The sequence below is a fragment of the Salvelinus alpinus genome, chromosome 7 (genome assembly GCF_045679555.1).
Source record: "Salvelinus alpinus chromosome 7, SLU_Salpinus.1, whole genome shotgun sequence".
In the NCBI taxonomy this organism is placed as follows: domain Eukaryota; kingdom Metazoa; phylum Chordata; class Actinopteri; order Salmoniformes; family Salmonidae; genus Salvelinus; species Salvelinus alpinus.
Window position 1 is genome coordinate 61,353,932 of NC_092092.1, and position 72,089 is coordinate 61,426,020.

The 72,089-nt window shown below is 42.7% G+C and overlaps 2 protein-coding genes across 2 annotated transcripts; both read right to left on the reverse strand.

Moving 5' to 3' along the window:
* Window positions 1-471: 471 nt before the first annotated feature.
* LOC139581419 (carnosine synthase 1-like) lies at window positions 472-32,168 on the reverse strand. Its single transcript, XM_071411168.1, has 9 exons — window positions 32,115-32,168; window positions 21,879-22,053; window positions 21,318-21,407; window positions 9,416-9,861; window positions 9,128-9,338; window positions 8,835-8,920; window positions 6,899-7,130; window positions 6,424-6,701; window positions 472-5,946 (listed from the first exon to the last, which is right to left on the reverse strand). The coding sequence occupies exons 1-9, from the start codon at window positions 32,115-32,117 to the stop codon at window positions 4,402-4,404; spliced, it is 3,066 nt and encodes a 1,021-aa protein (XP_071267269.1). The 5' UTR covers window positions 32,118-32,168; the 3' UTR covers window positions 472-4,401.
* An 11,681-nt stretch (window positions 32,169-43,849) lies between these two features.
* On the reverse strand, window positions 43,850-58,486 carry LOC139581420 (nucleolar and coiled-body phosphoprotein 1-like). The gene is made up of 11 exons (XM_071411169.1): window positions 58,099-58,486; window positions 57,442-57,503; window positions 57,216-57,343; window positions 51,646-51,809; window positions 51,371-51,529; window positions 47,759-47,888; window positions 47,580-47,653; window positions 47,242-47,464; window positions 46,054-46,869; window positions 45,869-45,960; window positions 43,850-45,686 (listed from the first exon to the last, which is right to left on the reverse strand). The coding sequence occupies exons 1-11, from the start codon at window positions 58,213-58,215 to the stop codon at window positions 45,651-45,653; spliced, it is 2,001 nt and encodes a 666-aa protein (XP_071267270.1). The 5' UTR covers window positions 58,216-58,486; the 3' UTR covers window positions 43,850-45,650.
* Window positions 58,487-72,089: the final 13,603 nt, after the last annotated feature.

Here is a 72,089-nt window from a genome sequence, read left to right on the forward strand (position 1 = left end):
GAGTCAAGAGAGAGGTCCAGAAGAAAACACCTCACAGTGCCAGGCTATAGAAATAAAAAATAAGTCTCTCTTTGTGGAGTAACTCAGCTTCACCTTCTGTAATAATCACCCATCTACATATAACCGGTGTGAAATGGCTAGCTAGTTAGCGGGGTGCGTGCTAATAGCGTTTCAATCGGTGATGCCACTCGCTCTGAGACCTTGAAATAGGTGTTTCCCTTCCCTTGTGGAGCAATGGGTAACGGTGCTTCGAAGGTGACTGTTGTCGATGTGTGCAGAGGGTCCCTGGTTCGAGCCCAGGTAGGGGCGAGGAGAGGGACGGAAGCAAAACTGTTACATGCATATAAAGTATGAAAGAGAGAGAACGTTACGGTTTGTATGGTGGATAGGAGCTCTGTTTTCAGTTCGATTTTCATTAATAAAGTAATTTAATTTAAACAATTTGTCAATAAAAACAAACACAGAAGAGTGTTGATTTTAATGTTTATTGTATTTTACACAACACAGGAAATGTGAATTGATTATATTTGAATCAAAACAGTTGCTGAATCATAACACGATATTCGTTCTATTTTTATTGTTTTAAAACTTTGTTAAGGAAAATACATTTCCACATTAGCTATTGTTTATAGTCAACAGAAAAATCCCTTTAAATCTGTGTTAATCTCTCGTGGACAGATTCTCGTAAAAGGAAATTACAAACTTTCATGGGAGAATTCTACTTCTGGGTAACCAAGATTAAACATATGTTAATATTAAGGCTTTGTTCACCATTGCTCTCATGTGGTGAAATGATTTATGATGCATACTGTATATTTGCAAAACAATGTGTAACTGTAAACATTGTATCTGTGGTTGAAATCAGTTCAGGTAACAGAACCGAAAATCATAAAATAACTAAATAAGAATGGATTAACTTTTTCAATGCTAGTTATCACATTTCGCATTGGATTTATAAACGACAAAAAGGTAAGACGTGTTTTTAATTCTGGTGCTGCTCTGCATACACAAGCGTGTTAGCTATCTAGCTCAAAAGACATTCAAAGTTCCTCAATAGAAGCCGCTCCTCTTAGGTATAATTACGTGGACCTAAATCAGATCATGCATGTCATAACAAGATGCCCAGCGCTTCAAGACTCCTCCTCAACCCTCTCTTGCTCTCTCCCACCCACACAATTTCAGTCGCATCTTGGGCCGTAAGCTACAGTTGTCTGTACATCACGCGTGTAAACAACTAATAGCTTGCCTGCTCTATCCGCGCTGATTGGTGAAGTAATTTAATGAGCTAAATGTAAAACACGGTTGATTCACAGGTTAAAAAAGGAACAGAAAGGAACGATATAATCCAGTATTTGTTTTGGTTCGAACCAGTTCAGAACATTATTTTGCTGGTCGGAACAGTGGAAGGAAACAAAAAAACACTGTGATTCTGTTCAGAACGAAACGATTGGAAAATCATTTCCGTTCCAACCCTTGCTCAACACCAACATTTTTTTTTGCAGCTTTGAAATTGGCCACTAGTGTACACATTGTTAATCATTTAATAATAAAACATTGGATTGGTTTAGAACCGAAAATTTTATTTTTATTCCCCAAAAAATGAAATACAAAGATATAAATGGGCTTAGTAGGTATGGGGGCTTAGTAGGTATGCTTACCCTAATTCTCCTAACCTGCTGCGTAAGTTCTCCTAACCTGATACGAAAAGTCAATTCTAACAAATTGTATCCCATCTAGACAGCCTAGAATGGTTCCACCTAATCTTGCCTGTCTGCCAATGAGGAACTACAGGCTCATCTTTTGCCATAACCCGAAGCAGCCATAGATGACCATTCGATTCACTGCTAGTGAGTGGTGCTGAAGATAAGGTGAACTATTGGGTGTTTTAAGTGCTGAACGGTGAGTACAACAACATATAGGTTTGTGTGAGCATTGAGCTGACATTATTGTCAACATGTTTAGAGCAAATGGCGAGCCACAATACACTGCTGTGGTTGAATAGAGGCTGCAGTCAGTCATTTTGTTTTCACAGCCTAATATGCCCCATGCTGACCTGCAGTAGAGCCCTTTTTAGAGAGGTCGCTGGCCTGGGTAGTGTGTGTTTGTTAAATAGGGCACAGATCATTGAAACCATCACTGTCATTTACATATTCTTTGGTTTTAATGATGTAATCTTGATAGGTTGTTTTAGTCTTGAACTTTCCTCCCACACCTCCTTTTTGAGTAAAAGTCAGAAGTGTCGGCACCCGAGTGGTGCAGCGGTCTAAGGCACTGCATCTCAGTGCAAGAGGTGTCACTACAGTATCTGGTTAGAATCCAGGCTGTATCACATCTGGCCATGATTGGGAGGCGCCCAATTGGCCCAGCGTCGTTCTTTACTGACTTGCCTAGTTAAATAAAGGTTAAAAAAAATATGTTTACTATATTTTCCTAAATGTTACCTCAGAAATACATAAACAAATAGTCAGAAATAGAAGATATGGGAAATCCCCAACCTTTTGACCACTGTAAACCTTGTCTGGGGGGGTTGTGTGGTGTGGCCAGGATACGTATGGCATCTCAGTTTCACCCTGCTTACTGGGTCAGTCTGACACCAGACCCCAAATGCCACACCACAGACGTTAACTGCCAAGGTTAGGTCTTGTTCCAGGGTCAAGAGGATTGCAACGGTGAAACTGCCTCAAATTATTTCCCATTAACAAAATAACACACTTCGTTTTATGGGCTAAAATTGGTGTGAATATGTGGTGGAATTTAATCCCAATTTCCATTCATTTTTAGTTAGTGAGTTATTTTGGGGGGGAACAACCTTTCACCTCAACCTTTTAAATTAAGACATGAACTTTCACATGACTTCTAACTTCACATGTATGGGAGTCAGCATTCCTAAATTCTACATTTTCCCAAAGGTTCAAACGCACTGGCCCCGCAGACATCACCTCTGAGCCAAGAGTTAAAAGGTTCCGCAATCATCACCCCTGTCCACCTGTTTCAGCTATTCCACTGCTCTCCTCAAACCCCCTTCCTCAAAATCTGCAATCTTCCTCTGCTCTTCCTTCATATAACTATTTAGCTAATGACACTCTGACCTACTGCATGTGTAATATCACTCCCCCTCCCACCTGTTCCAACCCTGCACTGCTATGTGTCCACAGTGTGCAGGTTATTAATCAACTGCTATGTGTCCACAGTGTGCAGGTTATTAATCAACTGCTATGTGTCCACAGTGTGCAGGTTATTAATCAACCGCTGTGTGTTCACAGTGTGCAGGTTATTAATCAACTGCTATGTGTTCACAGTGTGCAGGTTATTAATCAACTGCTGTGTGTTCACAGTGTGCAGGTTATTAATCAACTGCTATGTGTCCACAGTCTGCAAGCTATTAATCAACTGCTATGTGTCCACAGTCTGCAAGCTATTAATCAACTGCTATGTGTCCACAGTGTGCAAGCTATTAATCAACTGCTATGTGTTCACAATGTGCAGGTTATTAATCAACTGCTGTGTTCACAGTGTATATGTTATTAATCAACTGTTATGTGTTCACAGTGTGCAAACTATTCATCAATTGCTGTGTCCACAGTGTGCAGGTTATGAATCAACTGCTATGTTCACAGTGTACAGGCTATTAATCAAATGCTATGTGTTCACAGTGTATATGTTATTAATCAACTGCTATGTGTTCACAGTGTGTAGGCTATTAATCAACTGCTATGTGGTCACAATGTGCAGCCTACTATGTTATGAAGTAGTAAGGTAGACTGCTGATGCCACAACCTAGTAGATAACAGGGTTGGGGTCGATTTGAATTGAAGGCTGTCAATTCAGGAAGTAAACTGAAATTCCAATTCAATAATTGGACAAAGGGCCTCTTTTTATTTTATGACTTGTCAATAAACTGAAAAGTAGAAGCTTTTCCATAAGTTTTTCCATATTTGAATGTTAAATTCACATCACTTCCTGAACCCTGATAGATAGACACCCATATCCTATTCTACCCAATCACTGATGAAGATACCTTTTCTAAACTTGTATTTTTTTCCTGAGATGGTCCCCAAAATATAAGTGCTAAAAATGGAAAGGTTCTGCTACCTGAATGATTAGTCCCTGAATTTGCAATTTTGAGATAACATATGTTTTGATATGAGGAGTGTTTTTTCATCCTGTGATGTACCTTTTAAGCTAACTAAACTAACCCCTGCACACAGCACACCCTTGCTAAACATGGGTTCTATTCAGAAGGGTCCAATGTAGTGAACAAACATTCAGGCAGGAATATAATATATATAATTCTGCAGAGTAAGGAATCGTTTCAGCTCTTTGTATTATTTTGATCTGTGATTAAAATGTAAATATGGTACCCTCCTGAACAAACCCTGCTTCTCCCCCCTGAGTTCCTGTCTAGTTGAAATGGGACAGGAAGTAGCCCAGGTCGTAGCGTGGAGGACAGTGCAGGCCCAGCCCTTGGCAGAGGGCGAGGAGGCGCTGGCGAGCGTTGGTGGCATTGTGGGCATCTCTCACCCCGACATTACAGAAGGGCTCCTCGTACTCACCAGAGATCAGTTCATCCTCCTCTGCCAGCTCGTTCAGCCACAACGCACCCTCCTGGTGGAGCCCTCTCAGGCGCTCAGGGCTGGCTGTCGTCTTCAGGGCCTGGAGGTGCCGTGACACCACCACCATCACCCCAGCAAAGTGGCCTCTGGCTGGGAGGGCTGTGGCCGAGGGCAGGCAGGGACGCACCCCACAGGACACCATGAAGGCGGCCATCAGGAGGTCCACGCCGTACAGCTGGCGGATCCAGTCGCACAGGTAGAAGCCGCCCATGCGGGCGTTGATCTCGATGAGCCTCGGGCCCACTTCTGTCATCTTTAGCTCCACGTTGAACACGCCGTCTCGCAGGCCACAGCCCAGGCATGCGTGGTGTGCCGCGCGGATCAGCTGAGCACGCTTGTCCGGCGCCAGCCCCGAGGGCATCTGGGCGGCCGTCTCGGTGAAGGCCGGGGTGCGCGTGGGACCGTTGTCGGACACGAAGGCGCCCTCCAGTCTCCCGTCGAACATGACCACGTCCACGTCGTGCTCGGTGCCTCCCACGTACTCCATGAGGATCATGGCGTTGCCCCAGCCCAGGCCGATGCCGGGGTAGTCTGTCTCCTCGCGGAGGTCCCCGGCGATCCTCTCAAAGTGTGCCAGACTTTCCTCCAGAGATCCTACCTTCCTCACGCCCACCGCCCCCGCGCCGTACTCCAGCTTCATCACCGCTGGGAACCTCACCACCCCCACACTGGCCCCACCAGGCCCCCCCTCCCCCCCACTGGCTGCCTTCTCCAGATCCAGGGTGCTCTCCACGTGGATACAGGGAACAGCATAGGAGGAAGGGGAGGGAGAGAGGAGAGGAGCGGAGGGACGGAAAGTGCCAAAGGAATGTGAGGAGGGTGAGGTGGAGGAAGAGGTAGGGGCGGTTGTGTCGTGTTTGCCCATTGCCTCATTGAAGAGATCCCCCCTGTCGAAATCGGCCATAGCTCTCATGCTATCTCCTTCCATGTTGACCATGCCATTCTGCTGTCTACCTCTCCTCTCATCCTCTCTAAACTCAACCAGGCTATCTGGCTGACCGGAGGGCTGCTCAACACTGATCAGGTTAGTCCCAGTAGACTTCAGTAGGCCCAAGAGGTGCATGTGGGTGCGGCTCTTCTCCTTCGCAATGCGGATGGCCTCAGGGGGAGGCCCCCTAAGCCCCAGCCTATCACAGACCAGCGATGTCAGCACCACGCATTCGTCCCAGAAGCACACGCAGCCGTCAGGGCGGAGGCTGGAGGACAACAGCCAATCACAGATGCGGGAGCAGTGCTGGTCGTCACGCCGATGGTCGGGGAGGTCTGGCAGGGGGAGGAAGTGGTCGACCAACTGGGAGGCGAAGTGGGCAGAGTCACTGTCCACGAGCAGGATCTGATTGTAGGGGAGAAAGTTAATGAGTTCAATTCGCACATTAGCATAACTAGCTAGCCAGTAACCATTAATGTGCCATTTAATCGGACTTTGCAGTGCAGTAAAATGCACTACTAAAATAGCTGAAAAGTCTATGTTGGGCAATCTAATGTATTTACTTTCACTGTGTACACTCTTAGAAAATAATGTGCAATCTAGAACCTTAAAGGGTTCTTCGGCTGTCCCCAGAGGAAAACCCTATGAAAAACACTTTTTGGTTGCAGGTAAGAACCCTTTTGGTTCCAGGTAGAACCGTTTTGGGTTCCATGTAGAACCCTTTCTACAGAGGGTTCTACATGGAACCCAAAAGGGTTCTACCTGGAACCAAAAAGGGTTCTCTTATGGGGACAGCTGAAGAACCCTTTTGGAACCCTTTTTTTCTAAGAGTGTAGTTATTCTACATTCATCTATATAGTTATTCTCCATGTAGACATTCACCTTGAGTTTGTACTGTTTGGCTGTTTTCCAGATGAACTTCTTACTGTGTCCTCCAGCTCCCACCACCAGCACAGTTTTCCCCTGCATCAGGTAGTACTGGGAGCGGGTGAGGGGGGTGAGGAGGAGGGTGCCCCTACTCCACCCCTCTATCCCACTGTCGCATCCCTCCATCCCCATCCCTCGCTCTTGGAAGGAGGAGTGAAGACAGAGGGAGGGATGTAGGCCCAAAATAACAGGCCTGATGATGGAGCCATCCATGGTGAAAAGGAGGTCCACGCCTACGAGAGAGGGAGTAGAAAGGAGGTAGAGAGAGATAGAGATATGGAGTGGTAGAGAGGGAGATATGGAGAGGGAGATTCCTCTCAGATAGTAGCTCAGTGAGACATAGTGTTGACAGAGCGTGAGACTTATGATGTCATAAGTATACCCATGCTTTCAGAGGCTTCAACAGTAATCTGCAGTAATCAACACACACCTATCATGTCGGTCTGGGCACCCGCTCCACCGCGTTGTTCTGCGGACATGCTTGTCTCTGTTTCCATGACAACACAGAGGCAGGACAGGGCGGTGTCCAGTGCTAGGCGGCAGAGAGATTTTGCCATGGTAGGGTCAGTGAAACCGCACTCTAATAGGGTGGTCTCCAAAGACTGAGAGAGGGAGTGGCTGTGAGAGAGAGGATCGTCGGACACACCCACTCTACACACCAACTGAGGGAGAGGAAGAGAAAGGGAGAGGAAGAAGATAGAAGAGAAGTTAGAGATAAGGTCATTGATTTCAAACAAACAGTTCAGTTCAAGTATTTGGCATATTACATGAATGTGTCTCCCATTCCCGAGTTAAAGACAACCTCTTAGATGTTAAGTCCCCTATTTAAGGGACTTTGAGCGGTTCTGGACCGGTTCTGACTGATATTTTGGTGTACAGAACACTCTGTGAACGTCGGAGGGTCCAATTCCTTATAGTGCTTTCCGCTACCACTCTCACTTGAAGTATCAGGTTGGCTTGAAGTGACGAGTTGACTTAAAGTGTCAGGTTTCATACATTTGCATAGGGAGTGACGTGTCACATTTTCTGGCCTATCCAGACAAATAATCGATTTCCTTTGCCTCTGAGCGATAGAGCCCAGCCTGGTAGACGACATATTAACGGGGACAGTCTAGCGAATACAACTGCTGTAGTTTCATCTCACTGTGATATTCTCAGCCAGATGTAGCCCTCTCACAATGAAAAAATACTAAATGATTTTGTAGAATTCAAACACGACCACTTTCTCTTGGTCACAGACGGTGGATTCTGCAGACATTTAAATGGTGTCTGTACGTTGCTCAAAAGACACTTGGCAGAAAATGCTCCATCATTAGTTATATGAAATGGTGCCAAAATTGTACTGTCACTAAATATGATCATTATTTTTTTTACAGTTATAAGAAATGTGAAATCTTATAGTAAGTCGTTTATAATTTGGTTGTTACTATATTTAGAAAGCATTTCAGTCATTTCAAGCCCTAATAGGAAAAAAATTACATAAATTATATATTTTCATATTATTTGTAGTATGTACTGTACACCTCAGCTATTGATAAAAAAAGGACCAGAAAACTATGCATCATTACTCGTTATTGTTAATGACCATGTCATTAAAAAGTATTACTTTTGGGTATGTCTATTTAAATCTACATTTTGCCATAACGTTGAAGAGGAGACAACATCAACATTTTACAGAGCTATATACAAATACACTGAGTGTATAAAACATTAGGAACACCTTCCTAATATTGAGTTGCACCCCCCTTTTCCTTCAGAACAGCCTCAATTCGTCAGGGCATGGACTCAACAAGGTGTCAAGCATTCCACAGGGATGCTGGCCCATGTTGATTCCAATGCTTCCCACAGTTGTGTCAAGTTGGCTGGATGTCCATTGGGTGCTGGACCATTCTTGAAATTGCTGAGCGTGAAAAACCCAGCAGCTCTACAGTTCTTGAGACAAACTGGTATGCCTGGCACCTACTACCAGACCCCGTTGAAAGGCACTTCAATCTTTTGTCTTGACCATTCACCCTCTGAATGCCACACATACACAATCCATGTCTCAATTGCCTCAAGGCTTAAAAATCCTTCTTTAACCTGTCTCTACCCTTCATCTACACTGACAGAAGTGGATTTAACAAGTGACATCGATAAGAGATCATAGCTTTCACCTGGTCAGTCTATGTCATGGAAAAAGCAGGTGTTCTTCATGTTTTGTACACTCAGCTATACGTTGACAGTATTGAGGGTCAATGCAAATACATAGTAAAGGGTCAAAAAGCTGCTGCTAGTCATACAACAATGTGTTCATGATGCACATAGTCAACATTTCATTTTTCTCTCCTACCTCGTTCTCTCTCGTTCTCTGTCTCTCTTACTCTCACCTTGTAGAGGAGAGGCAGGTCCAGAGGTGAGCGAGTTACTATGGCACACAGTCTGAAGGACAGGTCTGGAACCTGAGGCCTGCAGTCTGACAGACACACAGGCACACAACAACTACCTCATTAGAACAGAGATGGAGAGGACCATCTTTAGTAATGGTCGTAGTATATTACATTGAAAGTAGTTAGAGAGTCTTTACAAGTTCAATGTCATATGAAGACCACATACAAATAAGCATGAAAACAAGGTCCTCAAACATCAAACTACACTCATCCATCCTTACTAAAGCCCTCACCGGTGTACTGTTCCCAGGTGCGGTCCTCTACCCGTGGCCCAGGCTTCAGTGGGGAGCAGTAGGCCTCCAGCAGCACTGCCTCGCCAGGGAGGAGCTGGGGAAGGAGATAACTCACCTTGGCCCAGACCTCATCCCTGCTGTTCCTGGACAGGTAGACAGGGGGTGAGGTTGCCTCGCCCACGAACCTCCCCCCACTGCACCTGAGCACCACCTAGGCACAGAGAGAAAGGAAAGCTTTGTGTACTTTTACATAAAGGCTGACTGAATTCTTTAACAAACAGGACATACCCTCTCTGATCCCCTCATATTCTCAGACTCCAGGAAACTGTCCACCTTGTTTCGGACAGAGTTCATCCCTTCCTCTGCCCCCATTTCCAGGTGCACCACCTCCACCCCTCCTGTCCTGCCCTCCTCCAGCCTCATCTGCCCCGGTGGTAACAGAAGGGCCAGGGTTGGGGGGCAGTGGATCTTGGCCTTCTGCAGCAGAACCCTGGTGGTCAGAACATTCCCCCAGAACTGACCCAGTGCTCCAGAACCTCCGCTTGGGCAGTCTGTCTCTCGGGTCATTTCCTCCTTAGCCCAAGGGTCAGATGACAGGAAGTAGGTGACCTTGCGAGGCGGGTTGAAGTTGGATAGGAAAGTGCGCCCTCCCAGGTCAAAGGTGACAGCCTTGTGGACCAGGAGGGAGGAGGAGCGAGAGAGCCAGGATGGACAGAGACACAGGAGAGCATCTCCTAAAGAGAGAGAGAGAAAGAGGGGGGGGGGGGATTTGAAAGGGGTAAACGAGAGAGAGAGAGAAGAAGGGAGAAACAGAAGGAGCGGGTGATGGGGGAAGTGAGGTAGAGAGAAATTGGAAGGGTGTAAGAGAGTGAGAAGAGGGGGAGGAAGGGAGAGAAGAATTATAGAGGGGTGCTAGACATCCTGTGTTTGGCATAGGGCCGATGTACCTAGAAAACTGGAGATTGGAAATATCATTGACATATTTCCATAGAAAAAGGTCAAAAGTCATAAAGATGATCGTGCCACATGTAAACAGAACTATTTTTTTACCACTTGTTCCCACTTCAACGTTGGAGTAAAGTGTTTTAATCTGTTATTGGTCCTAAGAGAGGGACAAAGTAGGCGGGAGAATGACTATTCATCATTGCTGGGATAATTATAGTTTTAACTATGCTTTGTGGAAAGTAACTACTTTGTGGGGGAACAAACAGTTACAAACAGTTACCTACAGTCTTAACATTTTTTTGCTATCATAAACCTAAAAGGGTTCTTCGGCTGTCCTCATAGGATAACCCTTTGAAGAACCCTTTTGAGTTCCATGTTGAACCCTTTCCATAGAGAGTTCTACATGGAACCCAAAAGAGTTCTATCTGGAATGAAAAATGCAACCCCATTTAGACGTTTTAAGAGGAAGCTGATTCCAACTCCAATATGTGATAGATGCCGAATGAATGCTTTTGGAACACTAATGCACATGTTTTGGGAATGTCCTGTGGTGTCCCAGTGCTGGTCACATGTTTCAGATTTCTTCACAAAAATTATAGGTTTCCCTGTGAACTAAGATCCACCTTTGTTTTTGTTGAATGACTCTTCACTTGTATTGCAACTGGTTCAGAAAATAATAGTTTATGCAGGGTTAACAGCAGCAAAAAAGGTTATCCTTAGTGCTTGGATTTCCCCTACAATCCTCTCCCCTCAAACATGGTTATCATATTTTCAAGATATTGTTCGTATAGAGCGATCAGTGGGCGTGATAAACAAAGCTCGGGCAAATACAGTTGAGGCATGGGATGTATTATGCAAAAACTCTATCAGATATCAACAACTCTTGACCAAGCAATGGACCTACATGGTTAGGGGAGTGGGGGAGACGCCATTTTCTTTTCTGAGAATAAAATTGAATGTTTTATTGTAAACTCTTACTTCCTTTCTGTAAATGTCATATTGTGCACTCATATAATTGATGTAAATATGTAAATAGTTGTATTGAATGTTAATGTTGTCATGTCGGCTAGTATTTGTAAAGTGATCCGGCCTTGTGTGTTGTATATTGTTAAATAAAAATAAAATGTTGATCACAAAAAAAGGGTTCTACCTAGAAACAAAAAGGGTTCTCCTTTGGGGACAGATGAAGAACCCTTTTTTCTAAGAGTGTACAACTATTTGAATACAGATCCCAAATTTTTTTGAAACAATTTGAATACAGATCTCAGAAAGCAACTACTTAAAAAATATATTTACAGATCTGTGGAAGTGACTACTTTTCAGAAACTATTGGATTGCCTGCCTTCAACTAATGGCAGGGTTGTATTTGGAACGGTATGTTGGAAGAAAGAAGCAGAATGAATAGCTAACACAATCTCCTATACTATTCCAATCTGACAGTCATTTGATCTACACAATACATTTCTATCTGAACATTCTGTAAATGTCCATTCTCCTGAATGACCATTGTCCCAGGCGTACATTATCAAGTCAAACAAAAACAAATGATATTTTGTACAGATATGTAAAAATACGTTGTGATGCTCAACGTCTGTATGACTCTTTCAACATGCCACTACAGTACCTACAGTACCCGATGTCACAGGAAGGCCAAAAAGATCATCAAGGACAACAACCACCCGAGCCACTGCCTGTTCACCCCGCTATCATCCAGAAGGCGAGGTCAGTACAGATGCATCAATGCTGGGACCATCTACTGCATCTTGCCTATGCCTATCATTAGTCACTTTAAATAACGCCACTTTAATAATGTTTACATATCCTACATTACTCATCTCATATATATATACTGCTCTATACCATCTACTGCATCTTGCCTATGCCACATGATCATCGCTCACCCATATATTTATACATACATATTCTTATTCATCCTTTACATTTGTGTGTGTATAATAAGATAGTTGTTGTGAATTTGTTATATTGCTTGTTAGATATTACTGCATTGTCGGAACTAGAAGCACAAGCATTTCGCTACACTCACATTAACATCTGCTAACCATGTGTATGTGACCAATGAAGTTTGATTTGAAAAAGTTGAAAGCTGCAATTTATTTGATTAATTAATGCCACTGAAAATACTGCAGAGAAATTCAAAGCCATTTGCAAACAGCAAGTTGGATGCTTAGCAAAAACAACTTTGATACTCTTTGGCCATCTGAGGGGAAGTGATCTTGTTTCAAACACAACTTTAAAGGGATAGTTTATTTAGTACACAAACTAACATGATTTCCAACCTACCTTGGCTGTAGTTGATACATGGCGGTAGTTTTTGGATATATTGTTTCCTTTCGACACGTAATAGCCATATTTTGTTACTGTTAGCATTCTCAGTAACACTTAAAATCAAACTGTTACTGTGCCTGTGTTATAAAACTGTAATTCGTTTGGAAGCAACATTTTAACATGTTGTTACATAATACTTTGGTAATTGCATTTTAATTGCATAGCAATGAGCTGAAAGTTTTAGTAACTACTGTACACAAGAGGAATAGTGACTGTTCCTTATTCCACGTATGTAACAATTCCAACGTATGTAATAATTCCATTATTACGCAACAATAAAGCAATTTCTAAAGTCCTATGTAACAGCAATGTTGCTATTGTAATAATCACTAAGTTACTACATATGTATAAAAACTTGATGTTAAGTGTTACTGTATAACCTTATGTCACTCATTATGAAAATATATTTGTTAAGTCATTTTGAAGCTGCAAAAGTTGTCTACTCTAATGTTGAGGTGATACCATGTCCCCCTTAAAATCAGTTGGAGCTGATTTGCTGGAGTAAAAAAAAAAAAAGTATGTCCAACAAAAGTGTATTTTATTTTTTTGCTCTTAAAACTTTGGGGGGCCAAATAATATCACTGGGGTGCCAGTTGGGGAACCCTGCTACTGTAGGTTTTGGTTCCTCGTCAAATATTTGCCAGCCATCAAATATATGTACAGTGGGGAGAACAAGTATTTGATACACTGCCGATTTTGCAGGTTTTCCTACTTACAAAGCATGTAGAGGTCTGTAATTTTTATCATAGGTACACTTCAACTATGAGAGACGGAATCTAAAACAAAAATCCAGAAAATCACATTGTATGATTTTTAAATAATTAATTTGCATTTTATTGCATGACATAAGTATTTGATACATCAGAAAAGCAGAACTTAATATTTGGTACAGAAACCTTTGTTTGCAATTACAGAGATCATACGTTTCCTGTAGTTCTTGACTAGGTTTGCACACACTGCAGCAGGGATTTTGGCCCACTCCTCCCTACAGATCTTCTCCAGATCCTTCAGGTTTCGGGGCTGTCGCTGGGCAATACGGACTTTCAGCTCCCTCCAAAGATTTTCTATTGGGTTCAGGTCTGGAGACTGGCTAGGCCACTCCAGGACCTTGAGATGCTTCTTACGGAGCCACTCCTTAGTTGCCATGGCTGTGTGCTTCGTGTCGTTGTCATGCTGGAAGACCCAGCCACGACCCATCTTCAATGCTCTTACTGAGGGAAGGAGGTTGTTGGCCAAGATCTCGCGATACATGGCCCCATCCATCCTCCCCTCAATACGGTGCAGTCGTCCTGTCCCCTTTGCAGAAAAGCATCCCCAAAGAATGATGTTTCCACCTCCATGCTTCACGGTTGGGATGGTGTTCTTGGGGTTGTACTCATACTTCTTCTTCCTCCAAACATGGCGAGTGGAGTTAGACCAAAAAGCTCTATTTTTGTCTCATCAGACCACATGACCTTCTCCCATTCCTCCTCTGGATCATCCAGATGGTCATTGGCAAACTTCAGACAGGCCTGGACATGCACTGGCTTAAGCAGGGGGACCTTGCGTGTGCTGCAGGATTTTAATCCATGACGGCGTAGTGTGTTACTAATGGTTTTCTTTGAGACTGTGGTCCCAGCTCTCTTCAGGTCATTGACCAGGTCCTGCCGTGTAGTTCTGGGCTGATCCCTCACCTTCCTCATGATCATTGATGCCCCACGAGGTGAAATCTTGCATGGAGCCCCAGACCGAGGGTGATTGACCGTCATCTTGAACTTCTTCCATTTTCTAATAATTGTGCCAACAGTTGTTTCCTTCTCACCAAGCTGCTTGCCTATTGTCCTGTAGCCCATCCCAGCCTTGTGCAGGTCTACAATTTTATCCCTGATGTCCTTACACAGCTCTCTGGTCTTGGCCATTGTGGAGAGGTTGGAATCTGTTTGATTGAGTGTGTGGACAGGTGTCTTTTATACAGGTAACGAGTTCAAACAGGTGCAGTTAATACAGGTAATGAGTGGAGAACAGGAGGGCTTCTTAAAGAAAAACGAACAGGTCTGTGAGAGCCGGAATTCTTACTGGTTGGAAGGTGATCAAATACTTATGTCATGCAATAAAATGCAAAATAATTATTTAAAAATCATACAATGTGATTTTCTGGATTTTTGTTTTAGATTCCGTCTCTCACAGTTGAAGTGTACCTATGATAAAAATGACAGACCTCTACATGCTTTGTAAGTAGGAAAACCTGCAAAATCGGCAGTGTATCAAATACTTGTTCTCCCCACTGTATATATTTTTCTCAAATAACTGTATATATTCAAATACCTTCAACTATTATTTCTTTTTCTGAGACCTGTATTTGAATATCACAGAAAATAGTTGCCTTTTAGTTGAAACTATAAAGACTATATTCAACTACCTGAGTATTTTCAAATAAACTACAAATAAACACATACTGTAAAGTACAAAATGCAACTATTTTCTGCCCATGTCTGCTATTTATGTATAAAAAGAGTCAAGGAGGGGAGTGACATTCTAATGAAATGTCAACCTACACTAGTGAGCTTTCCCCTCAACCCGTTGGCCATCAGGCTAAAATTAGAGCTATTACTGTTAGACTCTGAGTTTTTCTCTAGAAGGCGATTATGTTATTTGATAATGACACTAATGAATCACATAAAAGGATTGCCGTTCCAATATATACACTACATGACCAAAAGTATGTGGACACCTGCTTGTCGAACATCTCATTCCAAAATCATGGGCATTAATATGGAGTTGGTCCCCCCTTTGCTGCTATAACAGCCTACACTCTTCTGGGAAGTCTTTCTAGTAGATGTTGGAACATTGCTGCAGGGACTTGCTTCCATTCAGCCACGAGAGCATTAGTGAGGTCGGGCACTGATGTTGGGCGATTAGGCCTGGCTTGCAGTCAGTGTTCCAATTCTTCTCAAAGTTGTTTGATGGGGTTGAGGTCAGGGCTCTGTGCAGGCCAATCAAGTTCTTCCACACGATCTCGACAACTCATTTCTGTATGTTCTTGCTTGTGCACAGGGGCATTGTCATTCTGAAACAGGAAAGGGCCTTTCCCAAGCTGTTGCCATGAAGTTGGAGGCACGGAATCGTCTAGAACGTCATTGTATGCTGTAGCGTTAAGATTTCACTTCACTGGAACTAAGGAGTCTGAACCATGAAAAACAGCCCCAGACCATTATTCCTCTTCCACCAATCTTTACAGTTGGTACTGCATTGGGGCTGGTAGCATTCTCCTGGCATCCGCCAAACCCAGATTAGTCCTTTGGACAGCCAGATGGTGAAGCGTGATTCATCACTCCAGAGAACACGTTTCCACTCCAGAGTCCAATGGCGGCGAGCTTCACACCACTCCAGCCGACGCTTGGCATTGCGCATGGTGATCTTAGGCTTGTGTGCGGCTGCTCAGCCATGTAAACCCATTTCATGAAGCTCCCGACGAGCAGTTCTTGTGCTGATGTTGCTTCCAGAGGCCGTCTGGAACTTGGTAGTGAGTCTTGCAACCGAGGACAGACAATTTTTACACGCTACTCACTTCAGCAGTCCTGTTCTGTGAGCTTGTGTGGCCTAGCACTTCACGGCTTAGCTGTTGTTGCTCCTAGACGTTTTCATTTCACAATGACAGCACTTACAGTTGACCGGGGCAGCTCTAGCAGGGCAGAAATTTGGCGAACTGACTTGTTGGAAAGGTGGCATCCTATGACGGTGCCATGTTGAAAGTCACTGGCTTCTTCAGTAAGGCCATTCTACTGCCAATGTTTGTCTATGGAGATTGCATGGCTATGTGCCCTGTCAGCAACAGCTGTGGCTGAAATAGCCAAATCTACTAATGTGAATGGGTGTCGTCATATTTTTGTATATATAGTGTATTTTACTGGTGCTCTGACAAGGTAAAGTTTTTAGGTCTATAGATGGATAAGAAAACCATGTACAATCTAACACCATTCTGCTTGGCACTAAGGGACACTTGGAAGACATCTTGGAAAACAATTTGGCACATACTTTGAAGGGTAAAGGTATATGTTTTGGCCGGTGCTCTAGCCAAACAGGCTTTACATTGATTTACTGTTAGACTGATACCGGCAAGTGTGTAACGGCAGTCTAGCTCTCCCTCCTCCTCGGACGAGGAGAGGCGAGAAGGATCGGAGGACCAATGTGCAGCGTGGTAACTTTCCATGATTTAATATGCACGAAAACAATACACAATACAAAAAACAAAAGAACTAACCGTAACAGTCCCGTGTGGCACAAACACTGACACAGGAAACAACCACCCACAATCCCCAACACAAAACAAGCCACCTATATATGATTCTCAATCAGGGACAACGATTGACAGCTGCCTCTGATTGAGAACCTTGCTTGGTCCGAGAACCATATTAGGCTGAACACAGAAACAGACAAACTAGACACACAACATAGAATGCCCACCCAACTCACGTCCTGACCAACACTAAAACAAGCACAACACATAAGAACTATGGTCAGGACGTGACAGTACCCCCCTCCTGAGGTGCGGACTCCGAACGCACCCCTAAAACAAGGGGAGGGTCTGGGTGGGCATCTGTCCGCGGTGGCGGCTCCGGCGCAGGACGAGGACACCACTCCACCATTGTCTTTGTCCCCCTCCTTAGCGTCCTTTGAGTGGCGACCCTCGCCCCCGACCTTGACCTAGGAATCCTCACTAAGGTCCCCACATGATTTAGGAGACAGCTCAGGACAGAGAGGTAGCTCAGGACAGAGAGGTAGCTCAGGACAGAGAGGTAGCTCAGGACTGAAGGGCAGCTCCGGACTAATGGCAGCTCCGGGCTGAGGGGCAGCTCATGATTGGAGGGCAGCTCATGACTGGAGGGCAGCTCCTGTCTGGCGGGCGGCTCTGGCTGCTCCTGTCTGGCGGGCGGCTCTGGCTGCTCCTGTCTGGCGGGCGGCTCTGGCTGCTCCTGTCTGGCGGGCGGCTCTAGCGGCTCCTGACTGACGGACGGCTCTAGCGGCTCCTGACTGACGGACGGCTCTAGCGGCTCAGGACAGACGGGCGGCTTTGAAGGCTCAGGACAGACGGGCGGCTTTGAAGGCTCAGGACAGACGGGCAGTGCAGGCGGCTCTGGGCAGACGGGCAGTGCAGGCGGCTCTGGGCAGACGGGCAGTGCAGGCGGCACTGGGCAGGCGGGCAGTGCAGGCGGCACTGGGCAGACGGGCAGTGCAGGCGGCACTGGGCAGACGGCAGACTCTGGACGGCTGAGGCGCACAGTAGGCCTGGTGCGTGGTGCCGGAACTGGTGGTACCGGGCTAAGGACACGCACCTTAAGGCTAGTGCGGGGAGCAGGAACAGGGCACACTGAACTCTCGAGGCGCACTATAGGCCTGGTGCGTGGTACCCGCACTGGTGGTACCGGGCTGAGGGCACGCACCTCAGGGCGAGTGCGGGGAGAAGGAACAGTGCGTACAGGGCTCTGGAGACGCACAGGAGGCTTGGTGCGTGGTGCCGGAACTGGAGGTACTGGGCTGGAGACACGCACCACAGGGAGAGTGCGTGGAGGAGGAACAGGGCTCTGGAGACGCACTGGAAGCCTGGTGCGTGGTGTAGGCACTGGTGGTACTGGGCTGGAGACACGCACCTCAAAGCTAGTGCGGGGAGCAGGAACAGGGCACACTGGACTCTCGAGGCGCACTATAGGCCTGGTGCGTGGTACCAGCACTGGTGGTACCGGGCTGAGGGCACGCACCTCAGGGCGAGTGCGGGGAGAAGGAACAGTGCGTACAGGGCTCTGGAGACGCACAGGAGGCTTGGTGCGTGGTGCCGGAACTGGAGGTACTGGGCTGGAGACACGCACCACAGGGAGAGTGCGTGGAGGAGGAACAGGGCTCTGGAGACGCACTGGAAGCCTGGTGCGTGGTGTAGGCACTGGTGGTACTGGGCTGGGGCAGGAAGGTGGCGCCGGATATACCGGACCGTGCAGGCGTACTTGCTCCCTTGAGCACCGAGCCTGCCCAACCTTACCTGGTTGCATGCTCTCCGTAGCCCGACCAGTGCGGGGAGGTGGAATAACCCGCACTGGGCTGTGTTGGCGAACCGGGGACACCATGCGTAAGGCTGGTGCCATGCATGCCGGCCCGAGGAGACGCACTGGAGGCCAGATACGTTGAGCCGGCCTCATGGCACCTGGCTCAATGCTCGCTCTAGCCCGGCCGATACGTGGAGCTGGAATGTACCGCACCGGGCTATACACACGTACAGGAGACACCGTGCGCTCTTCCGCATAACACGGTGTCTGTCCGTACTCCCGCTCTCCACGGTAAGCATGGGAAGTGGGCGCAGGTTTCCTACCTGACTTCGCCACACTCCTCTTTATCCTCCCCCCCCAAATTTTTTTTTGGGGGGGGTTTCTTCACGGGCTTCCAGCCACGCTTCCGTGCTGCCTCCTCATACCACCGCTCCTGGGCTTTAGCTGCCTCCATCTCTTCCCGAGAGCGGCGATATTCTCCAATGTGAGCCCAGTGTCCTTTTCCCTCCAAAATTTCCTCCCATGTCCAGGAGTCCTGTGTAGTTGGCCACTGCTGCTGCTGTCGCTGCCCGTAGCCACGCTGCTTGGTCCGAGTTTGGTGGGTGGTTCTGTAACGGCAGTCTAGCTCTTCCTCCTCCTCGGACGAGGAGAGGCGAGAAGGATCGGAGGACCAATGTGCAGCGTGGTAAGTTTCCATGATTTAATATGCACGAAAACAATACAAAATAACAAAAGAACTAACCGTAACAGTCCCGTGTGGCACAAACACTGACACAGGAAACAACCACCCACCATCCCCAACACAAAACAAGCCACCTATATATGATTCTCAATCAGGGACAACGATTGACAGCTGCCTCTGATTGAGAACCATATTAGGCTGAACACAGAAACAGACAAACTAGACACACAACATAGAATGCCCACCCAGCTCACGTCCTGACCAACACTAAAACAAGCACAACACATAAGAACTCTGGTCAGGACGTGACAAAGTGTGTACTGGTACTTATACAAAAACTGTGACCAAATGTTTATTTTGTTTTGACATTTTGACAGATTTCCACGACCAACAATTGGCGGAGTCTCTACATACATATAAAAAAGTAATGATAAATGTGGTATTGACACTGGCTGCTGGCTGCTCTCTGATCCCATGTAGCCTGTTAGGCAACTTCATAAAACACATGTGGTGTGCAGGCTTTTGATCCAGCCCTGCTCAAACACAAACAGTGTATTACTGTCTGTGCACATCAAGCCCAGACGATAGTGGAGATCCATAAAGCCCACTAGCGGCTTCCCAGGCTACTTTGCAGGCTGACTAGCATCTATTGCTGTTGCAATGTCCCATATATTGGATGCCCAAATCAACTGGAAGTATCTACAAAACAAGTTGAAGCCACTTAATACAAAAGAAAGGTTACATCTAATATGTTTTCCTAAAATTACTTTTCACGATTCATATGATTAAATTCACCGCGATTGAACAGAATCCCAATTAATACAATGGCAAAATGAATCATTAGTTTCATAAAAAATAATAGTTTATATTAATCATTTGAATCGTTATTCGCGAGTGTCAGTGGAACGTTTTTGGACATGATGAAAACATTAATACATGCTAATAATAACTAAACAGTTAACTATAAAGATAACTAGCCAGGCTACAATATATACTTTTTCTACCTATTTAATCTGTTCTCTATCATATTTTATAGTCTAAGCCAGGGCTCTCCAACCCTGTTCCTGGAGCGCTACCCTCCTGTAGGTTTTCTCTCCAACACCAGTTGTAACTAACCTGATTTCAATTTATCAACCAGCTAATTATTACAATCAGGTGTGATGGATTAGGGTTGGAGTGAAAACCTACAGGACAGTAGTTCTCTAGGAACAGGGTTGGAGACCCCTGGTCTAGGCCTACCTGCTGCTACAATATCCTTGAGCAACCGCCCACTCGCACACATGTAGGTGATGCGCGCACACACATACAGTACTGTCACGTGTGCTCCCTCTCCGGCCTCTAGGTCACCAGCCTGCTCGTTATGGCGCACACCTGTCACCATCGTTGCGTGCAGCTGGGCGTCATCAGACTCACTTGGACTCCATCACTTCCCTGATTACCTTCGCTTTATATGTCACTCTCTTTGGCTCCTTCCCCAGGCATTATTGTTTCTGTTCCTGTGTTATGTATGTGCGTTGTTCGTGTTTCTTATTTTGTATTATGTTGTGTTTTGTTTATTTATTAAAAACACTCACTCCTTGAACTTGCTTCCCGACTCTCAGCGCACATCGTTACAAGTATGCACTAAAGCAAGGCTATTCAGCTATATTCTCATGGGGCCAGATGTAAAAAAAAGGTTAATTGTGAGCATAATATTGTGTCGCTTAATTAAACCGTTCAAGTGCAGGAGTCAAGTTAATATGAATAAAAAATAATCAACATGCCACACAGGTCCTAGAAACCGCTAGAAACCGCTAAATAACTACACTATATAATATACAACCACCATAGTGCATGTCATTTTGGCACTGAATGTCGTATTTTTGCTTTTTTTTAAATATTAATGTTCAGAATTGATCAAAGGGCCAATCTAAATTAATAACACGGGCCGGATCTAGCAGCTGTGCCGCCAGTTGAATAGTCTTGCGCTAAAGTGTCATATTCCGATCCTGGCTGATATGGTGATTATTATGTGATCAACTATTCAAAAATAACTGTTCCTAAATTACATTAAAATAAATGATTAAATTAATTTCCATGACTTTTCCTGGCATGGAAAACACAATTGTAAAAATCTATGTATTTTCCAGGATTTTCATGAAGTACAAACCCTGCTTGTACATATCTGCTGTGTTTCCTGTCTGGGTGTGTTCTGCTACCATACCTGGGCTCCGTTGGCCTGCCTCTAACAGCAGAGAGAGGTAGGGGAGTGGGGATCCCAAAACACAGATGCACATCTCAGAGTGACTCATACCTGGAAGAGAACACAGTAGAACTGCCATTATGGTCAAAATCCCCATACATCGGTACTTCAGCCTTTCATGAAATAGAAAGTAGTTAGATCCAAAAACAACTATACAGGGGTCAGCAATATGGTAGGTCATCTAAGCTCATTTCCTACATGCACACAGCCCTCTGGCCCTTTCCGGTCTGCAGACACACTTTGATACACCTGTTCACCTGCTAACCCAGTGACATATAGTGCTAAACTCACATGGTCTGGGTGACTCTGTGCAGGTTAAGATCCAGTGATAGGTTCACCTGGCCTGTAGGCTTAGTTCTGATTCAACGGTTCAGAGAGTCACAGGTAGAAATGAAAGGTGATAGAGCATGACTCCAATATCATAGAGATTGTAATAAACATGGAGGTGTCTTTCTAGCCTGGTACACTTCTATCTGACACATCCTGAACGTTTCAGCCTGGTGATCGTAGCTCGGGTCTCACCCTGTGGCAGGTCCTGTGTTTCAGGCAGGTCAATCTCCCTCAGAGCCTCCTGCAGGGTCTGGAACAGCGCCACCTCCTGTCTGGAGGACCGTGCCCTCGGTCCCCCAGTAGCACAGCCCCCTGGAGAGGAGGGGAGGCTGGGGACAGCGGTGCTGGGGAGAGAGCTGAGAGAGAGCTGTGGGGGATAGGTGTGAGATGGACAATGTGTGTGTGTGTGTGTGTGTGTGTGTGTGTGTGTGTGTGTGTGTGTGTGTGTGTGTGTGTGTGTGTGTGTGTGTGTGTGTGTGTGTGTGTGTGTGTGTGTGTGTGTGTGTGTGTGTGTGTGTGTGTGTGTGTGTGTGTGTGAGCGAGCGAGAGAGTAATATAATAGGATTAATGAGAAAATAATCTAAAATTGAGAGGAGACCTGTCATCAAAGGGATTGTATTATAATCTATACATTTATAAACTATCTACAATTACAATTTATAAACAAAGCAGTTCGACACATACAACAACACAGAGTTACACATGGAGTAAAACAAACATACAGTCAATAATACAGTAGAAAAATAAGTCGATATACAATGTGAGCAAGTGAGGTGAGATAAGGGAGGTAAAGGCAAAAAAAGGCCATGGTGGCGAAGTAAATACAATATAGCAAGTAAAACACAATGGTAGATTTGCAGTGGAAGAATGTACAAATAGAAATAGAAATAATGGGGTGCAAAGGAGCAAAATAAATAAATAAATACAGTAGGGGAAGAGGTAGTTGTTTGGGCTAAATTATAGATGGGCTATGTACAGGTGCAATAATCTGTGAGCTGCTCTGACAGCTGGTACTTAAAACTAGTGAGGGAGATAAGTGTTTCCAGTTTCAGAGATTTTTGTAGTTCGTTCCAGTCATTGGCAGCAGAGAACTGGAAGGAGAGGCGGCCAAAGGAGGAATTGGTTTTGGGGGTGACCAGAGAGATATACCTGCTGGAGCGTGTGCTACAGGTGGGTGCTGCTATGGTGACCAGTGAACTGAGATAAGGGGGGACTTTACCTAGCAGGGTCTTGTAGATGACCTGGAACCAGTGGGTTTGGCGACGAGTATGAAGCGAGGGATAGCCAACAAGAGCGTACAGGTCGCAGTGGTGGGTGGTATATGGGGCTTTGGTGACAAAACGGATAGCACTGTGATAGACTGCATCCAATTTATTGAGTAGGGTATTGGAGGCTATTTTGTAAATGACATTGCCGAAGTCGAGGATCGGTAGGATGGTCAGTTTTATGAGGGTATGTTTTGCAGCATGAGTGAAGGATGCTTTGTTGCAAAATAGGAAGCCAATTCTAGATTTAACTTTGGATTGGAGATGTTTGATGTGAGTCTGGAAGGAGAGTTTACAGTCTAACCAGACACCTAGGTATTTGTAGTTGTCCACATATTCTAAGTCAGAACCGTCCAGAGCAGTGATGCTGGACGGGCGGGCAGGTGCAGGCAGCGATCGGTTGAAGAGCATGCATTTAGTTTTATTTGTATTTAAGAGCAGTTGGAGGCCACGGAAGGAGAGTTGTATGGCATTGAAGCTCGTCTGGAGGGTTGTTAACACAGTGTCCAAAGAAGGGCCAGAAGTATACAGAATGGTGTCGTCTGAGACAGTATACCACGCGTATGACAAAACATGTTGTCACGCCCTGACCTTAGAGATCCTTTTATTTCTCCATTTGGTTAGGTCAGGGTGTGATTAGGGTGGGCATTCTAGTATTTTCGTTTCTATGTTGGCCTGGTATGGTTCCCAATCAGAGGCAGCTGTCTATCATTGTCTCTGATTGGGGATCATATTTAGGCATCCTTTTCCCACCTGTTGTTTGTGGGATCTTGTTTTTGTGCAGTTGCCTTGAGCACTGCAATACTGCACGTTTGTTATATTCTTTGTTGTTTTGGTTGTAAGTTTCATTATTAAATATGTGGAACTCTATACACGCTGCGCCTTGGTTCACTCATTTCAACAAGCGTGACACACGTATTTTTACTGCTCTAATTACTTTGGTAAACAGTTTATAATAGCAATAAGGCACCTCAGGGGTTTGCGGTATATGGCCAATATACACTGAACAAAAACATAAACGCAACATGCAATAATTTCATATAAGACAATCTGTCAATTGAAATAAATTCATTAGGCCCTAATCTATGGATTTCACATTGAAATAAATTCATTAGGCACTAATCTATGGATTTTACATGACTGGGAAAACAGATATGCAGATACCTTAAAAAAAAGGTACGGGCATGGATCAAAAAACCAGAACCATCTGGTGTGACCACCCTTTGCCTCAAGCAGCATGACACATGTCCTTCGCATAGAGTTGTTCAGGTTGTTGATTGTGGCCTGTGCAATGTTGTCCCACTCCTCTTCACGTCGATCCAGAGCATCTCAAACATGCTCAATGGGTGACATGTCTGGTGAGTATGCAGGCCATGGAAGAACTGGGCCATTTTCAGTTTCCAGGAATTGTGTATGGATGCCTGCGAAATGGGGCAGTGCATTATCATGCTGAAATATGAGGTGATGGCGGCGGATGAATGGCACGACAATGGGCCTCAGGATCTCGTGACGGTATCTCTGTGCAATCAAATTACCATCAATAAAATACAATTGTATTCGTTGTCCGTAGCCCCAACACCAACATAGGGCACTCTGTTCACAACGTTGCCATCAGAAAACCGCTCTCCCAAATGACGCCAAACACGCTGTCTGCCCGGTGCAGTTGAAACTGTGATTCATCTGTGAAGAGCACGCTTCTCCAGCGTTCCAGTGGCCATCGAAGGTAAGCATTTGGACAATGAAGTCGATTATGACGACAAACTGCAGTCAGGTTAAGACTCTGGTGAGGACGACGAGCACGCAGATGAGCTTCCCTGAGACAGTTTCTGACAGTTTGTGATGAAATTCTTCGGTTCTGCAAACCCACACTTTCATCAGCTGTCCAGTGGATGGTCTCAGATGATCCCGCAGTTGAAGAAGCCGGATGTGGAGGTCCTGGGCTGGCGAGGTTACATGTGGTCTGAGGTTGTGACGATGTTTGGACGTACTGCCAAATTCTCTAAAACGACATTGGAGGTGGCTTTTGGTAGATAAATGAACATTAAATGATCTGGAAACAGCTCTGGTGGACATTCCTGCAGTCAGCAAGTCAATTGCACACTCTCTCAAAACTTCAGACATCTGTGGCATTATGTTGTGTGACAAAACTGCACATTTTAGAGTGGCCTTTTATTGTCCCCGGCACAAGGTGCACCTGTGTAATGATCATGCTGTTTAATCGGCTTCTTGATATGCCATACCTGTCAGGTGGATGGATTATCTTGGCAAATGAGAAATACTTACTAACAGGGATGTAAACAAATTTGTGCACAACATTTGAGAGAAATACGTTTTTGTGGGTAAGGAACATTTCTGTGATCTTTTATTTCAGCTCATGAAACATGGCAACAACACTTTACATGTTGCATTTATATTTTTGTTCAGTGTAGTATCGTCCAAAATGTATATTGTGATAGTTAACTGCATAATCCCCCCCCCCCCCCCACCACTACTATAAACTACTTAAAACCCCTTTACAAACCCTTCATGAACTGTTTTTCCTTGATGTAAGGTATGAACACTCCCCCCCCCCCCAATTGATTTCCAACCAGTTTCCCTTTCCAACTATAAATAATTAATAGTCAATAAACCATTCCATGATGTAAATTGTGAACACGATTTTTCCCTCAAGTGTTACCAAACACTGTCTGAGAGGGGAATGTGAACGTCAGAGTCACACTGATACTGTTAAACACATGCCACTGACAGCTGATAGCTGATAGCTGTGTGTGTACATATAATACCGCATCACACCCACGTAGTAAACACACTCTTTCATTAGCATACACACACACACGGTTTTGGTCCTATGGCTTTTTAAACACTGGAATATATTCCAATAAAATATGGATTGGTATGGGCCCCAGAAAAACATTGTTAATTAAATGCTAAGATCTCTCTTTTATGTTTATAGGTTTTATATTATAATCACATCAGTTATTTACAGCTATACTGTTTGAAGTTTATATTTTTTTAGAACACAATGTTATTTCATAATATTTATCAGTTAGCTGGCTAAATCATTGTTATGTGGGCGCTAAAATCAGATATCAAATACAAACATGCATTAATTATTTATGCAAATGAAATTATTTATTTCAGCTTTTATTTCTTTCATCACATTCCCAGTGGGTCAGAAGTTTACACACACTTAATTAGTATTTGGTAGCATTGCCTTTAAATTGTTTAACTTGGGTCAAATGTTTCGGATAGCCTTCCACAAGCTTCCCACAATAAGTTGAGTGAATTTTGGCCCATTCCTCCTGACAGAGCTGGTGTAACTGAGTCAGGTTTGTAGGCCTCCTTGCTCGCACACACTTTTTCAGTTCTGCCCACAAATTTTCTATAGGATTGAGGTCAGGGCTTTGTGATGGCCACTCCAATACCTTGACTTTGTTGTCCTTAAGCCATTTAACCACAACTTTGGAAGTATGCTTGGGGTCATTGTCCACTTGGAACACCCATTTGCGACCAAGCTTTAATTTCCTGACTGATGTCTTGAGATGTTGCTTCAATATATCCACATAATTTTCTATCCTCATGATGCCATCTATTTTGTGAAGTGCACCAGTCCCCCCTGCAGCAAAGCACCCCCACAACATTATTCTGCCACCCCCGTGCTTCATGGTTGGGATGGTGTTCTTCGGCTTGCAACCATCCCCCTTTTTCCTCCAAACATAACGATGGTCATTATGACCAAACAGTACTTTTTTTGTTTCATCAGACCAGAGGACATTTCTCCAAAAAGTACAGTCTTTGTCCCCATGTGCAGTTGCAAACCGTAGTCTGGCTTTTTTATGGCGGTTTTGGAGCAGTGGCTTCTTCCTTGCTGTCTATATAGGACTCGTTTTACTGTGGATTTAGATAGTTTTGTACCTGTTTCCTCCAGCATCTTCACAAGGTCCTTTACTGTTGTTCTGGGATTGATTTGCACTTTTCGCACCAAAGTACGTTCATCTCTAGGAGACAGAACGCGTCTCCTTCCGGAGCGGTATGACGGCTGTGTGGTCCCATCGTGTTTATGCCTGCGTACTATTTATTTTACAGATGAACGTGGTACCTTCAGGCGTTTGGAAATTGCTTCCAAGGATGAACCAGACTTGTGGAGGTCCACAATTTTTTTTCTGAGGTCTTGGCTGATTTCTTTTGATTTTCCCATGATGTCAAGCAAAGAGGCACTGAGTTTGAAGGTAGGCCTTGAAATACATCCACAGGTACACCTCCAATTGACTCAAATTATGTCAATTAGTCTATCAGAAGCTTCTAAAGCCATGACATCATTTTCTGGAATTTTCCAAGCTGTTTAAAGGCACAGTCAACTTAGTGTATGTATACTTCTGACCCTCTGGAATTGTGATACAATGAATTATAAGTCAAATAATCTGTCTCTAAACAATTGTTGGAAAAATGACTTGTGTCATGCACGAAGTAGATGTCCTAACCTACTTGCCAAAACTATAGTTTGTTAACAAGACATTTTTGGAGTGGTTGAAAAACGAGTTTTGATGACTCCAACCTAAGTGTATGTAAACTTCCGACTTCAACTGTACATCTACTCAGGGTTTTCTAAAGCTAACCAGATTCAGTTAGCTTCACATTCCAGCTCAGGCTTCATCCGTACTACGAAGGTCGGTATTGCTCATCCGCCTACAGCTAACTCTAGCAGGCTTTTAACTGCGCCTGCATGTTAAAAAAATATAAATAAAATATTTAACCTTTATTTAACTGGCTAGTCGAACACCTAACTCGTCATTAAAGACAATGGTGAATCATCAATCCATGGCCGAGTCAGTGACATTTTCATTTGTGCTGAAATCGAAATAAAAAACACAAAATCGTTCAAATCCAGCATGCTATTGTGTGAAATAGGCTTTTAGAAGTTCTGTCTATCTAACATTTCCGGAAATGAACATTCAAAACCCGCCCACGAGTCCTGAAAACTAGCCCAACATGGTGTTTTTCCCAGCATGTCACGCCCCGATCTGTTTCACCTGTCTTTGTGATTGTCTCCACCCCCTCTAGGTGTCACTTATTTTCCCCGGTGTATTTATCCCTGTGTTTCCTGTCTCTCTGTGCCAGTTTGTCTTGTCTGTTCAAGTCAACCAGTGTGTTTTTCCCATGCTCCTGCTTTTTCTATTCTCTTTTGCTAGTCCTCCCGGTTTTGACCCTTGCCTGTTTCTGGACTCTGTACCCGCCTGCCTGACCATTCTGCCTGCACTGACCTCGAGCCTGCCTGCCACACTGTACCTCCTGGACTCTGAACTGGTTTTGACCTTTATCCTGTCCACGACCATTCTATTGCCTACCCTTTTGGAATATAATAAATATCAAAGACTCAAACCATTTGCCTCCCGTATATGCATCTGCGTCTGGCCTTGTGCTCTTATACAGCAAGAGAGGAGTTGGCACATTTAGCCAATAAACCCTTTTTCCATAATGTTATCGAGCGAATTAAGGAATGTCAACGTAATTTGTAAAGACGTAAGGAGCTAAATTCGGTTCTCCATCAAAATAATTATTATTGCGAGCTAACATGACTATGAAAGGAATTTGAATATGTCGAAAGAGAAAAGAGAATTAGTTGGCCCTTAATAAACTCGCCAGATAATTATCCGTCAATGGATGTTGATTTAACGGCTATGATTGTAAATCCCTTATGCACATGTGCATAACTATAGACCAATCTGACAGGAGAGTTTGAGGGATGAAATCTGGACAAAGGATCTCAATCTCTGTTCAAGAAACATTTGGGGGAAAATCGAACTAATGTTAGGCTATTTATTTTCTGGCAATTGTACTGTTTTTATGTGCCAGACTGCAAACCGTTATAAATGAATTGGCTTATCATTTCAATAGGCTAGGCTTACTGACTCCGGGTTTATGATTGTAATTACATTTTGCCATGGTTTTCTGTTGTTTAATAGCCTGCTGGAATAGGATATTGAGGGTTGTAATTTTAATCACTGAATCAAACATTAATAATATGAACTGAATAGGCCCATGCTTGTCAACAGACAGTGTTTTTTTTAACCTGTAGCCTAATCTGACTGAATGTTACCTAATCTAATGCATTCTGACTACAGCTGATCTGCAATTGCGATAGAACTGTGACCATGTTCACAGTTGATAATTTCCAATTTCATTAACTAAACATGGCCATTAATAATTGCATAATAACACAAGGCTACAACAACAATAAACTGAAGTTATAGGCTGTTTATTAAATCCGTTTGCCAGCTCCAGGTAGGCTACACAAGTGGCACAAATTGATTTGCAATGGCTCCAGTGATATCCTCATTTCAACATATGTATTGTATCAAATGGTAGGCTACAGTAGCCTACAGTAGCATATAAAATAATAGGCTACTTGATGACCAACAGATGCAAATGTATCATTCTCCACATTTAATGTCAGTTTTATTGTGGACTTTTCAGAAGCATGCCAGGGAGTTCCATAACTTCCATGGTTTTCCATAAGCAAAGTCGACATTAGAATTAAGCAATAAGGTTTGAGGGGGAGTGGTATTTGGCCAATATTTGTTTGTATGGTCTGATATAACACAGCTTTCAGCCAATCAGCATTCAGAGCTTGAACCACCCAGTTTATAATTAAGCAATAAGGCGCTAGGGGGTGTGGTATATGGCCAATATACCACTGCTAAGGGCTGTTCTTAAAACACTAAGCAAAGCAGAGTGCCTGTATACAGCCCTTAGCCGTGGTATATTGGCCATATACCACAACCCCCCAAGGTGCCTTATTGCTATTATAAACTGGTTATCAACGTAAGAAGAGCAGTAAAAATACATGTTTTGCCATACCCGTGGTATAGCCAATCAGCATTCAGGGCTCAAACCACCCAGTTTATAATGCAGTTTAAACCACCTCTGAGCGAATGTATCTAATATGTGCTGGAGCGCCTAAAGTAGTTTTCCTGTGCTTTGACTCTGTTATTTCTTGATGCACATCAGTTCTAGCGCGTTAATATGTTTTATGGAAAAATATTTGGAAAAACAGTAGGTTGTCTCAATAATGACAATCTAACCTACAACATGTAAAAGGTTGACACGACATGCGCGCGTGCTGCTTTGTCTCCTCTCACTCAAATCACTCAGCTGCAGCGCTCAATCTCAACACAAACACACCTCTCTTGCCCTCTCCCCACCACTCACTCACTCATCAACAGGCTGCCTCACTGCCTGATAGTAAGCAGCAGCAGGTCACGGTGAAATATAGATTTTTCAGAAAAATGACAGGGCGGCCGCGGTGCAATTTAGGAGTAGCCGCAACCCGCGACCAATACATTTTCAGACGCGTGTACAAAAGTGTTACTGTCTGTTAAGTTTAAAATGCAGTCTGTCATTACCAAATTAATAAAATATTTAACCAGTCGTCTGCCTCAAATGAAGGGGATGGGGACGCAATCTTTGCAAGAGGGAGGTCATCTGATGTAAATGGAGATAGCCGTGAGTTAGCCTCCCCAGAGCAGGTTAGATCTGAAGGATTCGTTGCCATAGGAATGTACCTGGCTAAAAGGTGAGCCACTTTCGTATGACCGGTTATCTCGAGTTGAACTCAGTTTACCAAAGTTATCTCACTAACTCCTCAACCTGCTTTGTAGTATACCCCTATGATCCCGCTTTCACCCCTCTCTCCCTCTGTTTGCCTATTATCACCCTGTTTATTTACCTTTCTATTTCTAACTTATCACCCTGTTTATGTACCTTTCTATTTCTAACTTATCACCCTGCTAATTTACCTTTCTATTTCTAACTTATCACCCTGTTTATGTACCTTTCTATTTCTAACTTATCACCCTGCTAATTTACCTTTCTATTTCTAACTTATCACCCTGTTTATTTAATTTCTAACTTATCACCATGTTTATTTACTTTCTATTTCTAACTTATCACCCTGTTTATTTACCTTTCTATTTCTAACTTAACACCCTGGTTATTTACTTTCTATTTCTAACTTAACACCCTGGTTATTTACTTTCTATTTCTAACTTATCACCCTGTTTATTTACTTTCTATTTCTAACTTATCACCCTGTTTATTTACCTTTCTATTTCTAACTTATCACCCTGTTGATCTACTTTCGTATTTCTAACTTCTTTCCTACTGACCTACCGGTACACACCTGAAGGGGTTTACTCTATTGTTTAATTCCCACCACCACCAGCTACAGTAGTTTGCTACTTCATCACAGTAATATCATGTCATACGAAAGAATGCCAAGGTTTTCAGTTTCACATACTGTAAAAAATATTAAATGAAGCTATAAATACTTATTGGCACTGCAGGAAATACAGCCCCACCTCTCGCTTAGCATTCATTGCACTATAACCTCTGTAAATCACACTTGACACTCTACATTTAACACGATACGCAGAGACCCTTAATAGACACTGTTTCTCACACAGACAACACACAGACAACAGGCAGACAACACACAGACAACAGGCAGACAACACACAGACAACAGGCAGACAACACACAGACAACAGGCAGACAACACACAGACAACAGGCAGACAACACACAGACAACACACAGACAACACACAGAACTGTAACGGTTCCGAGAGTAATATTGCAGCTACTGTCCCTCCAATCTCTCCTTATTCCGCTACACAGCAATATCTCTTCTTTACACCCCTTCCTTTGGTCTCTACCACCCTCAGTCTTTCTCCCTCTTCCATTCCTCGCCCTATCACTGATTCTCTGACAGACATTGTCACACACACACAAAAAAAATATTCTAATTCTTCTGTCAATACACTGTACGGCATTGTATTTCAACACAAACATGTTGCACTCAATTGCATTTGCACGCCAAACGCCGCAAAACACTATTCAGTCAATTTATGAAATGTTATAAATGCAGATCAAGAACAAGCAAAACTTTTGAAGACTTCTCATCTGACAACAATTCAAAATAGCATCATGCAATAACATACAACACTGAAAAACATTGTCTCATTCACACATTTACAAGAAAAGCTTTTCAGAAAAACTAAGGAACACTTGATTAAAAGAGAAACATTCAACACCTGCAGATATAAACTCACATCAATGTTCATTCAACCAAACTGTGTCTCTCTCTCTCTCTCTCATTCATCTCACCATAGTGTCTGCAGTGACCAAGTGGCAACCTGGAAATGACAGAAAGAGGAAGAAATTGAGAGGGGTAAGGAAAGAGAGAGGGAGGGAGCAAGCTGGAAAGGGTCAGAGGAGGGGTAAGAGGGGGGGTTCAGAGGAGGGAGGGGTCAGAGAGGAAGGGGTCAGAGGAGGGAGGGGTCAGAAAGAAGAAAAGTGCAGATAGCAGAGAAGAAGAGTACAAGTAAAAACATAACAGATGACATGCTATAAAACATGTCTGTTTTCTATGTAATATCTTGTAAAAAGGAATATCTTGTAAAAGGCCCATGTGAGCCTAATACATTTAAGTGGCAACATTACTAGTATGCTGACCCATATTGACTTTGTAAAACCCAACACATTTTGAGAGCCCAGTACTTCCATTTACCTTGGAGATCACAGGAATGCCAACCTGTTGTTCTATTATGATAACACATACTTCCTGGGGTAGTCTGCAAATGGGCATCCATTTTTCACTTGGTTGACCGTTTTCCAACATTCAAACTTTTTCTGTAATTGAAATTCAAAACAACTTGACTCTCTGAAAGAAAATAGGTCAATCACAGATATTATAGTCTACCCTTTTCAACCCTGTTATCTTTGGCCTTTCTGTCTGAACTTTGCCAATGTAAACAGATGGAGTAGATTGCAAGTCTCTAGGACGGGCGTTGATTGGCAGGGGATCTAAGGAGCCAGGCTGTACCTCTGCACCAGCTGACAGGCTCTACAGGTGAGTGTCGACTAAGGGACGTTCCCATACCTTATCAGGTGCCATGCAGGTATAGGACAGGTATGGAGCACGTTTTAACAGTCCGACACTATCAGTCGGTCTCACTACTTCACACACACATTGTACCAGCCAGCCTCTCTGGCTATCTGATCACTGGGATGGTCAAGGGCTGGCCTCTTAGATTTTCTGAAACACACAACCCAGACAAAGGTAATGTTATCAGAAGTAATCAAACTTTATAAAACCTGATGACTGATGGGAACATGGTGTGTATGTTTACTGTTGTTGAGTCACTAACCTCGTTCACCGGACACTTCCTGGCTATGCACAATTAGCCTGGGGAAGAGGTTACAAGGTCAATCTCGCGCTCACACACCTTTTAATATGCTCTGATGAAGGTCGACTGATCGAAAGCTTAGTCTCTATTAAAATACATTTGCATCTGACTAAGTGTGCAGATACTTTTTCCTGTTTCTCCAACATGCCTGAATAACAAATGGGCAGGAATAACAAAACAATTAATTTACATTTGAGTAATTTTATCCAGAGCAACTTACAGGAGCAATTAGGGTTAGGTGCCTTGCTCAAGCGCACATCGACAGTTGTTAACCGCTAGGCTACCGGTCAAAACACATCTGCTATCTATTGAAATCAAGAGGTTCTTAACCTCTCTAGGGTACGTGGGACGGTAGCGTCCCACCTCGTCAACAGCCAGTGAAACTGCAGGGCGCCAAATTCAAAACAACAGAAATCCCATAATCAAAATTCCTCAAACATACATGTATTTTACACCATTTTAAAGATACACTTGTTGTAAATCCAGCCACAGTGTCCGATTTCAAAAAGGCTTTACGACGAAAGCACACCAAACGATTATGTTAGGTGAGTGCCTATTCACAGAATAACACAGCCATTTTTCCAGCCAAAGAGAGGATTCACAAAAAGCAGAAATATAGATAAAATTAATCACTAACCTTTGATGATCTTCATCAGATGACACTCATAGGACTTCATGTTACACAATACATGTATGTTTTGTTCGGTAAAGTTCATATTTATATCCAAAAATCAGAGTTTACATTGGCGCGTTACGTTCAGTAGTTCCAAAACATTCGGTGATTTTGCAGAGAGCCACATCAATTGACAGAAATACTCATTATAAATGTTGATGAAAATACAAGTGTTATGCATGGAACTTTAGATGCACTTCTCCTTAATGCAACCGCTGTGTCAGATTTCAAAAAAGCTTTACGGAAAAAGCAACCCATGCAATAATCTGAGGTCGGTGCTCAGAGCCCAATCAAGACAAAAATATATCCGCCATATTGTGCAGTCAACAGAAGTCAGAAATAACATTATAAACATTCACTTACTTTTGATGATCTTCATCAGAATGCACTCCCAGGAATCCCAGGTCCACAATAAATGTTTGTTTTGTTCGATAATGTCCATAATTTATGTCCAAATTCCTCCTTGTTGTTCTAGCGTTCAGTACACTTTCCAAACTCACGACGCGCGTGCAAGTCTAGCGGAAAGTACGAATGAAAAGTAAAAAAAGTTATATTACAGTCCGTAAAAACATGACAAACGAAGTATTGAATCAATCTTTAGGATGTTTTTAACATAATTCTTCAATAATGTTCCAACCGGAGAATTTCTTTGTCTTCAGAAGTGCGATGGAACAGAGCTCGCTCTCACATGAACGCGCATGGTCAGCGCATGTTCAGCTCATGGTAGACCTTACTCAATCCCTTCTCATTCGGCCCCACTTCACAGTAGAAGCATCAGACAAGGCTCGAAAGACTGTTGACATCTAGTGGAAGCCTTAGGAAGTGCAACATGACCTGACCAATATCCCACTGTATCTTCAATAGGGGCTGAGTTGAAAATCAACCAACCTCAGATTTCCCACTTCCTGGTTGGATTTTTTCTCTGGTTTTTGCCTGCCATATGAGTTCTGTTATACTCACAGACATCATTCAAACCGTTGTAGAAACTTCAGAGTGTTTTCTATCTAAATATACTAATTATATGCATATTCCAGCTTGTATGGCTGAGTAGCAGGCCGTTTACTCTGAGCACGCTTTTCATCCGGACGTGAAAATACTGCCCCCTACCCCAAAGAAGTTAAGACAAATCACATTCTGTTAGTTGAATTTCGCATTTTATAAAAACATTATAAAAATAACATCTGATTGTTTTACTGTACAGATATCCAGCACATAATATTATTGAAAAAACATTTGAAGATCACATAATTTCATAAAAACATTTGTACATCACATAATTTCATAAAAACATTTTAAATGTACATGGTAGGTCTGAGCAAGACGGGGAGTCACCACCTCAGGGTTGGCCATCTTCAGTGTGGCGCAGGCAGAAGGCCAGCCCGGGCCAGGTGGAGCGACCACCTCAGGGTCAGCCATCTTGAGTGTGGCACAGAGAGGAGGCAGTAGGCCAGCCTGAGCCAGGTGGAGTCACCACCTCAGGGTCAGCCATCTTGAGTGTGGCACAGAGAGCAGGCAATAGGCCAGCCTGAGCCAGGTAGAGCCAGTAATCTCTCCCCTGATGGGAAATGTTATCCAGAACCCTTAGCACCTGGTGGGTTGGGGAGAAAGATTATCATTCAATCTCATTATCAAATCCTTTCCCTGACCAAACTGAGTCAAAGTGCATGGCTCAGTGGATGGTGAAGCATAGTGCTGGACACATAGAGGTTAAATATGCCACATAATGTGTCAATAAGAGAATGTAAGTTGACCAGGAAAAAATCTGTAATGCTGTAACTTTTTCTGACTGGGTCAAATTATGCATGTGTTCCATCAAATTAGATACTCGAATCGTGTTTAAAGGAGTTGACATTTGTAATATGATGGATATCACACACGCATTCTACATGGCAGAGCTCCAGTGTGAAGGGGGTGATGTATCCCTGCTGCTAAAAATACTATCCCTTTATATGACAAGCAGTAATCTATATGGCTTGATAACACACACGTATTAATAAATCAATTCACTCTCTCACACACAACACATACACCAGTGGAGGCTCCTCAGAGGAGGAAGGGGAGGACCGACCATCCTTCTCAGTGAAATTTCATAGAAATAAAAATAGTGAAACTAAAAATGTTTTCCTGTTTAGATAAAACTATACTAAATATATTCACGTCACCAAAAACAGATTAGAAAACACTGTTTTGCAATGAAGGTCTATAGTAACTTCAACAGCACTCGCTGGGGTAGCACCATGGTTTAGCCGGAGGACAGCTAGCTTCTGTCCTCCTCTGGGTACATTGACTTCAATACAAAACCAAGGAGGCTCGTAGGCCTCACCCCCTTCCATAGACCTAGATGGTAATTATGACCACTTCTGGAGGACGACCTCCAACCAATCAAAGCTTTTGCAGTATGAACTGATATGTTGTCCATCCAATCATAGGATTAGGATCAGAGAATGAACCTAGTGTGTTGTATTGGGGTTGTGCCAAAGAGCATTATAGGGCGGGGCGGGTCTATGTGTTGAGAAGCTTGGTGAGTTGGTGACATTATTGGATAGTGATAGTTGAGCAATTTTTGGATATAATTCAATTCAAATTAGGTTCTTCAAATCACAGGAGACGGTGGAGGTAGATTATACATTGTTTTCTTGGTTTTAGAACTTTATTTTTGCTAGCTACCAGCTCCAGTGTGCAGGAAAATGTTGTTGACTTTTTGTTGAAGAACCCCTTTCATTCTCTGGGGTACACGGAAAAGGTGTGAATTAAAACCGAGGTTCGACCTCTGCCTGAGATCAGTTTCATGAAGAAATATGAAAAGGTGATGGCGTTCAATACGAATGAATATCAAAGGTATAGCTGGTTAACAGGGAGCCTTTCATCAAGCTGCCTGTATTGCAGGCCTTGCCTGCTCTTTGGAAAGTCAGCCTTGGGCGAAAGAGAGGTACAGTGACCTGAAGAACATCAATCGTTCAGCTAAACGCCAAAACAAAAGCAGGGAGCATTAAAATGCCACATCCGATTCAAGATTCTGCGAAAAAGCTGCATCACTCATGAAGAAGGTCTATGTATTCAAGCTGCGCAACATATGAGAAAGTAAGAAGAAACAGGGATGTTCTTAAGCGGCTTATCAACATCACTGTGTTTTTGGGCCTGCAAGAATTGGCTTTTAGAGGACACAACAAGAGGGGAAGTTCCTCTAACAGGTGCAACTACAAGGAGCTTGCAGCGATAATTGCAAGTTAAGATGCTTTACTTGCTGAACATATGAAACTTTCTACTGTCTAGTGTCTTTTTCTGAGATGTCGAAATCAATTCAATAGCTTCCATCGCATCATCCATAAAAAGTTAGATTAAAGAGCGAGGTTGACGCAGAATGCTCAAGTAGGCTTTCCACTGTACTCAGATATGCCTATACGTTTTCAATCCAAAATGATTATCTGGAATTAACTGGAATTAATCAATCAACATAATAGTCTACAGTTGCAACTGTCAAACTGCAGTAACTTGTTCATATGATTTATATCAGTTGTCCAACTGAATGTATTCAACTGAAATGTGTCTTCTGCATTTAACCCAACCCCTCTGAATTAAAGAGGTGGAGGGGGCTGCCCTCCTTGACATCCACGTCTTGGGCGCCCGGGGAACAGTGGGTTAACTGTCTTGCTCAGGGACAGAATGACAGATTTTTATCTTGTCAGCTCGGGGGTTCGATTCAGTTGCTGCAGTTTTACAGGGTTTTCACCCACCCCCAGGGCCTAGAGTTTTTTTCCAGTTTTTTAAAAACCATGTGACCTGATTAGGAAAAACGATGGGACCCTTTATTTCACTTTTTAATCACTGATGTTGTGCGTAATGTCACTTTCTCCAGAGTCCATTCTCCAGAGTCCGTAAGGCCTCTGGAAATAGGCCACGGGCTATTATTGCATGTTTTGACAAATTTAAGAAAAAGGAAATGGCGAAGAGCAGGAGCAAAGAACTCAGAAACACAGATTTTGGAATGAATGATCACTTCCCCACCGAGATCAATGAAAGGAGAAAAAAACAATATCCCATCATGAAAGAAAAGCGCTGCCTGAATCAACGAGTCTCCATGGTGATGGATACACTTTATATCAACGGGCAATTGTATCGGGACTCAGGAGTAACTCCCTGGCTATTTTAATTTAACGTTCAAATTTGAGTTTGTGTGTTGTAGTGTATCATGACAACTTCAACTATAACGAATACATGCTCTATTGATCTACACTTGATAAGGAAAGGGCTGCATATGGCTCAGGTTAATGTATGTGGCCTTCCTAACAAAATACATGAGGTTTTTTACTTGGTCAACATAAATAATATTCATATTTTGGCTTTGACCGAAACACATTTAGATGCATCTGTAAATGATGGGCAAATTAACATTCATGGATATAGTCTACTGAGAAGAGATAGGAATAGGAATGGTGGGGGTATAGCACTGTACATTCAGAATCATATAACTTTTAAGAGAAGGGATGACCTTAATGTATGTCAAGTAGAGGCACTATGGGCTCAGGTACATCTGCCTCACCAGGCACCCATATTGGTAGGATGTGTGTATAGACCTCCTAGCTCTAAGGTGTCCTATCAGGATAACTTATGTACTGGGTTTGACCAGGCCACAGATAGCAACAGAGATGTATTTATCTTGGGTGATTTTAATATAAATTGGAAGGATCACAATAATTCGAATAGAACAAAATTGATGAGATATGCCAAGAACTGTGGTTTGAAACAAATGGTTAATGATACTACTAGATCATCAATTAAGTTGGGTCATCGTTCAGACACATGCATTGATCTGATTTTCTGTAATATACTATTGCAATGCTTAAAAGCCAGATCAATGCCAGTGGGCTGCACAGACCATAATATTGTGACCATAACCATGAACACCAAGGTTCCAAAGAAACCTCCTAGGATTGTGGTTAAGAGAAATTTTAAAACATTTAATCATGAGCTATTTCAAAATGATTTGGCTGCTGTACCCTGGGAGCTGATTTGTCTAGAGGATGATTTAAATCATGCTACAGAATGTTTTATTGATTTGCTCACTGAGGTAATGGACCATCATGCCCCTATAAGAAAGAGTACAGTTGGTGCTCGTCCATCTCCATGGATTGATGATGAACTGGGTGAGGCTTTTTCTCAAAGAAATATGGCAAAAGTCTTAGCAGCCAAGTCAAAATTAGAAATTGATGAACAGAATTATAGAACATTACGTAATTCTGCAGTTAAATTGAATCGAAAGAAAAAAAGTTATTTTACAACAATGCTTTTATTGATTGTAAAAATTATTATTAAAAGGTATGGAACACAGTTAAGGGCTTACTTGGTACATCTATCTCATCATGCCCATCTAGTGTGGAGGTTGACGGGAGAATAATAACAAAACCAGTTGATATTGCCAATCATTTTGCAGATTTTTTTACAAAGAAAATGTATTTACTGAGCAACAATGTAAACATACATTCTTCCAAACAAGCTATTGTCCAATGGATTGATGATCATATTATGAGCAACAAGATCTGCTCTTTTAGTCTGCAAACGGTGTCAGTGGTGTTAAACCTATTGAAGTCATTACCTGATGGTAAATCTACAGGTTATGGTCTTATGGACAATTTTTTGCTTCACTGTGCTGCTCCAAAGATTGCAGTTCCACTGAGATACATATTTAATTGGTCACTGGAAAAGGGGATGTTTGCAAATGTATGGAAGCATGCAAAACTGTATCCTATTCCGAAAGACTGCAAAGAACCCATTACTCCTGCCAATAGTCGACCAATTAGTCTACTCCCTGCACTCGGTAAGATATTGGAGGGTATTGTGAGTAGACAAATATGGGAGTACATGGAAAAGAATGATCTGATTACAGCCAATCAGCATGCTTATCGCAAAAACCATTCCACTACCACTGCATTGGTTGACATGACTGACCAGTGGCTCAATGCTATGGATAATGGCAAGTTTGTGGGTGTACTATTTTTAGATTTCAGTGCAGCATTTGATTTAGTGGATCATTAAATACTTTTGACAAAATTAATGCATTATGGTTTTAAGGAGGTAGCATTGAATTGGGTACAGTCATATCTAACTGACAGGAAACAGTCCACCTATATCAATGGTTCATTTTCTTCCCCTCATGTGTTAAACTGTGGAATACCGCAGGGCAGCTGCCTTGGGCCACTTCTCTATTTAATATATACCAACGACCTTCCCTATGCCTTAGCTGAAACTCAAGCTACTATATTTGCAGATGATACTACAATTTATGCAGCAAGACAATTGGTTCAACAGGTACAGCAAGTTTACATGGAGAATTGGAGAATATTAGGGAGTGGGTTTGCCAAAACAAACTTGTTTTAAACACCAAGAAAACCAAAATTATGTTGGTCTGTTCCACTAGGAAAAGGCCAAAACAGCATGGGATACAATTAAGTATGGGAGGAGTACAAATTGAAGAAGTGGCAGAAACCAAACTATTGGGAGTGCAGCTAGACAACTGCTTATCATGGTCGTCTCAAATAACTAATCTATGTAAAAAAAATATTAAAACAGCATGCATAATCAGAAGGATAGCTAAATATTTACCAGGAAAAATTCTTCAGCAAATAACACAAGCATTAATTGAGAGTCAAGTGAACTACTGTTCTGTGGTCTGGGGAAATGCATCATCAAGTGAAGTTAGGAGGCTGCAGAATGCACAGAACAAAGCAGCAAGGATTGTTTTAAGGTGGAGATATGGTTCTTCTGTTGCAGTCATGCGCAATGTTCTTGGTTGGTCATCAATCGACAAGATAATTGAAAAAAACATGCTTATTTTATTTCATAATATACATCATTTAAAACAGCCAAGTTCTATTCACAAAGGTATTCAGTTGGTAAGAGACAGACATTCCGTAAATACTAGGAATAGATTGTCCACCATCTATGCGTTGTCCAGACAGAAAAGAGAAATAGGCAAAATAACATTTTGATTTAGAGCAATAAAGAAATGGAATAAATTAACTGAGCAAACTAGAAACCTTTCAATATATACATTTAAACATGATTTTAAAACCATTTAAATATAATACATAGAAATGTTGTGGGACTATAGTAGATGAAGAATCAATATTTTTTAGATTGAGTATTTATTGGGTCATTATGTTACTATATTATGTATGTTTGTAATAGTGTGTTATACGTGAAAATGTGTTTGTATTCTAAATTGTATTTGAATGTTTTCCAGCATCTTGAACAGCTCCGCCACCTAGGGAAGAGAAGGCAGAACAACGGTCCCAGGATAGAGAGGATAAAATATCTGTCATATTCAGTGTCCTTCAGCTGCTAGTTGCTGTACTTCTCTGCTGGGTTACTGACTAGAATATTAATCTCTGACACGTGGTTGTTATATTAGAGCACAATACCTGATCGCTGGCGAGTGTGTCCATGGTTAGTGCTATCTACCTCATAACTAGATACCAAAAAGCCATTTCAGACTATCAATCAAGTTAGAGTAGCTAGCTTGTTCTATCTTAGCAGGCAATCCTGCTGGTAAGGTTGGTAGACTTTAGAACTGCAAGCAATAACTAAATGTACTGAATTATACTCACATTCCTTTCAATCTTTTACCCAGATTTTAGCAGAGAAGCATATACACAGAACACAAATATATGCAACATGCAACAATTTCTAAGATTTTACTGAGTTACAGTTCATATAAGAAAATCAGTCAATTGAAATAAATTCATTAGGCCCTAATCTAGGGATTTCACATGACTGGGAATACAGATATGTGTCTGTTGGTCACAGATGCCTTAAAAAAGGTGATGTGACACCTCTTTCACATAGAGTTGATCAGCCTGTTGATTGTGGCCTGTGGAAAGTTGTCCCACAATTGAGGTAATATGTACATGTAGGTAGGGGTAAAGTGATTATGATAGATAATAAACAGAGAGTAGCAGCAGCGTATGTGAAGAGTGTGAAGGAATGTGTGTGGTAGCAGTGTGGTACCAGAGAGAACAGTCTATGACTTGGGTGACTGGAATTTAAAAAAATGTTTAGGGCCTTCCTCTGACACTGCTTAGTATAGAGGTCCTGGATGGCAGGAAGCTCAGCCGCAGTGATGTACTGGGCTGTACGCACTGCCCTCTGCTGAGCAGTTGCCATATGCAACCGGTCAGGATGCTCTCGATGGTGCAGTTGTAGAACTTTTTGAGGATCTGTGGGCCCATGCCAAATCTTTTCAGCTTCATGAAGGGGAATCGGCATTGTCGTATTGGGACCATTTTTGTTTAAACCTTTATTTAACTAGGCAAGTCAGTTAAGAACAAATTCTTATTTTCAATGATGGCCTAGGAACAGCGGTTTAACGGATAACTGCCTTGTTCAGGGGCAGAACGATTTCTACCTTGTCAGCTTGGAGATTCGATCTTGCAACCTTCCGGTTACTAGTCCAACGCTCTAACCACTAGGCTTGAAACATGCAGGTATCATAGACTGGAACAGGGAGAGGTTGAAAATGTGGTCTTAGTGCCAGCATCGGTTTGTGGTGGTTAATAGACAGCCACGAAATATATAGATGAAAACTCTCTCGGTAATGCACGGAAAACCCAGCTAACTATATATTATCCATGTCCTGGTTCAGCCACGACTCTGTGAAACATAGGATATTATAGTTTTTAATGTCCTGTTGATAGGATAGTCTCGAACGGAGCTCATCCAGTTTATTCTCCAGTGATTGCATGTTCGCTAGTAGAACAGAGGGTGAAGGTGGATTATCCACTTGCCGACGCAGTCTAGCCACGCAACCGGCTTTTCGACCTCTCTAACGGCATCTCCTCTTCATACGAATGATGGGGATTTGGGCTTGGTCTAGGAATAGCAGTATATCCTTCGCGTCCGACTCCAGTTCAAGGTTATATCTGTTCTGATATACAGAAGCTCTTTTCGGTCATAGGAAACGATGGCGGAAACATTATGTACAAAACAAGTAAAAAATTGCGCAAAAAAACACACAATTGGACAGGAGCCCGTAAAACGGCGGCCAGCACCTCCGGCGCCAATCTTTCATATTCAGGGTATAAACCTTCAAACTTATTTTTCGATAATATAGACATTAGTTTAGATTAGGTTCTAACTTTTCTTTGGACATTTCAAAATGGATTAACAATTTTACTTTTCCCCTTACATGATTGCGCATGAATGACCTTTTACACTACGACACATCTGTTTGGTGATTAGGCTTACGATAGTGTTCTGCCCTGGAACTTGTTATTGAATGGCATCTGAAAGCAAAAGTAGCCTATTGTATAGCAGATGATTAGGATGAATTATTCCTCCATGGTTCTGACTTTACCTGCTCGTTGTGCATTGCCTTGTATCAATCTGGCTGAACTCACCTTTTTCATATGCTCGACCCTTGAATTGAACTCTGAACCGCTGCCCTGACGACCAGCTTTCTGGCGGACTGCATTCAGCCTAAACATTTCATATATCTACCAATCTATCCGGTTTAATAAGTTACATAGCTAAGTTGATAAGACATGAGTTTGTTAACGTCACATTTGACCAAGAGTTGTTGACGTTATCTGTCTTGTTTTGCACACTTTGTACAAAATAATAAAATGCAGTACTACAGGATATTTCTTAACGTAGCTCTTTATTAGCTAGCTATAACTGGCGTGTTCACGTATCGCCAACCAGGATCAAACTGACCATCACCTAACCATTTGGGTGGTTTTAACCAATCATAGCACAGTATGATATGGCGGTAAAATGCATCCAATTATAATTCAGTATGTTTACACATTTGAATATTACATTATCTTCTTCGTCGGTAGAATAGTCAAAAGTAATGTTTTTAGACAAGGTACGAGATGATGGTGATAAAGTGGGCCAGCTGTAAAGTGCTTCAGGAGTGCTTCAAGATAAAGCTATTGGCACCAGTGCCTCCAACCTACTGCAACAAAATGCACTTAAAAACAAACTGTAGAAAAATATGACTTTTAATTCCATTAAAAATACAGTAGAAAAGTAACATACTTTCTGACCATGAAACTTTTCGAAAAATGTTCTTAGTCCTAATATCTTTAAAATATTTTTCAACCTCATGATTCTCTTACCATTTAAGTTATGCATTCATCACTAGGGTGTAAGGGTAAAACAAGGGCCCCTTGGTTTCATTGGTATTTTGAGGTTAATTTGATCTTTAGGATCGGCTATATGTATTCACCACGTAAGACATACAGCAGCAGATGCTGTCCTAGCCCAATAATGGACCAAAGTAGCCTAACGTTACTCCTTATAGTTCAAGGACCTTACGTGTTCTGTTTAAAGGGCAAATTGGCTCTGGCAGCCAAAACAGCATCTAAACGGAAATCGATTCTCAATTGCGGTACGGTTGTAGAAACATAAATCCCTCTACTTTCATATCATATCAAAATAATTTCACGAATGGAAAATACACACTTACTGTACACTGTTTTAACCGGTATTAACACAGCCGACAGTATTTTTCAGTGACAACACGTTTGTGGCGTCTGCCTTCCGTTTACACACAGGTGTTCGGAGACGCAGATAGCTAATTAGTACAGGTAGTCTGCTCTGTCTTCCGTCTGTTTTCCGTAAACAAGCACTGTAACATGGAGAAATGGCTGTGTTGGAACCTTAACCCTATAAAGGTGTTTAGTATATTTTTTTCTCACTGATATGAATATATACGCTACTGTTCAAAAGTTTGGGGTCACTTAGAAATGTCCTTGTTTTTGAACGCAATAAAATCATGTTTTATTGCTTCTTTAATCAGAACAGTTTTCAGCTGTGCTAACATAATTGTAAAAGAGTTTTCTAATGATCAATTAGCCTTTTAAAGTGATAAACTTGAATTAGCTAACACAACGTGCCATTGGAACACAGGAGTGATGGTTGCTGATAATGGGCCTCTGTACGCCTATGTAGATATTCCATTAAAAAAATAGCCGTTTCTACACAAAAAATGTGCTTTTCCTTCAAAAACAAGGACATTTCTAAGTGACCCAAAACTTTTGAACGGTAGTGTACGTTCCTTATGTTTCAAAATTCGTACCGCAAGCAATGCATGTTCCCGTTCAGAAAGAGCGTCGGGGCTCTTAACAAAACTCCCCCGGTCAGAAGATACTATCATCAATAGGCGCTAAAGGTAGTTAGCGGCTATGAATGGGCTAATGCTATAGTAACTTGACATTTCCTTAAAACGTTCTGTTTTTCACTATCACACAAACATGCAAGGAAACGTCATAATTAAAATGTACAGTAACAGAGATAGCTGCAGCACATCACATAGTATGCAAAACAGCAAACTGTACAATCATTTTGGGGGGGATAAACTAATAAAAACAATGTTTTAACTTCAATAAAATGTACCAACAGGAAAAGTGTTAATTTAATACAGTATACAATGTTGTAAAAAAAATCTAACAAGTCCCCAGGGCCCGGTTTTTCTAAAGTTATCTATCTGGATTTCGCCTGTCGGATACAATTAAATGCATAGAAATAGAATGAATAGTACAGACAAATCATTGACTTGAATGGGGACTTCTGTTCTATTCATTTTATTTCTATGCATTTCAACCTCTCCGATAGGCGAAATCCAGATAGATAACTTTTGAAAAACTGGGCCCAGTTGATTTGGTCTAGGGAGACCATTGTGTGGACAGACAGTCTTTACCATTATTGCTCTACTACCATTTAGGTAGAATCCTGGGTCCAGGTCCATACTTGACACAGCCCCATTGTAGGTGACCTTCATCTCTAAAGGCCTGACTTACTCTTAGATGATTTATTTTTCTGAGGAGAACAAAAACAAAAACATTTAAGGCTCTGTATATTGCAACAGTTATAGGTCTGAGGACTAAGGCATGCAGTGAGCAGTATAAACATGCTGGAATTCAACGACAAGAAAGAGCATGTGTGTCTGTCTTGCTACTACTTCTACACCTTGGTAAAGATGAGGATGATCGCTTCCTTACCTTTCTAGGAGGGGTCTTTGTGGATGCCTGTACAGGGGTGACCGGAGTCTCAGGCACTGCAATCTCCACTGAGAGTTTCAGCTTGTTCTTCTCTGTAGAGAGTTTAACACACATTAAACAGACACTCTTCAGTGTAAAGTTATTTTGTTGTCTGAGACAAGGATTTTAGAGAAAGAGTCACTCACTTTTCTTCTTCTCTGTTGGAGGATCAGGCATTCCTGTGGCGGATGGAGGTAGTGGGTTAGTTTTAACGCCATTCCCTTTAGTCTTGTTCTTGTCTTTTTCCCGTTTCTTCTCAGTCTCATTGTCCCTGCTCATCTTCTCCTGTTTCTTCTCAGTCTCATTGTCCCTGCTCATCTTCTCCTGTTTATTCTCAGTCTCATTGTCCCTGCTCATCTTCTCCTGTTTCTTCTTTCTTTCCTTCTCTTTTTCTGCCCCATTCTCCTTAGTCTTCTTCTCCTTTTTCTTCTTCTCTGGTTCCGTCTTCTCCTCTACAATCTCCTTTTTCTTTTTCTTCTTCTTGGGTTCTGGTAGATTCTTATCTGCTTTAGCCTTACTAATGTTCCCATTTTTCCTCTTTCCTTTCTTGGCTGTCTGTTTTCCATTAAGTGTTGTGGTAGAGAGCATGGAGGGTGGCTGTTTGTCTGCTAAAGCTATTAGGTCAGCTGTATTATTGTTGATCTCCTCTGCTTGGCGTTCAGGTGATGGGGAGGGTGGTGCTGCCTTCTTCACTTGACTAGACTTGGCTTTACTGTCTTTTGCTGGTGTCTTGGTCTTCCCATTCTCCTCAGCCATGACTTTTTTTTCAGTTGTAGCTTTGAACTTTTTAGCATGACCAGCCTTTTTCACTGCAGCTTCAGCCTTGGGTTTTGGTGTTTCCAGTGCAGATTTGGCCCTGGGCTTCCTCGGTGCTCTTGTTTTCTTTGCTGCTGAGGCAGGTGAGGTGGGAGCAGGTGGAGCATTCAGTGCAGTGATGGCGTCTATTTTGGCAATATCAGTGTCTGTGGACAGAGAGGTAGGTCGACAGTAAATAAACAACATGGCTAACATAGACCTACTATGAACACCTCCTATACTTTATGTAAAGTACATCATGCAGATGAACTGTCAACACCTACTGTACTTTATGTAAAATACATAATACAGTTCTGTTTATATTGACATGATGAAGTTATTAAAGGGTGATGCAGTCTGTCTTATGGCTGTTATGATTTTAAATCCTTCACCCACTCTCTGACTCACAACCCTCTCCATCCTCTCATCTTCCTCCTGCTCTCTTCTTGTCTCTCCCTCCCCCTCTCTCTCCTCTCTCTCCCCTCTGCTCCTCCCCTCCTCCCAAACTCTCCCTCCCCTCTCTTTCCCCTCTCTCTCACCTGACAGTTCCCGTGCCAGTTTCTTCCACTTCTCCACATCCAGTTCGGTGTCAGAATCTGAGTCAGACTCGTCTCCCCCAGTAGGAGGAACAGGAGGGGTCTGAGGCATGGCGACCATGACAGTCTCCGCCTGTGGAGGGGAGGGCTTCTTCCTCTTGTCCTTAGCGGGCATGTCCCCTGGTTTCTCTTCACATCTCTTCCTCTTGGCTGATGAAGCTGAGGCCTGAAACCAGGGTTAGTAAGAATAAGTCAGTTAGGGGCAGTTATCTAGCTAACAGTATGTGGTTCACCATGTGCATGTACAGATGAGAAAAGTCAACTTAGAGAGTTATCTGTACCTGTGCTTTCTTTGTTGCTGTTGCTTTCTTGTCTTTTGTGGTCACCTTCTTTCTTTTTGGTGTGGCTGGGGCAGCTACATACAAGGGAAAGAGACAAACCTACATGAACTTACACCACCATCAATGCAGAACACACACAGGGCCACATGCAGTTTGCTTGGAATCACTGGAATCCTTACTAGATGGTGCCTTGCTTGGAGTAGCAGCAACCACTGGTTTAGCTGGGGTAGCAGGAGTGGCTTTTGTCTTGGCTGTTGAACCTGGTTTTGGTTGCTTCACTGGTGTAGCTTTAGTTGTGGCAGCTGTTGTCTGAATCAGTGTAAAGACAGATACAACAGTGAAGAAATGTGTTAAGAAAACTAATTATGAAGATTATTTCGCGCTACACAGGGATATACAGTGCCCTCAGAAAGTATTCAAACCCCTTGACTTTTTCCACATTTTGTTACGCAACAGCCTTCTGTAAAATGGATTAAATAAATAAAAATCTCAGCAATCTACACACAATACACCATAACGACAAAGCGAAAACATTTTTCTTTCGAAATTTTTACAAATGTATTACAAACAAACAGAAATACCTTATTTACAAGTATTCAGACCATTTGCTATGAGACCCAAAATTGAGCTCAGGTGCATCCTGTTTCCATTGATCATCCTTGAGATGTTTCTACAACTTTATTGGAGTCTACATGTGGTAAATTAAATTGATTGGACATGATTTGGAATGGCACACACCTGTCTATATAAGGTCCCTCAGTTGACAGTGCATGTCAGAGCAAAAACCAAGCCATGAAGTTGAGAGAATTGTCTGTAGAGCTCCAAGACAGGATTGTGTCAAGGCACAGATCTGGGGAAGGGTACTAAACAATGTCTGTAGCATTGAAGGTCCCCAAGAACACAGTGGCCTCCATCATTCTTAAATGAGAGAAGTTTGGAACCACCAAGGCTCTTCCTAGAGCTGGCCGCCCGGCCAAACCGAGCAATCGTGGGAGAAGGGCCTTAGACAGGGAGGTGACCAAGAACCCAATGGTCACTCTGACAGAGCTCCAGAGTTCCTCTGTGGAGATGGGATAAACTTACAGAAGGACAACCATCTCTACAGCACTCCACTAATTAGGCCTTTATGGTAGAGTGGCCAGACAGAAGCCACTCCTCAGTAAAAGGCACATGAAAGCCCACTTGGAGTTTGCCAAAAGGCACCTAAAGACTCTCAGATCTTGAGAAACAAGATTCTATGGTCTTTTGAAACCAAGATTGAACTCTTTGGCCTGAATGCCAAACATCATGTCTGGAGGAAACCTGGCACTATCCCTACGGTGAAGCATGGTGGTGGCAGCATCATGCTGTGGGGATGTTTTTCAGCAGCAGGGACTGGGAGACTAGTCTGGATCGAGGCAAAGATGAACTGTGCAAAGTACAGAGAGATCCTTGATGTACTGCTCCAGAGCGCTCAGGACCTCAGACTGGGGTCGAAGGTTCACCTTCCAACAGGACAACGACCCTAAGCACACATCCAAGAAAACGCAGGAGTGGCTTCGGGACAAGTCTCTGAATGTCCTTGAGTGACCCAGCCAGAACCTGGACTTGAACCCGATCGAATATCTATGGAGAGACCTGAAAATAGCTGTGCAGCTTCGCTCCCCATCCAGCCTGACAGAGCTTGAGAGGATCTGCAGAGAAGAATGGGAGAAAATCCCCAAATACAGGTGTGCCAAGCGTGTTGCGTCATACCCAAGAAGACTCAATGATTTAATCGCTGCCAAAGGTGCTTCAACAAAGTACTGAGTAAAGGGTCTGAATACCTATGTAAATGTGATATTTCAGTTTTTTATTTGTAATAAATTTGCTAAAATGTCTATACCTCTTTTTGCTTTGTCATAATGGGGTATTATGTGTAGATTGATGAGGGAAAAAACTATTTAATACATTTTATCATAAGGCTGTAACGTAACAAAATGTGGAAAAAGTCAAGGGGTCTGAATACTTTCCGAAGGCACTGTACACTACATGACCAAAAGTATGTGGACACATGCTCGTCAAACATCTCATTCCAAAATCATGGGCATTAATATGGAGTTGGTCCCCCCTTTGCTGCTATAACAGCCTCCACTCTTCTTGGAAGGTTTCCACTAGATGTTGGAACATTACTGCAGGTTCTTGCTTCCATTCAGCCAAGAGCATTAGTGAGGTCAGGCACTGATGTTGGGCAATTAGGCCGGCGTTACAATTTATCCCAAAAGTGTTCGATGGGGTTAAGGTCAGGGTTCTGTTCAGGCCAGTCAAGTTCTTCCACAACGATCTCAACAAACCATCTGTATGGACCTAGCTTTGTGCACAAGGCCTTGTCATGCTAAAACAGGAAAGGGCCTTCCCTGTTTGTCTATGGAGATTGCATTGCTGTGTGCTTGATTTTATACACCGGTCAGCAACAGGTGTGGCTGAAATAGCAGAATCCACTAATTAAAAAAGAAAAGAAAAAAAGAAACAGGTCTGCTTGTCGGGGAGGATGTCTGCTACAAAGACAGAGCACTCAACCCAACTGTCCATCAATGTATCAATGCATCAATCTTCCATCCATCCATGTGATTATTTTGCAGTCTATTTTTTGTCTACTTTCATGTGATGTATCCTCTATTATTTCTTACAACCTGTCACGTTCCTGACCTGTTATCCCTTGTTTTTGTATTTGTTTAGTATGGTCAGGACGTGAGTTGGGGTGGGCATTCTATGTTATGTGTTTCTATGTTGGGTTCAATGTATTAGCCTGATATGGTTCTCAATTAGGGGCAGGTGTTTTACGTTTCCTCTGATTGAGAACCATATTAAGGTAGGCTGTTCTCACTGTTTGTTTGTGGGTGATTGTTTGCTGTGACTGTGTTTGTTCACCTCACGGTACTGTTTCGGTTCGTTCGTTCATTTGTTCCTGTGTTTGTGCCACACGGGACTGTTTTCGTTTGTTCCTGTTCGTGCGTTCTTCGTTGTCTGTAAGTTCTCATGTTCAGGTCTGTTTACGTCGTTTGTTATTTTGTAGTTGTTCAAGTGTGCTTCGTGTTCGTCTTTAAATAAATCATTATGGATTCAACCTACGCTGCATATTGGTCCGATCCTTGCTCCTCCTCAGACGAGGAGGAGAACGACCGTTACACAACCGACAAGAACTCTTGTTATCCCCACATGTTTTAAGATGACCGCAATCATCCCTGTTCCTAAGAACTCTAAGGCTTCATGCCACAATGACTACCACCCTGTAGCACTCACTTCTGTAATCATGAAGTGCTTTGAGAGGCTGGTTATGGCATATATCTACTCCACCATCCCAGCCACCTTAGACCCACTGCAATATGCATACCTCCCCAACAGGTCCATAGATGACGCAATTTCAATTGCTCTCCACACTGCCCTCACTCACCTGGGGGCAGTGGAGCAGGTAGACAGCTTCAAGTTCCTCGGTGTCCAAATCACTAAAGACTTAAAATGGTCCAAACACACACGCACAGTCCCAAAGCAAGCAGAGTGTGCAAAGCTGTCATCAAGGCAAAGGGTGGCTACTTCGAAGAATCTAAAATATATTTTGATTTGTTTAACACTTTTTTAGTTAATACATGATTCCATATGTGTTATTTCATAGTTTTGATGTCTTCACGATTATTCTATAATGTAGAAAATAGTAAAAATAAAGAAAAACCCTTGAATGAGTAGGTGTGTCCAAACAAAAGGCATTTCCCTGTACTTGTGCATGTGACATTAAGACTTGAAACATCTGTATCTCCATCCCCCTCATATTTCACCTGTGGAAGCAGACTCTGGCTCTCATCTTCACTCCCTGAGCTGCTGTCACTGTCTGAGCTCTCTGCTGGTTTCTTGTTCAGGGTCAATGGAGTGACCGCTGACCTGGCCTTGACCTTTGCAGCTGGAACATGATTGGCTTTGGGTGTCACAGGGATTTTCTTTAAACAGTGGGGGAGAGGAACAGAGCACCATCATTAACAGGAAGAATATCTCACTTTGACATCATGACCTTCTATCAGTGTTAACCTCTGAACTGACCAGTGTGATTCCTCACCTGTGGTGGTGTCTCCTCACTCTCTGAGTCTTCAGAGACCTCTGAGCTGTCAGACCCAGAACTCTCGCCCACTGTGGCTTTTCCTCCAGAGGTGCTCTGCACTAGAGCCTTGCCCTTAGCTGGTCTGGCAGTAGCTGGGCTCTGATGCTTTGGGATCTGGGAGCCTGGAAAGACAGATATCCTCAGAGTTAAAGAACATGACATACATGATCTTCAGGGCTCTAATTCCGGCTGGCATTAAGGCGGCACCAGTGTCAAACGCACGTTCTTGGCAATTCCGACCCGATAAAGCCAGTGCTCTGCTATTTTCAAACTGTTGGATTGGTAATTTACCTATCTTCTATCAGCTAGTACAGTGGTTCCCAAACTTTTTATAGTCCCGTACCCCTTCAAACATTCAACCTCCAGCTGCGTACCCCCTCTAGCACCAGGGTCAGCGTACTCTTAAATGTTGTATTTTGCCATCATTGTAAGCCTGCCACACACACACTATACAATACATTTATTAAACATAAGAATGAGTTTGTCACAACCCGGCTCGTGGGAAGTGACAAAGAGCTCTTATAGGACCAGGGCACAAATAATAATATAATAATAATCAATAGTTTTGCTCTTTATTTAGCCATCTTACATATAAAACCTTATTTGTTCATCAAAAATGGTGAATAACTCACCACAGGTTAAGGAGAAGGGTGTGCTTGAAAGGATGGAGAGAGTCTCAGTCTTAAATCATTTCCCACACACAGTCTGTGTCTGTATTTAGTTTTCATGCTAGTGAGGGCCGAGAATCCACTTTCACATAGGTACGTGGTTGCAAAGGGCATCAGTGTCTTAACAGCGCGATTTGCCAAGGCAAGAAACTCTGAGTGCAGCCCTATCCAGAAATCTTGCAGTGGCTTCTGATTAAATTCAATATTCACAGAACTGCTTTTTGCAATTTCGATGAGGCTCTCTTGTTCAGACATCGGTAAGTGGACTGGAGGCAGGGCATGAAAGGGATAACGAATCCAGTTGTTTGTGTCGTCCGTTTCGGGAAAGTACCTGCGTAATTGCGCACCCAGCTCACTCAGGTGCTATCACATTTGACATTGTCCTTAAGCTTGAGTTAATTTGCACACAAAAAATCATACAATGATGGAAAGACCTGTATGTAGTCAATTATGACAGTGAAGAGTTCCAACTTCTTAATAATAGCCTTAATTTTGTCCCACACATTGAATATAGTTGCGGAGAGTCCCTGTAATCCTAGATTCAGATCATTCAGGCGGGAAAAAACATCACCCAGATAGGCCAGTCGTGTGAGTAACTCGTCATCACGCAACCGGTCAGACAAGTGAAAATGATGGTCAAAGTAAAGAAAACTTTAAGCTTGTCTCTCAATTCAAAAAACTTTGTCAATACTTTGCCACTTGATAACCAGCGTACTTCTGTATGTTGTAAAAGTGTTACATGGTCGCTGCCCATACCATTGCATAATGCAGAAAATACACAAGTTCAGGGGCCTTGCTTTAACAAAGTTAACCATTTTCACTGTAGTGTCCAAAATGTCTTTTGGAGCTGTCAGGCTGTCAGGCATTCCCTTGGCAGCAAGAGCCTCCCGGTAGATGCTGCAGTGTACCCAAGTGGTGTCGGGAGCAACTGCTTGCACGCGCGTTACCACTCCACTATGTCTCCCTGTCATGGCTTTTGCACCATCAGTACAGATACCAACACATTTTGACCACCAAAGTCCATTTGATGTCACAAAGCTGTCCAGTACAATAACAATATCCTCTCATGTTGTTCTGGTTTCCAGTGGTTTGCAGAATAGGATGTCTTCCTTAATTAACCCCCCAGAAATGTAACGGCCATATACCAGCAGCTGTGCCAGGCCCGTCACATCTGTTGACTCATCCAGCTGTAACGCATATAGTTCACTGACTTGTATAAGAAGCAGTAATTGTTTCAAAACATCTCCTGCCAGGTCACTGATGCGTCGTGAAACAGTGTTGTTTGATGAAGGCATTGTCTGTATAGTTTTTTGGGTCTTTTTCCCCATCTTTGTCCCAGCCATATCCACGGCAGCAGGAAGAATTAAGTCATCCACAATAGTATGGGGCTTGCCTGTCCTAGCCACTTGGTAGCTCACCATATAAGACGCTTCTAGCCCCTTCTTATTAATGGTATCTGTTGCTTTTATACGTCTTACTACACGAAAGTCGTATTTATTCTTGCTAAAAAAAACTCCCGTGGTTTATTTTTCAAATTGTCATGTTTAATTTATAAATGTCTGCGCAAGAGTGAAGGTTTCCCACGAGAGAGTAACAGTTAATGTAATTGGGTGTTAATTATTTGACTAGGCTACCTGTATTTGACATTGTGTTGTTATTTCACTGAACACAAGATGGTTTCATTTTATTTTTGGCAGTGAAACGAGGCTACTCGGGCGAGAAAAGAAACTCACCCAAATGTATAGCCCTGTTGGAAAATATAAATGTTTTGTTTTTAAATGTGAATTACATTTTTATTTGGCGTACCCCCGACGGCATTGTGCGTACTGCAGTTTGGGAATACGTGGTGTAGTGTATACAAACGTATGTGGACACCCCTTCAAATTAGTGAATTTGGCTATTTCAGCCACACCTGTTGCTGAAAGGTGTATAAAATCAAGCACACAGCCATGCAATCTCCATAGACAAACATTGGCAGTAGAATGGCCTAACTGAAGAGGTCAGTGACTTTCAACGTGGCACCGTCAAGGGATGCCACCTTTCGAACAAGTCAGTTCATCAAATGTCTGCCCTGATAGAGCTGCCCATGTCAACTTTAAGTGCTGTTATTGTGAATTGGAAACGTCTAGGAGCAACAATGGCTCAGCCGCGAAGTGGAAGGCCACACAAACTCACAGAACGAGACCGACGAGTGCTGAAGCGCGTAAAAAACGTCTTTCCTCGGTTGCAACACTCACTCCCGAGTTTCAAACTGTCTCTGGAAGCAATGTCAGCACAAGAACTTGACTAGCCTGCACAGAGCCCTGACCTCAACCCCATCACACATCTTTGGGATTAATTGGAACATCAACTGCGGGCCTAATTGCCCAACATCAGTGCCAGACCTCAATAATGCTCGTGGCTGAATGGAAGCAAATCCCCGCAGCAATGTTCCAACATCTAGTGGAAAGAGTCTTCCCAGAAGAGAGGAGGCTGTTATAGCAGCAAAGTGGGGACCAACTCCATATTAATCCCCATGATTCTGGAACGAGATGTTCGACGAGCATGTGTCCACATAGTTTTGGTCATGTAGTGTATCTTTATCAAGATAGACTTTGTGAGCCTTGAGACATAAACATATCTCTTCACAAAATCAATTGCTCATTAATGTCCATTCCTTTCCTCCACAGTCCTCAGATATGGACCTTCATACGTCAAATTAATTCTGCATCAATTCCTTTCCTTCACCGTCTTAAAAATTCCTTAGACATCCGGTATTTATCAGGATAGACTTCACAAGCTTTGAGTCATGAATATATCTCTTCAGAATACCAATTTCACATCCTTATCTGTTCCTTTGACTCACAGTCCAAAAGACAAGTCTTGTTGCATAGCTGTATCTCTCTGTCTCAGACCCATCTCAGACTTTGCTTTCCCAATGAGCACAAGACGTTGAAAAGATGTCGAAAAGACATTGGAAATACATATTTTCCTAGAAAAATAGGTTTATTTGAGAAGGACAAATCATAGATGTTATGCTGGGAGATAGATGTTCAGTCTCCCCTGTCCTCAGCTTTTCTCCACAGACCAAAGGAACAGGATGCCATTTATAACCCCCCACCCTAGCCTGGGGATGACCAATCAGATGTCCTTGCAGTACAACTGGGCCAATGGCCAAAGAACAAGTATCTTGCTCCAGACTCAATGTACAGACCAATGAAAACATGGCACACGTAGCTCTGAGTCCAGGACTGACATTCTGTCTGTGACAGACTGGGTTGATGTGATGTCTCTGCTCCTGGTGCTGTCTGACAGACTGAGTTGATGTGATGCCTCTGCTCCTGGTGCTGTCTGACAGACTGGGTTGATGTGATGCCTCTGCTCCTGGTGCTGTCTGTGACAGACTGGGTTGATGTGATGTCTCTGCTCCTGGTGCTGTCTGACAGACTGGGTTGATGTGATGTCTCTGCTCCTGGTGCTGTCTGACAGACTGGGTTGATGTGATGTCTCTGCTCCTGGTGCTGTCTGTGACAGACTGGGTTGATGTGATGCCTCTGCTCCTGGTGCTGTCTGTGACAGACTGGGTTGATGTGATGTCTCTGCTCCTGGTGCTGTCTGTGACAGACTGGGTTGATGTGATGTCTCTGCTCCTGGTGCTGTCTGTGACAGACTGGGTTGATGTGATGTCTCTGCTCCTGGTGCTGTCTGACAGACTGGGCTGATATATCTGTTCCTCGGCGTACACATCACTAACAAAATTAAATGGTCCACCCACACAGACCGTGTTGTGAAGAAGGCGCAACAGCCTCCTTCCGACTCACATCTCATTGAGATTGTTAGCAGTTGATGTTATTCTTCAATAACACAAACTCCACAGACAGACTCTGTCACAGACAGTACCAGGAGCATAGACATCACATTAACTCAGTCTGTCACAGAGCACCAGGAGCAGAGACAAAACATCTCCAGTTAGATGAGAATAATAGCAAGGCGTGTCAGAGAGGCAACAGCGCCTCTTCAACCTCAGGAGGCTGAAGAAATTTGGCTTGGCCCCTAAGACCATCACAACTTTTTACAGACGCACCATTGAGAGCATCCTGTCGGGCTGTATCACCGACTTGTACGGCAACTGCACCGTCCGCAACCGCAGGGCTCTCCAGACAGTGGTTCAGTCAGCCCAACACATCACTGGGGGCACACTGCCTGCCCTCCAGGACAACTACAGGACTCCAGTCCCCTAGATACGGCCTGTTCACCCCGCTACCATCCAGAAGGAGGGCTGTACAGGTGCATCAACGCTGGGACAGAGACACTGAAAAAGAGCTTCATCAGACTCTTAGATAGTCGCCACTAGCCGGCCTCCGTCCAGTACCCTTCTCTGAACTTTAGTCACTGTCACTAGCCGGCTACCACCTGGTTACTCATCCCTGCACCTTAAAGGTTGTCGCCCAATGTACATCGACATGGAACACTGGCCACTTTAGTCATGTTTACATACTGTTTTACACACTTCATATGTATATATTGTATTCTAGTCAAGACCATATACACAGTTGAAATCGGAAGTTAACATACACCTTAGCCAAATACATTTAAAAACTCAATTTAATCCTAGTAAAAATTCCCTGTCTTAGTTCAGTTAGGCTCACCAGTTTATTTTAAGAATGTGAAATGTCAGGCTGTGACATAACAAAATGTGGAAAAAGTCAAGGGGTCTGAATAGTTTCTGAAGGCATTGTACACTATATGACCAAAAGTATGTGGACACCTGCTTGTCAAACATCTCATTCCAAAATGATTGGTTGTTTACTTTGGAATTAGTCTCCTATAGTGTATGTCTGACACTACAGTTAGTTAGATGATTGGAGATAAAGGCTGTACCTTTAACAGGTTTTGTTTCTTCCTCTGCTGAACTCGAGCTCTCTGTGCTGCTTTCAGGGTCTGCTTGACAGTTCTTTTTTAACTTGGAAGAATCCGGTTCTGTTCCCTTTTTTGTGCTCTTGGAAGTACTTAAGAACACAGTTGAATGTTAAAATCAAACCCAATGCAATCAATTTATCTGACAAAATAATGTCTGGTATTTTAAGAAAAAGTATAGGCTACTCACTCTCCGAACCATTTATTGTAGATCTCCAGTAGTGATGTTGACAAGGCTTCTGGTTCTCCACCCTAAAAATAAAGACTGACAAAATCAAACACAGGGAAATCTAGCTAGCTACATAATGAAAACAAGAAACTCTACACAGCAGAGTTCAATCTATTAGTGTAATCTCCATGTATAATCTACAGCCTCTACCAAGAGGTCTGGACCTTCATGGCACTGGCACAGTAGTGTAGAGAGCATATAGCAGGGGTCCCCAATTAGATTCAGCCGCGGGCCGATTTTTCCTTGAGCGGATGGTCCGGAGACCGGAACATAGTTATAAATAATTTATACACTGCAAATTGACCGCAAGAATCCCCAAAATATATAGCATTGGACAAAAACAGAATCATTTCAAACCTTGTTTACATTGGGATACGATCACATATGACTCTCTACTTGTGTACTTGGGAACAGGGTTCAAATAAGCAGGCGCGGGCTGCCTATTGGGGAACCCTGCAATTGATTCTTGTTGCATAGACTCTTGTTCAAGCGTTGCTCCGGCTGTTCCTCCTAGCTACACTGTTACAACTATTTTATTACATCGTAACACGTTTCCTAAGGAGAATGATAGCGCTAATGTTACAATGTATTAAGCAGGAAACATAATAGATATAGGACCTTCTTCACATGCTTCTTGAGTTCTTCTGCAGCTTTCTGGAAGCCGTTCTCTTTTAAATACTGGTAGATCAAATGGTTCAATCGTTGATTTGAAGCATGCTCCTTCTTTAAAGACATATTCAGACGTTAACACAAGAAACATAATAGATATAGGACCTTCTTCACATGCTTCTTGAGTTCTTCTGCAGCTTTCTGGAAGCCGTTCTCTTTTAAATACTGGTAGATCAAATGGTTAAATTTTTGATTTGAAGCATGCTCCTTCCTTAAATACATATTCAGACGTTAACACAACAAGATAACGTTACATTTTAACTAATTTAATAAACTTGGCCACATCGGTGTGCATGCTTTCGTTCTTCACATCGGGCATGGTAAACTTTCAACTTTGGCCCATGAGTGTCTATCCGCCCAAGACCGTGTGCATGATGGGAATTGTAGTGCTGCCACTGCGGATGCACTGATTGGGTATTGTAAACTTTTCCCAACTTTATGCAAAGTCATATCGAGTGTTTCCCATGATGAATTTGACGCTGTGTGACTCAACGCTGGAGACGATGGCTGACAAGAATACTACGATGGAACGAATCATAACGAATCATGCAAAAAAAATGTACAGTTGAGAGGATTATGTTAGTTAATGTAGAGACAAATGGTTATGCATATTTTTCTGTCACAAAGTTAATTTACGAAAATCGCTATTTAGCAAGCTAGCTGACTAGCCAACATTAGCCAGCTATAGTAGCTGGCTAGCGGTATGGGTGTTGTGACAAGCTAGGTAAAGTTGGTTTTATATTCACACATTCAGACATTCAACAGACATTCGCCAAAAGCCATTTAAAACTGTAAAAATCAATAACTAATTAATTGATTGTCACAGAAACATACAACTAGATATGATGTATTCTATAAATGTCTAGCATACTTTTACAACATTTGTTTTGAATAAAATATCAATTTTGATTTGATGGAAATGCATCAAATCTTTAAAATGCAATTTAAAGCTGTATAAATCAATAGCTAATTCACCCTTTGTCACAGAATCATCAAACTAGATATGATTTACTCTATAAATGTCTAGCATACTTTTACAACCTTTGTTTTGAATACAAATTCTAGTTTTGATTTGATAGAAATACATAAAATCTATAATATGCCATTAAAGCGGTATAAATCAATGCCTTGTTTTGTTTTTTATTCTAACACTGTCAAATCAAACCTTATTGATCACATACACATGGTTAGCAGATGTTAATGCGAGTGTAGCGAAATGCTTGTGCTTTTGGTTTGGATAGTGCAGTAATATCTAACAAGTAATCAAACAATTCCCCAACAACTACCTAAAACACATAAATCTAAAAGGAGTGAATGAGAATATGTACATATAAATATATGGATGAGCAATGGCCGAGCGGCATAGTCAAGGTGCAATAGATGGTATAAAATACAGTATATACAGTTGAAGTCCGAAGTTTACATACACCTTAGCCGAATACATTTGAACTCAGTTTTTCACAATTCCTGACATTTAATCCTAGTAAGAAATCCCTGTTTTAGGTCAGTTAGGATCACCACTTTATTTTAAGAATGTGAAATGTCAGAATAATAGTAGAGAGGATGATTTATTTCAGCCTTTAATTCTTTCATCACATTCCCAGTGGGTCAGAAGCTTACATACACTCAATTAGTATTTTGTAGCTATGCCTTTAAATTGTTTAACTTGGGTCAAATGTTTCGGGCAGCCTTCCACAAGCTTCCCACAATAAGTTGGGTGAATTTTGGCCAATTCCTCCTGACAGAGCTGGTGTAACTGAGTCAGGTTTGTATGCCTCCTTGCTCGCACACACTTTTTCAGTTCTGCCCACAAATGTTCTATAGAATTTAGGTCAGGGCTTTGTGATGGCCACTCCAATACCTTGACTTTGTTGTCCTTAAGCAATTTTGCCACAACTTTGGAAGTATGCTTGGGGTCATTGTCCATCTGGAAGACCCATTTGCGACCAAGCTTTAACTTCCTGACTGATGTCTTGAGATGTTGCTTCAATATATCCACATCATTTTCTATCCTCATGAAGCTATCTATTTTGTGAAGTGCACCAGTCCCTCCTGCAGCAAAGCACCACCACAACATGATGCTGCCACCCCTGTGCTTCATGGTTGGGACGGTGTTTTTCGGTTTGCAAGCATCCCCCTTTTTCCTCCAAACATAACGATGGTCATTATGGCCAAACAGTTCTATTTTTGTTTCATCAGACCAGAGGAAATTTCTCCAAAAAGTACGATCTTTGTCCCCATGTGCAGTTGCAAACCGTAGTCTGGCTTTTTTATGGCGGTTTTGGAGCAGTGGCTTCTTCCTTGCTGAGTGGCCTTTCAGGTTATGTCGATATAGGGCTCATTTACTGTGGATATAGATACTTTTGTACCTGTTTCCTCCAGCATCTTCACAAGGTCCTTTGCTGTTCTGGGATTGATTTGCACTTTTCGCACCAAAGTACGTTCATCTCTAGGAGACAGAATGCGTCTCCTTCCTGAGCGGTATGACAGCTGCGTGGTCCCATGGTGTTTATACTTGCGTACTATAGTTTGTGCAGATGAACGTTGTACCTTCAGGCGTTTGGAAATTGCTCCCAAGGATGAACCAGACTAGTGAAGGTCAAACATTTTTTTCTGAGGTCTTGGCTGATTTCTTTTGATTTTCCCATGATGTCAAGCAAAGAGGCACTGAGTTTGAAGTTAGGCCTTGAAATGCATCCACAGGTACACCTCCAATTGACTAAAATTATGTAAATTAGTCTATCAGAAGCTTCTAAAGCCATGACATCATTTTCTGGAATTTTCCAAGCTGTTTAAAGGCACATCAACTTAGTGTATGTAAACTTCTGACCCACTGGAATTGTGATACAGTGAATGATAAGTGAAATAATCTGTCTGTAAACAATTTTTGGAAAAATTACTTGTGTCATGCACAAAGTAGATGTCCTAACCGACTTGCCAAAACTATAGTTTGTTAACAAGAAATGTGTGGAGTGGTTGAAAAATGAGTTTTAAAGACTCCAACCTAAGTATATGTAAACTTCTGACTTCAACTGTACATATGATATGAGTAATGTGAGATATGTAAACATTATTAAAAAGTGGCATTATTTAAAGTGACTAGTGATCCATTTGTTAATGTGGCCAGTGATTGGGTCTCCATGTAGGAAGCAGCCTCTATGAGTTAGTGATGGCTGTTTAGCAGTCTGATGGCCTTGAGATAGAAGCTGTTCTTCAGTCTGTCAGTCCAAGCTTTGATGCACCTGTTCTGACCTCGCCTTCTGGATGGTAGCGGTGTGAACAGGCTGTGGTTCGGGTGGTTGTTGTCTTTGATGATATTTTTTGCCTTCCTGTGACATCGGGTGCTATAGGTGTCATGGAGGGCAGGTAGTTGTGCAGAACGCACCACCCTCCGGAGAGCCTTGCGGTTGAGGGCGGAGCGGTTGCCGTACCAGGCTGTGATACAGCCCAACAGGATGCTCTCTTGTGGATCTGTATAAGTTAGTCAGGGTTTTGGGTGACAAGCCACATTTCTTCAGCCTCCTGAAGTTGAAGAGGGGCTGTTGCGCCTTCTTCACCACACTGTCTGTGTGGGTGGACCATTTAAGTTTGTCGTTGATGTGTACGCCGAGGAACTTAACTTTCCACTTTCTCCACTGCTCTCCCTTGGATGTGGATAGGGGGGTGCTCCCTCTGCTGTTTCTTGAAGTCCATGATCATCACCTTTTGTTGACGTTGAGTGAGAGGTTGTTTTCCTGACACCACACTCCTAGTGCCCTCACCTCCTCTCTGTAAGCTGTCTCGTTGTTTTTGGTAATCAAGCCCACTACTGTTGTGTCGTCTGTAAACTTTATGATTGAGTTGGAGGCGTGCATGGCCATGCAGTCGTGGGTGAACAGGGAGTACAGGATGGGGGCTGAGCACACACCCTTGTGGGGCCCCAGTGTTGAGGGTCAGTGAGGTGGATATGTTGTTTCCTACTTTCACCACCTGGGGGCGGCCCGTCAAAGTCCAGGACCCAATTGCACAGGGCGGGGTTGAGACCCAGGGCCTCCAGCTTGATGATGAGCTTGGAGGGTACTATGGTGTTGAATGCTGAGCTGTAGTCAATGAACAGCATTCTTACATAGGTATTCCTCTTGTCCAGATGGGATAGGGCAGTGTGCAGTGTTATGGCGACTTCCTCGTCTGTGGACCTGTTAGGGAGGTACACAAACTGAAGTGGGTCTATGGTGGCCGTAAGGTGGAGATGATATGATCCTTGACTAGTCTCTCAAAGCACTTCATGATGACAGAAGTGAGCGCTATGAGGTGGTAGTCATTTAGTTCAGTTATCTTTGCCTTCTTGAGTACAGGAACCATAGTGGCCATCTTGAAGCATGTGGGGACAGCAGATTGGGATAGGGAGCGATTGAATATGTCCGTAAACACACCCGCCAGCTGGTCTGTGCATGCTCTGAGGACGTGGCTAGGGATGCCATCTGGGCCAGCAGCCTTGTGAGGGTGGCACTGTATTATCCTCAAAGCGGGCAAAGAAGGTGTTTAGTTTATCTGGAAGCGTGACGTCGGTGTCCGTGACGTGGCTGGTTTTCTTTTTGTAGTCCTTGATTTCCTGTAGACCCTGCCAAATACGTCTCATGTCTGAGCCGTTGAATTGCGACTCCACTTTGTACCTGTACCGGCATTTCGCTTGTTTGATTGCCTTGCGGAGGGAATAACTACACTGTTTATATTCAGTCATATTCCCAGACATCTTTCCATGGTTAAATGCAGTGGTTTGCACTTTCAGTTTTGCGTGAATTCCGCCATCCATCCACGGTTTCTGGTTAGGGTAGGTTTTAATAGGCACAGTGGGTACAATATCTCCAACGCACTTCCTTACAAATTCACTCACCGAGACAGCGTACAGGTCGATGTTATTCTCTGAGGCTGACCGGAACATATCCCAATCCGCGTGATCAAAACAATCTTGATGCGTGGATTCTGATTGGTCAGACCAGCATTGAATGGTTCTAGTCACTGGTACATCCTGTTTGTTTCTGCCTACAGGACGGTAGGAGCAAGATGACGTTGTGGTCGGATTTGCCGAAGGGAGGGAGGGGGAGGGCTTTGTATACATTGCGGAAGTTAGAGTAGCAGTGGTCGAGGGTTTTACCCCGTGCGTAGTGCAATCAATATGCTGATGAAATTTAGGTAGCCTTGTTCTCAAATGTGCTTTGCTAAAATCCCTAGCTACAATAAATTCAGCCTCAGGATATATGGTTTCCAGTTTACATAGAGTCCAGTGAAGTTCCTTTAGGGCCATCTTGGCGTCTGTTTGGGAGGGAATGTAAACAGCTGTGACGATAACTGACTCTTGGAAGGTAATATGGCTGGCATTTGATTGTGAGGAATTCTAGTTGGGTGAGCAGATGGACTTGAGTTCCTGTATGTTGTTATGATTACACCATGAGTCGTTAATCATGTAGCATACACCCCCGCCCTTCCTCTTCCCAGAGAGGTGTTTATCTCTGTTGGCGTGATGCACGGAGAAGCCCGGTGGCTGAACCGATTCCGACAACATATCCCGAGAGAGCTGTGTTTCCGTGAAACAGAGAACGTTACAATCTCTGATTTTTTTAATTATGTTTTTATTTCACCTTTAATTAACCAGGTAGGCTAGTTGAGAACAAGTTCTCATTTGCAACTGCGACTTGGCCAAGATAAAGCAGAGCAGTTGCGAAAAAAACAACAACACAGAGTTACACAAACAAACGTACAGTCAATAACAGAAAAATAGAAAGAATCTATGTACAGTGTGTGCAAATGTAGAAGAGTAGGGAGGTAGGCAATAAATAGGTAGTAATATGGGGATGAGGTAGTTGGGTGTGCTATTTACAGATTGGCTGTGTACAGGTACAGTGATTGATAAGCTGCTCTGACAGCTTGTGCTTAAAGTTAGAGAGAGAGATAAGACTCCAGTTTCAGAGATTTTTGCAATTCGTTCCAGTCATTGGTAGCAGAGAACTGGAAGGAAAGGCGGCCAAAGTAAGTGTTGGCTTTGGGGATGACCTGCTGGAGCATTCAGATAACATAGAATTTTAGGTCAGGGGTTACTTGTAACAAATGTGATATTTTGTTCTTAACTGACTTGCCTAGTTAAATAAAGGTTACATATAAAAAATAATAATAATAATTTGGAAAGCCACACACCTGTCTATATAAAGTCCCACAGTTGACAGCGCATGTCAGAGCAAAAACCAAGCCATGAGCTCAAAGGAATTGTTCGTAGCGCTCCGAGACAGGATTGTGTAAAGGCACAGATCTGGGGAAGGGTACCAATAAAATTCTGCAGCATTGTAGGTCCATCATTCTTAAATGGAGGAAGTTTGGAACAACCAAAACACTCTTCCTAGAGCTGGCCGCCTGGCAAAACTGAGCAATCGGGGGTGAAGGGCCTTGGTCAGTGGTAGAGTGGCCAGACGGAAGAAACTCCTCAGTAAAAGGCACATGAAAGCCCGCTTGGAGTTTGCCAAAAGGCACATAAAGACTCTCAGACCATGAGAAACAAGATTTTATGGTCTGATTAAACCAAGCATGAACTCTTTGGCCTGAATGCCAAGCGTCACGTTTGGAGGAAACCTGGCACCATCCCTACGGTGAAGCATGGTGGTGGCAGCATCACGCTGTGTGGATGTTTTTTAGCGGCAAGGACTGGGAGACTAGTCAGGATAGAGGAAAAGATGAACGGAGCAAAGTACAGAGAGATCCTTAATGAAAACCTACACCAGAGCGCTCAGGACATCAGATTGGGGCGAAGGTTCACCTTCCAACAGGACAACAACCCTGCGCACACAGCCAATACAGCGCAGGAGTGGCTTTGGGTCAAGTCTCTGAATGTCCTTGAGTGGCTCAGCTAGAGCCCAGACTTGAACCTGATCAAACATCTCTAGAGAGACCTGAATATAGCTGTGCAGCAACGCTCACCATCCAACCTGACAGAGTTTGGGAGGATCTGCAGCGAAGATTGGGGAGAAACTGCCCAAATACAGGTGTGCCAAGCTTGTAGCATCACACCCAAGAAGACTCTCAGCTGTAATCACGGCCAAAGGTGTCACAGGGTCTGAATACTTTCCGAAGGCACTGTAAGATTAGATACATGGGGAATGTTCCACTGTAAAACTGATACATGATTAGATACATGGGGAATGTTCCACTGTAAAACTGATAAATGATTAGATACATGGGGAATGTTCCACTGTAAAACTGATAAATGATTAGATACATGGGGAATGTTCCACTGTAAAACTGATACATGATTAGATACATGGGGAATGTTCCACTGTAAAACTGATACATGATTAGATACATGGGGAATGTTCCACTGTAAAACTGATACATGATTAGATACATGGGGAATGTTCCACTGTAAAACTGATAAATGATTAGATACATGGGGAATGTTCCACTGTAAAACTGATACATGATTAGATACATGGGGAATGTTCCACTGTAAAACTGATACATGATTAGATACATGGGGAATGTTCCACTGTAAAACTGATGTGATTAGATACATGGGGAATGTTCCACTGTAAAACTGATATATGATTAGACACATGGGGAATGTTCCACTGTAAAACTGATATATGATTAGACACATGGGGAATGATCTGGAGGTCAATAATCAAGAAAGAGAGGATGCAAAAATATTTATTGTTAATAAAAAAAACACTATTTATGGATTGAAGCAAAACGTCCTAGTTATGTAGATACACTAACCAAGCATTAACAGATTGAGTAACAGCTTTCTACGTCATTTCTAATCTGAGTTACTGTGTTGTTACTTTGTGCCTTGTGTTACTTTGTTCAGTCTCCCTATTGTGTATTTGAATATGATAATATTTGCTCTGGATTTGATAACTAAATTTGAAGACTTCTTGTCTAGAGACAAATGTGTCATTGTTTTATCAAAGTAAGGAAGTTAAATTACACACTTGTGTTTCCGCACCCTTTTGTCAGAGGAAAGGGGGCTAGCTAATATCAGAACTGTTCATTCTAGAACGAGGAAGACAACACATCAAGAGGTTTCAGTTGTAGCTTTTTCTCATTGTGACTTGCATAGCCAGACTTGTGGACAACAGTAAAGGAAACGTCTTTTTGGGGCTCATTTGAAGTCCGTTAATTGAATTAGGGAGTGAAGAGAGAGACATGGAGGCTGTTTTTGGATTGTTGGTGATGATCGCAGGAGTGTCTCATGGTAAGTTACGTCTTTATTTGTGTCGTAGCTCATTATGCAAGAGCCTACTATTTTCAGACTGTGAAGACTATGGCTATATGGAGACAGGACGGAGGTAGAGAGTTAGAGGTTTTCCATTCCAATCATGTCTGAGTATAACTTTAGATGGCTTGTGTGCCCTTATCATTGCAAAAGCATAATTGGTGTTTGGAAAATATATTGTTGATAAAAGATATGCATATTCCTGGCAAACCTGAGACTGCTCCATCTGATTGTTCCTTTCGATACTGTTTTCTGCTGTATCCCACTCATTGTATAAGTCATCTTTGAAGTTATTGACAACTCAGTGTCAGACAATTAAATTACAAAAAAGCAAACCAGTTCAGTCATAGTTATGACAGTAACATATTTTCACTCTATCCACTTACACCAGTTGTGTCAGAATTGTGACAATACGTTCAACTTTGTCCTCAGGTATGTTGACCACCTCCTGTGATGCTAGGGAGGATGGATGTCAGTGTTATGGAGCTCTGGGAGGAACTGTCTATCTCCAGCTGACTGATACTACAGTATCTGAACTCACATTTAAAAAAGACACCACTGGTGCTAGTACAAAGATATTCAGAATGAAAAACAACACAGCGAGAATCCATGACTCCATTAAAGCTAGATCAGAGTTCTTTATCAACAACGGGACATTTAGGATATCTAACACAGAAAAGAGTGATTCTGGTGAATATGTCTTAGAAATCTATGATTCAGATGGAAAACGTTTGAGCATCAGAGGAGTACAACTGATAATTGGAGGTAAGGAGCTAAACATCTTCAAAAAGATAGCTACATGACTGTATTTTATTTAACCTTGCAAGTCAGTTAAAAACAAATTCTTATTTACAATGACGGCCTAGTGGGTTAACTGCCTTGTTCAGTGGCAGAACGACAGATTTTTACCTTGTCAGCTCAGGGATTTGATCTAGCAACCTTTCGTTTACTGCACCAATGCTCTAACCACTAGGCTACCTCACACCCCCAAAATATATAGGGATTATTGAAAGTTGGAACAATCCTTGTCTGGCAGGGAAACAAAAAATAAATAATATTTTTCATTATTTGAGCCCAAAGAATACATCTAGGGGAATCTTTAAAGGTTTATTATATTTATATTATTCATTTCCATGTGGGCATTGTGCCAGGAAATTCCCTTGTCTAGAGCAAAGGATCACACTTTCAAAAAAGTGTTTAAAATTTTAAAAAAACTTGCGAAAATGTATAATAACTGTTAAAGGAGCTCATGTAGTTTCCTGCAATAGCGCTCTCTGACTTAAAGTAATATTTCTCTCAAAACTGTTTTCCTAAAAAAATGTGTCCAGAGTACCATGACAACGCCTTCTTCATCTCCTGATTAACTGTAGTGTAACAAGACATGGTCCTGAAAGTCCTCTACTTTTGAAAGATTTAACCCCAGGATGCATAGTAAACATGTCGCACCAAGAATGCATATGCTGGGTCAAAATTACCCAATAATGTAATATCTGTGTTTTAAAATACGCAATATCTGTGGGTCTAAAATATTATCCATTTTTTGGAACATAATTATTTTGAGTGATGATTTGGATCTTTCAATAATTATTTTATTGTTTGAAATGTTTTTTCTCGCTCTTCAACAGTTTGATACTCATTTCAATGATAACATATTATGAAAATTCATAACAGCAATTGAAAATATTAGCGTAATATTCTTACAATAAATCTTACAATCAAAGTTTCACATTCAACCTTTTAGTATGAACAACTAAATAAAACCACCTTAAGCATGTTTTATAATATTTCAAAACATTTATTGGAAAATCCAAAGTTCATCATCAATATAAACGACAACACAACAAAAGGCACCTAAAGAACTCTCAGACCATGAGAAACAAGATTCTCTGGTCTGATGAAACCAAGATTGAAGTCTTTGGATGGAATGCCAAGCGTCATGTCTGGAGGAAAGCTGCTCATCCACAGTGACGCAGTCACTGGAGATGAACCTTCCTCTACAGTTTGCTAGGAAAAGGTCTCACACATACCGGAAGGCTGCCAGGCTTCTCTGAACACTCTGGTCCTCTTGTCATCAAGCCTCAGGTAGCGACGGATATCCTCATATCTTCAGACCGACATGGTGGCCTTATACATTGGATTCTGCAGTGGATCCAAAAATAGCTCCCGTGTGGAGACATCTCACCTTTTCTCCATGTCGATGAGGGTTAAACCAATAAAGGCCTTTAGTTACTCTTTGTTGACCTCTCCCTACTCTGCCCCTTTTGCTGTCGCAATTCTCAGGCACTGGGCAGCTCCTCAGGATGTTATGGCTTCTGGTCCTGCCTTTAGTGGGGAGGGGGGGGGGGGATGTTCACTCCAGTAAGTCCCCTTTTTACTACCAGGTGCATCCACAACTCCAACTTGACCCGTCCATAAGACTCACATCGGCCCCCCAGTCGATGAGTACCTGGAGAGACTTGGACTGTTTGCCCCACAGCTGGCATGGAGAGGGGGGCGAGTAAGGGGAGAAGAACAATTATCTTTAAGACCCACCAGTGTACTCACTCCAATGAATGAGCTAGGTCTCTTGAAGGGAGAGGTAGACACAAAATGACCGGCAGTACCACAATACAGACAACTCTGGGTGTCAAGTCTGCGTATGTGTTTGGCTGGAGACAGCCTAGCCCTGCCGAGCTGCATCGGCTCGGTAAGAGGTGAATCGTCAGTCTTCGGAGGTACTTGGAGGAACTTGGGTAAGCTCGGATCCTCTCGGGGACGTAGACGCTGGGAACTTCCGGAGTTCCTCAGATGCAAGGTGGGATCCTTGAGTGAGCGATTGGAACCGCAATCAGACCTCTTCTCCCTCCTACGTTCCCGTAGCCGACCATCGATCCGGATGGTTAAAGCGATGAGTGAGTCGAGATCCGGCGGTAGCTTCCAGGCTGCAAGCTCATCCTTTACTTCCCCCGATAATCCGTGCAGGAACGTGTTGAACAGCGCTTCCGGGTTCCAGGCACCCTCCGCTGCTAGCGTGCGGAAATCCACCGCATAGTCTGCTACACTGAGGCAGTCCTGCCGAAGCTGGAGTAACAGCCTCTCTCCCGGACACCAGAAACTCTTAACTTTTTTCACCTCCTCCACAAATTCCTCCAGACTGAAACAAACGGCCGACTGTTGTTCCCTAACGGCCATAGCCCAGGCGAGAGCCCTCCTGGACATCAGCGTGATGAGGTACGAGGGGAAGGAGGAAGGCTGCAGCTACATGACAAGGGAACACTGAGCGAGAAACGCCCGACAGGTGTCCGATTCTCCATCAAAGCGCTCCGGGGGAGGTAAGCGGGTTCTCGGGAAACCGGAGTGACGGCTGCTTCTCGCTGGGTTACTGAGGGGCTGAATGGTTACCGTTGTGGTAGGCTGCCTAGTAGGCAACCCACAGACTTGCCTACTCCAATGCTTGGTCGTGACGTTCGGCCGTGGCCTGGAACCCCTCCATCAGACCGCGAAGCAACTGTCTAATTCACAACATTAAGAAATATATTAGATGTCGGAGTGGCATTGACTAAAATACAGTAGAATATAATACAGTATATACATATGAGATGAGTAAAGCAGTATGTAAACATTATTAAAGTGACTAGTGTTCCATTATTAAAGTGGCCAGTGATTCCAAGTCTATGTATATAGGGCAGCAGCCTCTAAGGTGCAGGGTTGCGTAACCGGGTGGAAGCCGGCTAGTGATGGCTATTTAAAAGCAAGGGAATTCTATTTTTCCAGTCCCACAAAAAATACAGTAAACCCTCACTTTGCCACTCAGAAACGTATTCCAGTGTCTGCCTGCCTGCCAGTTGAAAATCTTTGCCAGTGTGTGCGTGTGTATAGGCTACCTACCCCTCCCTCCGAAGCATAGTCTACTCTAGCTACTGATGTTACAAGCTTCATTCACAAATTAGGGAGAGAGATTTTTAATTAGAGAAGAATGGATGAACTTTTTCAATGCTAGTTAAGGATACTATAGTTATCACGTTTCATATTAGATTTATTAACTACAAAAAGGTAAGATGTATAAGCTTGTTAGCTAGCTAACTTAGCAAGCTCTGGTCTAGATCTCAAACTCTAGCTGGCATTATGTGTACTTTAATGGAGCTGAGAATTATGATCAAGGCCTAGCTTTAGTCCAATGTTAGTTAAGCCAACTCTGAATTTAAAAGACAATCAAAGTTCAGTCATAGAAGCCGCTCCTCCAAAGGTATACTTCTGAGGGCCTAATTCAGATAATATATGTCATAACAACAAGATGCCCAACGCTTCATTCCCAGTACTCTCATCACCCACAAAATTTCAGTCGCATCTCGCACTTTACACTACACTTGTCTGTCCAATGAATGTACATGGTTTGCCCGCTTCATAGCAAGCTGCTCTATCCATTGGTGAAGTAATTTAATGTCGAGCTAAATGTAAAAAAATTATTTCAGAGATTTTAAAGGAGCAGAAAATAACAATATAAACCGTTACTGTTTTTGGGTTCGAACCGGTTCAGAACTTTATGTTTCTAGTCGGGACAGAACTAAAAAAGTAAATGGGACTTGTTGACAAAGAATGCCCACAAACAATTAAATATTACTTTCCTTTACTTTCAACCGAATAAATAAAAGGTGTACAGCCATGTACAAACGATACAAAATACAGCAAAGTGATACAGCCCACTCAACATGTGGAAGAGTCGCATTGAACAGATCCGACTCTGGGTGATGACCTCATCAAAGGGGAAAGGTCACGGTCAATGCCAGTGCCAATAATAACCATGTACACATGAATAGCAATCATACTATACTGCAGGTAAGTGCAATCCATATTCAATGAAATTATTTATATACTGTCCACACTATAACAGTACTGTTCAGAACGAAACAATTTAAAATTGTTTCTGTAATAATTTCTGTTCCAACCCCTGCTGGACTGTGGACCTTGTTCATCTTTCAATCACCCACATGGGTATATGATTGTAAAAAGAAGATGGTTGAGGTGGGACTTGTAGTGGCTTATATTCATGGATGCCAATTCGTAATAGGCTGAAAGTATCTCACCAGAGTAAGCATCTGCGCGAGCGATTAGTAGGCCATCTATCCGATGTTGTCTGGTTAAAAAGAGTGTGACATTGTTGCCGCCTTGAATGCAAGGGAAGCCAGTAAGCATTTGGTCTCCCATAAAAAAAAAGTATAAAATAATAGCCAATCAGCTAAACTGAAGTACCTCAACTGAGAATGGTCCTGAAGCACAGTGGTGTAAAGTACTTAAGTAAAAATACTTTAAAGTACTATATGCTTTGTTTGTAAATTATGTTTGAGTGTTGTAGTGTGCCTCGCTATCAGTAAATTTAAAAAACAAGAAAATCGTGCTGTCCGGTTTGCTTAATATAAGGAATTTGAAATTATTTATAGTTTTACTTTTACTTTAGATACTTAAGTATATTTTAGCAATAACATTTACTTTTGATACTTATATAAGTATATTTAGAACCAAATACTTTTAGACTTTACTGAAGTAGTATTTTACTGGGTGACTTTCACTTTTACTTGAGTCATTTTCTTTTAAGGTATCTTTACTTTTATTCAAGTATGATAATTGAGTACTTTTTCCACCACTGCTGGCGCAACAACAAAAAAGTGTAAAGGGAAGCCAGTTTGGATTTGGTTTCACTCCTATCACAATGCATCGAGAGCAG

What these genes read in the sequence shown, in the direction of transcription:
- LOC139581419 (XM_071411168.1), bottom strand. An exon ending in ATATGAGGGGATCAGAGAGG is followed by an intron (nt 9,339 to 9,415) that starts GTATGTCCTGTT and finishes CTCTGTGCCTAG; the next exon opens with GTGGTGCTCAGGTGCAGTGG. An exon ending in CACCTGGGAACAGTACACCG is followed by an intron (nt 8,921 to 9,127) that starts GTGAGGGCTTTA and finishes TGTGTCTGTCAG; the next exon opens with ACTGCAGGCCTCAGGTTCCA.
- LOC139581420 (XM_071411169.1), bottom strand. Translation starts at nt 58,215, where the DNA reads ATGTCTTTAAAGAAGGAGCATGCTTCAAATCAACGATTGAACCATTTG. An exon ending in TCAAGAAGCATGTGAAGAAG is followed by an intron (nt 57,504 to 58,098) that starts GTCCTATATCTA and finishes CTTTATTTTTAG; the next exon opens with GGTGGAGAACCAGAAGCCTT. An exon ending in CAGCAACAAAGAAAGCACAG is followed by an intron (nt 47,465 to 47,579) that starts GTACAGATAACT and finishes CCCTGGTTTCAG; the next exon opens with GCCTCAGCTTCATCAGCCAA.